At 35.8% G+C, this 72,089-nt stretch overlaps 6 protein-coding genes across 6 annotated transcripts; all 6 read left to right on the top strand.

Moving 5' to 3' along the window:
* The first annotated feature begins 22,460 nt into the window (after positions 1–22,460).
* Positions 22,461–23,036, top strand: LOC141405844 (uncharacterized). Its single transcript, XM_073990619.1, has 2 exons — positions 22,461–22,571; positions 22,656–23,036. Exons 1-2 carry the CDS (start codon positions 22,566–22,568, stop codon positions 22,929–22,931), a joined length of 282 nt encoding a protein of 93 aa, XP_073846720.1. The 5' UTR covers positions 22,461–22,565; the 3' UTR covers positions 22,932–23,036.
* A 4,832-nt stretch (positions 23,037–27,868) lies between these two features.
* LOC141386796 (uncharacterized) lies at positions 27,869–28,282 on the top strand. Its single transcript, XM_073955708.1, has 2 exons — positions 27,869–27,890; positions 27,974–28,282. Exons 1-2 carry the CDS (start codon positions 27,885–27,887, stop codon positions 28,280–28,282), a joined length of 315 nt encoding a protein of 104 aa, XP_073811809.1. The 5' UTR covers positions 27,869–27,884.
* Positions 28,283–31,955: 3,673 nt separating this feature from the next.
* Positions 31,956–32,479, top strand: LOC141387518 (uncharacterized). Its single transcript, XM_073957380.1, has 2 exons — positions 31,956–31,998; positions 32,073–32,479. The coding sequence occupies exons 1-2, from the start codon at positions 31,993–31,995 to the stop codon at positions 32,373–32,375; spliced, it is 309 nt and encodes a 102-aa protein (XP_073813481.1). The 5' UTR covers positions 31,956–31,992; the 3' UTR covers positions 32,376–32,479.
* A 1,926-nt stretch (positions 32,480–34,405) lies between these two features.
* On the top strand, positions 34,406–39,449 carry LOC141386795 (uncharacterized). Its single transcript, XM_073955707.1, has 4 exons — positions 34,406–34,535; positions 34,630–34,961; positions 38,920–39,073; positions 39,112–39,449. The coding sequence occupies exons 1-4, from the start codon at positions 34,530–34,532 to the stop codon at positions 39,412–39,414; spliced, it is 795 nt and encodes a 264-aa protein (XP_073811808.1). The 5' UTR covers positions 34,406–34,529; the 3' UTR covers positions 39,415–39,449.
* A 6,432-nt stretch (positions 39,450–45,881) lies between these two features.
* Positions 45,882–46,292, top strand: LOC141386794 (uncharacterized). Its single transcript, XM_073955706.1, has 2 exons — positions 45,882–45,915; positions 45,990–46,292. The coding sequence occupies exons 1-2, from the start codon at positions 45,910–45,912 to the stop codon at positions 46,290–46,292; spliced, it is 309 nt and encodes a 102-aa protein (XP_073811807.1). The 5' UTR covers positions 45,882–45,909.
* Positions 46,293–51,517: 5,225 nt separating this feature from the next.
* Positions 51,518–63,004, top strand: LOC141386793 (uncharacterized). The gene is made up of 5 exons (XM_073955705.1): positions 51,518–51,606; positions 51,684–51,958; positions 61,255–61,268; positions 62,599–62,645; positions 62,720–63,004. The coding sequence occupies exons 1-5, from the start codon at positions 51,601–51,603 to the stop codon at positions 63,002–63,004; spliced, it is 627 nt and encodes a 208-aa protein (XP_073811806.1). The 5' UTR covers positions 51,518–51,600.
* The last annotated feature ends 9,085 nt before the right edge of the window (positions 63,005–72,089 follow it).

The raw sequence follows: 72,089 nt of genomic DNA, 5'->3' as shown, positions 1-72,089 counted from the left end.
ATCCGTCTGCGAAACCCTGTTTTTATTAAAGCATTTCGCGGTGCCAACTCTAGCTCGAAAACTAATAAACCAATTGTCATATATTTTTGTGGCCGATTTCCAGAAAAACACAGTTCCCATCCAACGCTCATACTAAGGCAATATTGTTCCGATCGAATTAAAAAATTTGACCACATAATCTATGCTATTTATACTTTCTACTTTTTTCTGAAATTTATAATTAGGGATCACCCCTTAAACTAAAATTCAGCGCTCACATTTTGAACTTTGGTGTGGAGTGGATAATTTTATTGAAATATTTGAGATATTTTGTGTATACCACTCAGCACGTAGGCAGATGTCCGTTTTCTGGGACTGAAAAATTAGCAAACGATGAGATTTCGTGCATGAAAATATTCTACAAAAATGTTGCTTGGAAAATTTTATGTAGGGTCGGTCCACTAGGACAAGAAATAGATATTGTCATATTTTCATTGTCCTTTATCACTTTTACCCGATCCTTTCTCATGAAAACTCTATGATTATGTATTTCATTGAATTTTGTATATGCAGTTGAATGTTATTTGAATGTCTACATCTAAATGAATCCTAGAAGAAAGATTCGCCGTTTGTCAGACTTCTGAGTTATAGCGGGATGAATCTGTCGTTAACCAACAACGAACTTATGATGCCTAATTTAGAAGCGTAACCATCCGAATTTGATATGTAGTTAATAGAATATGCGAAATTTACCGAAATACATAAACATACGGTTTTTTTAGAAAGTAACGGGTAAAACTGATAAAGGACAATGAAAACGTGACAATATCGATTTATTGGATATGGGAAACCTACATATAATTTTCGGTGGAACATTTTTGTAGAAAATTTAATTTTGTTTTACTTTTTGAGTTTAGGAACAAAAAGGACATGGAAGGAACTGAGCTAGAAGGACAGCATATTCGACAGAAAAATTCCTCATTCTATTTAACTGAAAACATGTCATCTAAAAATTATGAAACAATATCCCCAAACAGAGATATAAAGCTATAGCTATCTCTCCCAGATTTTAACTTCCATTTTGTATTCATTAAGATTTCCATTAGAGACCACAATGTCTTTAATAGAAGACAAGGATGACTTCTCATAAAAACAAAATGAGAATACCAATAGAACTTCGTGAGAAGACCAGTAAGACCTCTGATGAAAGAGGTTAAAGGTCCAATCTTAATTCGATTATTATAGAACTTTACTTTTGTTTGCAAAAATGTAAAGAATCAATTGGATCAACAAAATGGGGATTCAGAGGATAATAAATATCCTGTGAATTGTCCTTTGACTTAGTATAGTATACTGTTTGCATATATGTTTTCTTATACCTTTATTTTAAAATAAATAATGATTTGTTCTTGTTCCAAATTAAATGTTATATTTGTGTAACGTGGAAAAAATTTTGCCCGGAGTAGGAGTCGAGTTATTTTTTTCGACTCAGACTCCGACTCCAGCAAAATTGCTCGACTCCGACTCGTAGACTCCGACTCCGAAACCCTGGGTCAATCATGAACAAGAAGAGAGCATTTGTATGCGAATCGTACGAAAACGTAAAGGCGAGTGCTCATCTTGTTCATCTATGGTCTAGGTATCGCTCTTGCGAAATGTGCTAGTATTGTCACTCAATTACACAATGTTTTGGGGTAAATTGCAACAATTTGTTGCATAGTTTCATATGATCATTGTCTTTTACCAGAATAAATAGATAAAAAAATGTATAGTTATTGCCATTTTAAAAATTTAGTTCTAATGAGTGCCATTTAAACAATGCATCGGACATAACCAATCTATCGAACTTATACAGTAAGTTTTCTATGAAAATCACGGATACGACAACTATCGTACACGATAACATTATGGCCTAGGCAACACAATCACTAGGAAAAAGTGGTTTAATGAATTTAATCGTGGCCGACACTCGCTAAAAAACGAAGTCTGTGAGGGTCGTCCAAAAACGGCAGTTGTGCCAGAAAACAAATTAATCCGTACGTTAACGGTTAATGCAAGATCGCCATGTAATATACCGTGAGGTAGAGGTATTCTTGGGCATTTTTTCCACAACCTAACATTTGATATTGCATGAACATCTTGTCTCAAAAATGTGTTTTTTCTCGTTGGATCCTGTGCCGATTGGTGCAAGAAATTTCGAAAAATACTATCGCGGTGCTTCGAAAGACGTTTTAAGATGGTCCCAGATGACGAATCATGGAACTATGCGTATTAGCCCGAAAAATGCCAGAAATCGCCAGTACCCCGCAGTACATTTACTTGAAGGCCAAATTCCGTCACACATTCCAAATTTCATTGAAATCGAACATATGTTTATAGCGTCATTGGTGCATCAAATACTTGAAATCGGACGAAAATATATGTGGGAGCTATATCCAAATCTGAACCGATTTCGATGTATTTTAGCACATTTATTTGTAAGCCAATATGTAATTTGTAGGTACCTCCGATTCTGATTCTATATCTCCGGATCAAGGCGGAATTTCAAAACATTTTATAGCCTATGTTACTTTCAGGCCATGTAATGATATACTATGAAAAATTCAGAAAGATCGGTTTTGAGTCTATAATATTCAAACAAACATACCAACATTTTTCTACTTTATATATAGTAAAAACCAAAAATGTTTTACAATCGATGAATCCGAGTTTCACCCATTCAGAATTCGCGAACTGTTAACATATTCTATAAAGTATGACTGTAGTTCTTTAAAACTAAGTGTTTTAGGAGAGATCCCATGATCTCGACCAACAAAATTAATTTTCGTGGAAGCTGTGTTGGCATCACTGTAGAAAAATTGGAAAAATGGGTTGAAGCCAACAAGTTTTTTTTGGCGTTAAGAAATAAGTCCCCAATGAATAAAGTCCCCAAACTGAAAATGAAATAAGTCCCCAAATTTGGGGCTTTATTACATAATGAAATAAGTCCCCAACGAAGTGAAAACACTCCCCAAAATAAAATGAAATAACTCCCCAAAGTTGGGGACTTATTTCATTATGAAACAAGTCCCCAATTTTAAAAATGAAATAATTCCCCAAAACTTTCTTTCTCCGTTACATGTTTTAATATCGTTCGTATGCAACAAAAATTGTAATTTATAAAATATACACTTATACAACTTAAATTTAGATAAAAATAAGCACTGTATCCTCCACATTTTCTTTTTATCTGAAAAAGAAACTTCCCATATTTATACACATGCCGTTTCTATCATATATTTGCAAGATAATAAAGTTTCTACCGTTTTCTAATAACTCTGTTGACTCATTTTTCTTTAATAAAGATACATATTCAATATTTTGATTTATTAAGAATTTGAATGTAACTTGTTTTGTTGTGAAAATAGGTTGATGTTTTGGTATGAAACCAAAATTCGCGCGAATTTGGTAATTTTGAAGATTTTAGCCACATTATCCAACAAAAATAGTTGAAATTTGGCATTTAGTCTTCGTTGGGGTTATAAAATAATCCGGCAGTGAATTGTCGGTATAGGCCGCGTGTTGATATAGCCGAAATAGGGCGGTTTTAGCGGCTTTATCCAACTGAAAAAGCTGAAATTTGGCATTTAGTCTTCATTGGAGCTATAAAATTCTCCGGCAGCGGCTAGCGGTACCGCCCAATTTTGATAATTTTGAAAGTTTTAGCCACATTATCCAACTGAAAGAGCTGACATTTGGCTTTAAGTACTCGTTGGAGGTATAAAATATTCCAACAGAGAATTGTCGGTACAGGTCCACGTTTTGATATAGCCGCCATAGAAATGTACCACCTGATTTTCGTTATTTTTTAGATTTTAGCCACGTCATCCAACCAAAATGGCTGAAATCTGATTTTAATATACATAATTAATGGTGGAGGTTATAATAAGAGTTGAAAATCACACCACTATGTGGAAAGGGTATTATAAGTTTGTTTTGGTAAAAATTCATGTAACACCGGGAAATATTCGTCGGAGACCCCCAATGTGGTATACCAATTTTCATATCTCGGTAAGTTAAAACGATTTTGAGATGTGTGTCCGTCCGTCCATCCGTGTGTCCGTCAGTCCATTATAAATTGTAATCAAACTCCAGGCCGCAATTATGGACCGATCGTCAGAATAGATCGCTATTTTAATTGGTGATGGTCGTGAAATATTTAGCGGGTGAAATGGACCAAAAACATAATTTTTATCCGATTTTGTAACTGCTCTGTAGGTCGCAATAATAGTCCGATCGCCTCGAAATTTTAAATAAGGTAAGGGTATATGACAAAGAAGAATAGTGCAATTTGAGATGGCGATTAGATAATATTTAGAGGATAAAATCAGAGTACGTAAAAATACTTTAAATAAAATTTCCAATCGTTTCGATTCGTATTTTCCATAGGAACAATACAAAACGAAACATAACCCTCGTTGGCCGACCTCGCTGTTTAGTTTCGTTTTGTTTACATTCGTGAGTACGAACAAAACGAAAAGCGAAAAGTACTCAACTCCACAACAACAGATAGAAAACTAAATAGTACTTAACACATGTGAATAAATCAAAAACGTTTGGTGGTTGATAAAATTCACTGTGGTATGCTGATGTTAACTTATAGGGTTGTTAAGCAATCACATGTGTGTGTGTGTGTCTGAGTGTGTCATTGACCATAACGCCACGGCAAACGTTTCCCAAAAATACTTGTCGTTTCGGTGGTGAATGAAACAACTCGACAAAGCATAGCCGAAGTTACATTTCACCAATCGTACGGTTTCCATCTTTTTACGTTGAAAATGGACTACAACTTTTGTGTGAAAATTGTGAAAATTCTTAATATACAGCTTATATCTTTGTTTCTGGAAGAGACATTCCGGACAAGTAAGCTATACTTGGAAGAGGAACGCTTGACCTTTCTATTGATTTCAATTGTGTTCGTGTACATGATAAGTTATTTGTTTGTAGTGTTATCATAAACACGCTAGAGTTCGTAATTATAGCTCAATATTCACGAAATTTTGCACGTGGTAAGATTTTAGGTAGAAGAATATGTCTACAATTTTGGATGATGATCTGATACTATTAAGCGAGTGAAATGGACCATTATTTTTTATGAAAAATAAATATACCGACAAAATAGCCTTCATATGGAAAAATAACTACTGATCTATGCCTCTCATGCAAATTGCAATAACGTGTCTGCTAGATAACGGGCCTACTGCCTAACATATAATCGGTTTTGTGTAGAGAACCACTTTTTCCATACCCAGTTTTTGCATTATTGCAAATTACATGGTGCCCTAGCGTATTATTCAATTGGATTTTTATACATACATTGCAGCATGGGTCGTTTTGCCACCTTTATTCAAAATGATTCCCCAGCCAGGCAACATCAAATTTTTAACGGTGGCAAAATACCCTTCAGTAATTTTGACGAAATTTTCTGAGTATTTCAGCCATGTAAAACTTCTCTACAAGTGGTGTCTTAGGACACGCCGTTCGGACTCGGAGATAAGCTGTTGGTCCCATATCATTGAGCGAATATGAATCGGGTTACACTCACTCATTGATATAAGAGAAGTCTCCATTGTCTCCATTGTCCCTTGAAACAATTATTATATTCCACTGTGCAACATTTTTGAGCCAATCGTGTGCAAACAACTTCTGTCCAGAATTTTATGAAAGTAGAGGACCAATAGGCAAAAACCATATTTGGGTTTTGTTTTCTTAGATCGGGTTCGGTTTTTATGGCCTCATCTAACATGGTAAAAGATCGAATTTTTAAAATAAATCGGAGCTGTATCTCTGAAACCAATATGAATCTTGTTTTGACATTTGCAGCAAACTTGTTGATAAGAGAAAGAAGAAAATATTTGGAGGGATATTGAACTCGAAAAACTGCATTTATTGCCTCAAATTTCATAATATATCTAAAAATTCTATAATTTGTGTATATTTTGCAGCGTATCTCCCAAAATGTTAAATTCTAAACCCGATCTAAGACCACAAAACCAAATTAAGGTTTTTGTAGTCTCAATATGTACCTTCAGAAAATGCCAATTAGAAGTTGTTTGCATTTCCAGTGTTGCACAGTGGTATTACACTATGCAACACTGAAAATGCAAACAACTTCTAGTGGACATTTTCTGAAGGTACATATTGAGACTACAAAACCCCTAGTTGGGTTTCGTGTTTTTAGATCTGGTTTGGATTTTATGGCATCATCTATATCGGGCTAAAACGACCCGTTTTTCCCTTGCTTTATCTCCGAAACTAATAAGAATTTTTCTTTGTGGAACTTAAGTGTCAAATAGACGAACTAGGAAAAACCGCACCTACCGCATCAAAATTGATAAAATATATGAACGTTTACATAATATCTGGAATTATGGTCAGTTACAGCCAAACTGTTGAGAGTTGAACCAAGTAACCTTTCGCAAAAATTTTCCAAATAATATGCTCAGCAATACCTCAGAACATTCTGGAACTGTAAAACACTTATTTCATGTTATTTAGGCGGTATTTCATATCATACTTTCTACAAAACGTATTTCAAACAACGTTCACACAGACTGTTTATTCTCATATTTGAAATTTCAATGTATTGTTGATATATTTATCAAATTGAATAATATGCTAGAAACAACGCGATTTTACAACAATGATATGTTCTGAAGAGTTGTGTAGAATATTCTGAAGATATAGAATCAGAATCGGAAGTAACTCCAAATTAATTTTTTTTTTATTTTATATGCGAATATCTATAGAACAGATATAATCTCCAATTCATCTCTTACAAAATAACTGGGTGGAGTCAGGGGGAGCAGTCCTCCCCTTTGAGCTGCTAATATACAATATCATCTATTTCAATCGCTGTACGCTTGAAATGCTTTATTTAAACTCATAAGAAATTGTGGTCAAATCATTCAAATGTGTCAGCAAAAAATGAAGGTTAGCAATGGAGCCCCAAATGTTCAAAGTACAGGAATTAATATTTCTGCTATATTATCGGAATAAACATTTTTACATGTATGAGTCATAACCATGTTATAATCTATAATGTCACTAAACAAAATGGAAGCGGATGGTTACATTGGAAAGGTATCCCATAATTGATGTAAATATTAGGTACAGTATATCAGATCCACTATAAGTGTGAGAAATATCTACCTTGGCAAGAGTCAATATTATAGCAATAGGTATATGAAGTCGCGATAAAATAAGATGGCTAGGCTCAGTGGAAGGATATCCGCATTTGAGAAGAAATGCGGATATCCTGAAGGGGCCGCCATATTCTACAGAGGTAAATAGTCTCTAAAATGTATGGGAATGGCTTATGTGTAAAATGTACGACTCTAGTAGAAAGTATGCTTCCAAAAATTAACTTGTTGGAGGAATAAGGCAAGCCTGGTCAGGCATTATACTTGATTATAAAAAGTAATTCATTTTCAATATAGAGTGAATATGCATCTATATTCTAATACAATCTGTATACCCAAGTTTTAAAGGGGGTTATATTCAAATGAGCCAATTTTTTACTTAAATTTTTTACTTTATTTTACTTTCGTTGTATAATTCTAATATAAATCTGACTTGAATATAAGTGAACGGCCAGGGTTACTCAAAATACATGAAACAAAATATAAAACAAGTAAAAAAGTATCAGTCGGCTTGCCCTCAGCCTATGTGAATTGAAACTTTCATCTACGGTCAGATCGAATGTATTTATGGTATTTTCATTATTTTGTGGCCTTTCTTGGACATTTGGATTAGGATTAAAGTTCAAAAGTGTTGTAGGGGAGGTACTTAAAGGAATGGACCGACATAGTCCATTATGGAAGTGCATCTTATTTTGGGATATATCGCCCACTAGTCATTTCAGTGGATCATCGTATAACTTATGGACCAGTATGCCAGGAAGCATGGACTTGTACACGGAAAACATAATACCGCTGTAATCAGGACAACAACGAACAGCACCGGTATACATTTCCAAAGGATCTTCGAACAGACCTTAAAGTGCACTTAAACACAAATGTTGAACTTTTGTGGAGGAGGTTCCCTAAGGCACCTCCATTTTAGAAGTTAAAGTAAATTTGGACAAAATATTAGGAGATCCAAAGAAGAGGTTCCTAAGATACCTCCATTTTAGAAGTTAAACTAAATTTGGACAAAATATTAGGAGATATAAAGTTTGGACCAAATTTGTTCAAGATATATCGTATATACCATTTAAGTGACATTTTTTAAATATTCGGGAAACTACCGGAAGTTGTGGGCCGGTATTGCCTATCTTCGAACTGAAAGTATGACAAAATATCTGGAAGGCCAAAAGTTGGACCAAATCGGTTAGTTCGAGAGTTATCGTGCTCTCCAGCCACTACATATGGTGCCATAGGGTTTTTTACACCTTTCGGGCTGTTTTCTCAAGAAGTATGGACTTGCCCCTGAAAAAACTTTTACCGTCGTAATTGAGACGGCCAATGCAAGCTGCTTCAAAAAAATCAAAGTGATTCGAGAGCAGGTCTTAAAGTGAACTTATCCGTAATTTTGTGTGATAGGTACCTGAAGGAGTGGACAAACATAATCCATATTCGAACCTGATCTATATCTGGTAGACATATTAGGATGTGTAAAGTATGGGCTAAATCGGTCACTCCCTTCAAGAGTTATCGTGCGAACAATTTTTCCGAACATTTTTGAACTTTTGTGGGGGAGGTACCTTAAGCAGTGGACCGATATGGCTTATGATGGAACTTAAACTATGTTTGGACAAAATATTACGAAGTCCAAATTTTCTACCAAATCGGTTGATCCGTTCGAGGGTTGTCCTGAGCTCCAACCACTAAACACGGTGTCATAGGGGTTTTTGCATCTTTCAGGCTATTTTCTCAGGAGATATGTACCGTCGTAAGCGGGGCAGTGAATACAAGTTGCTACAACAAAAATCAAAGAGATTCGAGAACAGGTTCTAAACTGAACTTTTCCGTAATTTGTGTGGGAGGTACCCGAAGGAGTGGACCGATTGAGTCCATACTAGAACCTCAAATAAGTCTGGTAGAAATTTCTAGATGTGCAAAGTACGGACCTAATCGGTTACTCCCTTCAAGAGTTATAGTGCGCACAAATTTTCAGAACATTTCCGAACTTTTGTGGGGAAGGTACCGGAAGGAGTGGACCGATGTAACCCATCTTCGAACTTAAACTAAGTTCGGTTCACCCTTTCGAGAGTTATCGTGCGCACCAGCCAGCCAGACAGGCAGACGGACGGGCATCGCTAAATCGACTCCAAATTGCCTGAAACACATTTCGTCCAAACATACTTGGGGTCTAAAACCATTATTTCGATGAGGCACATTTTGCCCTCGTTAGCATAAATGCTGAGGGTATAAAAAACTTCATATATTGTATAAATCGGGAAAAAACGGAGGTTCAAAAATTTGGTAGGGAGATCTATTCAAGTGAGCGTCACTGTATTTACATATTAAAAAACAATTTTTGTCCAAGATAAAACTCAAGAGTGTTGTATGTCTTTCGTTGAGTATATTGTTTGATCTTACCACCTTTTTGTATGCGTCACATGAACTGTGAGCACAGAGCTGAATGTCCTGGTTGATGGTAGCCGAATTCCGACCACTACCTGCACCAATTTCCTAGGGGTTGAGCTGTAGGATGAAGGTTCTCAAGTCCCTAGCTGGGGGCCGACAAAGAAACCTTGTTGACCACATATAATGCCATAGGTCGGTCTGTGGTAAGCTATCCGGCGCACAGTTTTGCCTCTTTCTTGTAAACGTGGACAAGAATAGAAGGACTTGGAATTGGTTGATGAATTTTTGTACAAGTACATTTGCCGGCATAGGAATGGAAAATTCCAACAGATTTGGATATAGCCTCCATATATTTCTCTCACGATTTTTCTATAACTCGGTCAATTTTAATTGAATAGCCTTCAAATATAATACGTAATATTTTCTTAGGCTCTTTTATCGATTTTGCCAAATTTCAAAATTCTTATTAATGTAGTGCGCACTTTTAAAAATAAAACTCCCAAATGTCTGTTGCGAATGAAATTTCTTGACCGTCGATATCTGCCACGATCTGATCCTTTAACTGGTTGAATTCCTCAGACATGATGTTGGTACTCAAAACTTTTCTGGAAATAAGTAAATCTTTGAAGTGTTGTTTTCCGAACTTTGCTCCTATATTTATAAGAGAAATTTGGAATATTTAAAAAAGACCAACCAATACGACTACCGAAAAAACGACACACATTGAAAAAGCTAAAGCTAGCAGTGGGACAAAAACTAATGCCCTACCTAATTATACGAAAACTTCAGTTGAGCTATTTTTTGTTCGGTTTTATACTCTTGTTGACATTGCCTAACACGCTGTTCGTGTTTGGCATGTTCTCTTCAAAAATTTAGAAAATTCAGTCAGATTATATAGATAAAATCTTCAAAAAAACTGAAATAGAGTGGTGCAGTTATATGGGGTCTATACCGAAACATTGATATACATATCGGCCTTTTTGTAGAAAATTTACTTCTGTTGAAACTGAGGTATGGGGTATTGTATCTCGCGAATTGTTGTAATATACCATAACGTTTGAACGCATTTGGGTAAAATAAACTGTTTTAGCACGATTCACCGATGGATTTCTTAAAATAATAATTTGAGCGGAAGCTGTGGTCATATTAATGTAAAAAAATAGAAAAAAATCGTTGAAGGAAACGAGTTTTTTTAAGTCAATTTTCAATTAGTGGCTTTACAATACAATGTAGAGTATAATGTTCAAAGAAGAAGTTAAAGAATACACTTCAGAGATGAAGTTTCTAATGTATGATTTTTTAATATAACCACCGCATCAATCTCAAACGGATGCTGACATTTTGAAGACTGCAAAATTGGGTTTTTTGAATTTTGCTCTAATCGGAACGCGCAACTGTACTCGTTTAAAAACTGATTATGAGATTGTAGTACTCGCGATTACGAATTTTTTGATGTATAACTCGGGCGTGTAGCCTTCAAAGGTTCACAACAATCTCAGCTTAAAGTCGAAATTTTGGTGCGTATTTTTTTTTAAAAACCAGTTTTTTGGATTCAAAACTTACAAATGCCTTTCGATTTCAGTGGAAACCCGCGTGAATTTAGTTTTTTTACGTTCTGAATCTAACAAGCCTTTGCGTGTCTAAATCCATTCACTAGATCGGCGGATATGATACCCCTCAAATTTCGAAAATATGCAAAAAATATTTTTGAATATATCGCGTATTTAGACGCGTTTTAGATGTGTTATTCCTACTTAGATAAATAGAGCGAAACGCATATTTAAATTGTGCGAAAACAGATATTGAAAAACGTTCGCGAATCCGGAGATATAATAGATTATTTCTAAAAACTGAGTGCGATGCTACATCCACGGTTCTTGATGGATCGCATTGAAACGGCATGGAATGATGTATTTTTAATGGTGATTATTGAAACCGGATGCGCATAAAATGCAAATGTACTTCGTGGAAATTATGAGCATTTTACTGTTTTTTGCACCCTAACATGCAACTGATGCTACATCGTGGTCGTCAAATGGAATTTCACAAAGTGTATATCAAATAAGAGGGATTGATTCGCTGTTTTGGAAAATCGGATGCGCATCTTGTGATTTCCACTATTACGCGGTTTCTATGCGTTGCAAATGTTGTAATATTCAATATAACATTATTTTAATGTTATGCCACAATTGGAATTCCTTGTGACTTAATATAATGTTCTAAAAATATTCGCCAATAGGAAAACTATAATTGAAAAAGTTGTTGCAACGGAATATCTTCATTATTGCGTGAAATTTGGACGAAAATGACGAAGAACTCAATCATTTTTTCTTCAACCTTTCCTATAAAACCATAAAAAAATAAAATTAGAATAACATAATTTTTATTTTTTTCGTCACACTTTCATTGTATTTTTGCAAATAACACGAATATTATAGCTCCAAACTTCACGACTTAGGTTTCATTTTATTCCTCACAATGTCTGGATGCTGCTATAATTTTTTTATATATTTTTTTGTAAGTATAAGCGCTATTGTTTCAAAAATATGTTAGTAAATACGTGAAATTATTTAACAAATTTAATTTTTCGCGAATCCATTGAAATTTTTTGATTTTTTTTTTTTGTATATTCTCAAAGGGTGCGAATTCAGTTAACGACAATTGGATATAACAGCTTACTATATTAAGCCGCGATGTTTTTAGATTTTTTTCTAATTAGCATAATTAAAACGGTCATATCTTTTGCGCGCAACAATCAAAGTTGGTAACGAAAACAGATTTGGAATGACGATTTTTTTCTTAATCTATGTACCAAAAATCATAGATGTAGTATCAAATTATTTTTTTGAAATGGAAAAGACGATTTTAGACATTTTTGCTGATATGCCCAACATTTTTAGTGAAGAAGTTTTCTAACCATTAGGATACCCATACCGTAAGATAGACGCATCCTTGGGGATTTCTTCCACCAGCTTACATTCTATAATGCATGAACACCTGGCAGCAAAAAAGGTTTGTTCTCGTTGGATTCCGTGTCGATCGGTGCAAGAAATTTCGAAAAAATATAATAGCGGTGCTTCAAAAGACATTTTTTAAGATCGTCAAATGTGACGAATCATTGATCTATGCTTGTGAACCCGAAACAAAACAGCAATCTCCAGAACATGCTGTTGAAGCGTTTTGGAGGTGTTTCAATGGGGGTGGAAAAAGTGTTTCAACAATTGGTTTTCATTATTAGACCAGAAGCTTATATAATAATCCTCTGGAGGACATATTACGTAAATTTAAGTTTATACCAAAGTTTTAAAAATGTTTAAACCTTGTAGTGTGGTATCCGAAAAAGTGGAGGATGTTGCCTTTCTTTACACTTGTTCTAATTTTGAACTCGATTCGATTCGATGAAAAGGGCTAATGGACTTCAAATTGTCTGTAATGTGTATGTGCATTCATTCCTTTTCTCTGTTTTGGTGTTCATTAGAATTATTTTTATACCCTCCACCATAATATGGAGGGTATAATTAAAGTTGTCATTCCGTTTGTAACACATAGAAATATTCATCGGAGACCCAATAAAGTGTATATATTCTTGATCAGTTTGATTGCTTAAGCTGGAGTATTCCCCCAATGGATTAACTTCATTTATTACCCTCTATTACAGTGAGTAATGTTTCTCAAAATGAACTGACAGTGTTGCAAAATTTTACTGATCGCTACCAATATCATGATTTCATCCCGTCGAAGGGAATTATGAATTGGCTTTTTCAGCTTTTTGAAATGATGCCTTTTTAAGCGAAAACCGAACTCTTTAAGTGTCTAGTATTCTCAAATAAATGAGAATCACACTTACTTTTCGGCTTTTCCAAAAAACATCAGAACAAAAATATTTGCAAACAACTATCAGCACGTATCAACTAAGAACTCAACGAGTTCTGTAAGTTGAAAAAACATCATCACAGTTGCCTGTGAGTGATTGTTGTTGGAATTTATACAAACTCCCTTGCGCGTGCCATTCGCTGTTTTTTGTTTGTTTTGATCAGGGTAAAATTCCAGGTCCATATAACGATGTCCGTCTGTCCGTCCGCCCGTCTGTTGAAATCAAGATAGAGAGCTTTGTAATTTGGTATAGAAGTTTCTATTATTCCTAGGATGTTTGGTATTGCAAACGGACTATGTCGGTCCAGGTTTTCGTTTATCCGATTTTCGTAATACTGAAGGTTGTGACGTCAATATCCCACCGAAAGATTAGAATTTGTTATTTAGGCTTCCATGGGGTTACAAAATATTCTAGAAGATAATTACACTGTGAACACAAATTTTGGGCCAGAGATAATTCCTTTTGGAGATGAAAGCTCTTGGTGAGTATATTAAGAATACCGAAGGACAGATCCGCCGTGAGTCGAACTTCCGCGTTATGGCGTGATGAAGTTTTTGCTAGAGACCCTGTAATCCATCAGGAATTAGCGTTATATCTTTGTTCACTGTTGCTTTAGTTTATTTTTGAGATGTCATCGCGACAAAATCGATTAGTTGTCAATGAGAGCCGTACCTAAAATTTTCTGAGCGACATTTTTGCAGAACATTTCGAGGCTGAACAACGTCATCTTGTGGTAATTTCAAAGCGGCTCTTAAAATAAAGGACAAAAAGGCCATTGCAAGAAGCGAGTTAGAAGGTCGAAGTGCTCTACGAAAATAATCCTCATTCGATTTGACTGAAGACATGACATCTCAAAAATAAGCTAAAGTAACAGAGAACAAAGATATAACGCTAATTCCTGATGGCTTACAGGGTCCCCAGCAAAAACTTCATCACGCCATAACGCGGAAGTTCGACTCACGGCGGATCTGTCCTTTGGGGTTCTTAATATACTCACCAAGGCCTTTCTTCCCCAAGAAGAATTTTTCATGCCCCAGACTTTCACCTCCATTTTGTTGCACAGTGTTATCAGTATAGTAGCGTACTACTTGATTTTCGGTATTTTGAAGGTTTTACCGAAATATCGGAGGTATAGATCGACGTTGTGATATAGCCCCCATGAAACGGTACCCCCCGAATTTCAGAATTTTGAAGGTTAGCCACATTGTTTTACCTCTTCATAAACGAAAGGAAACTAATTGTTCCATTTTACTTCAATACAACTCGTGGTGGAGGGTATAACAAGTTCGGTCTGGCCGAACTTAACGCCGTTCTTATTTGTTTCATTTCTAGTTATTATTTTTTGTAGAACTTTAATTTTAACCGTAATTAAAATTATGTTTCCATACAGTAATTTAAAAAGTGTGTATTTTTATAATACGGTCCTCATATGATAGAGGTTACACAAATACATACATATATATGTATCGTATAAAACATTTATTATTCTTTACATAATTCACACAAAATTCTTATTTTTATCTGCAACGTATGTTTTCACATTTAAAATATGTACATTGTCTGATTCTGTTTATTCTGTTGTAACTTCAACCTGCTGTAGCTCACTCAAAGAGGTTGTGATGTTATAGTAATGAAACACATCAAACCCAGGTTGAGTGAGGCAATGCAAGAGAAACAAATCGTCGATTTTGTCAGTCATTCACTACACAGCACATTTCACTTGAATTCAATTGCATAATTAAACACTTTCGATCACTTTTCACATGCAATGCTTTGTTGTTGTTTTTTGTTGTTTGTTGCTATTTTTAATTTTTCCATTTTTTTTCTGTTTTTAATTTCAAACTTAATCACATTACGGAGAGAGAAGAAGTTTCCAACACGCAAACCTGATAAATTAACCAAAATGTAATTACAATTACTACAAATAACAAACACAAAAACCACAAACAAACAATCAGAACAAAACAAAAGACACACATTCGGAACAGTTGCAGAGGTATAAGGAGAAAAAAAAAACGAGATAATCGATAAGTGATTTGTCATGGCTTAAGATTACACAATCGTACACACGTGTGAGGGTTCCAGTGTAAACTCTATGGATTGTGGAACCAAACCAGAAGACCACACAGCCCAACAAGAACCACAACAACAACAATCATACCTTAATGTTACCAATGAACCACAACAATGGAACACTTCTTGGTCGGATAGACATGAGAGGTAACTAAAAGTCATTGTTGTTAAGTGATAATGGTCAAATTGTATAGCCAGCCGGGAAAAACATCCGAACTTACCTTTTTGTTTGTAATCAGATTCTATGGCATTTGGTGTTGGTTTTGTTGTTGTTGGTTTGTCAGCCAGCCAGCCAGCTGACTATCATTGGTCATGTAATGACCAAACAAAAGACAAAAAAATCAATTTGAAGCAATAGTCTTTTGGGTGAGTTTGGGGTTGGGGTTGATACAAAGGTTATTTTCCTGTTGGTACCCGTTGTTGTTACTTTTGATATTTCTGGTCTTGATACCTTTATAGATTGCAAAACGGGCGGTGATGTTCCTTTATGGGTTGCTAAGGGTGTTTACGTATGTGATGTTGCGGTGATTTAACTTTGGGACAATTACAGAAAGTTAATTTGATTGATACTTACCCTCTTGTAAGGCCGGGGAATGCCTATTTCAATATGTAAAGTTGAACTCCAAAGAGTGGCTTTTTTAAAGATTAAGTAAAGGTTCTTAAGCCAAAGACTGTAAGAATATTTTATATGTTTTAAGCGTGGCTTTTTAAGAAAAAATATTTTATAAAATACCTTTATATTTTATAAGAGTGAATTTAAAAATATTTATAAACAATTTAAGAAAAATATTTGATAAAATGCGCTTGTTTGTAAGGTGGATTTTTTGATTGCTTAAGCTGGAGTATTCCTCCAATGGCTCAACTTCCTTATTACCCTCTGTTAAAGAGAGTAATGTTTTTCAGAACGAACTGACAGTGTTGCAAAATTTTACAGATCGCTACTAATCAGGGTTTAAAAGCCAGCATCTAAAAACATTAGCATTAGCTGTACACTTCAACTGCTATACAATATTGACACACACGGCTAAATAAGCAACCGAACGCATATTTATTTTTGTATATTTTGCTTATTTCGTTTTTTACGTCTACTCTTTCTTTCGTTAGGCATAATAGACAACCACGCTACATATTTAGCAGTCGGCTGACCAATCGTCGAAGCTCATATACAACCGACCGATGTTTTTGTGAGTAGTGTTGCCAACGCAGAAATAAAAAATGTGTCATTTAATGTCAAAATGCCTTCATCATATGGTAGAACCTAAAAAATACCAATTATTATTGTTTAAAAATAACAAAAAATATATATTAAACGGCTTTAACAAAAATTCACATGTCCTTTGAACGAAAAAGTGGAATTAAATATATCGTGATTTTTAATGCATAACACTGGTAACCCTGATCTCAAAAACAATTGTTTGCTGAAAACTTGGCTAAGCCGTTGAAACTTTGTTGCTTATTCTCTTTTCTGATATGTGTTGATCATTTGTGCTGCAAAATATGAGTATGTGTGTCCGTTGCTCTTTTATTATAGCGACAATAGGTGTGTACGATAACTTCGCAAGTAAAAAGTACTTGCAAGTACTCAGCACGTTCTCAGTAACCTCTCTCCACCATTTTTTACTCTCTCGAAGCAAAAAATTTGTAGATTGTTATCGAACATCAATTTGTAAAAACTTGCAAGAAGTCAGCTGATTTGATAAACAAGAAGAAGTTGGCGGAAAAAGATTAAATAAAATAAAGAATAAAATAGTCACCACAAGCTACAAAATAAGTTATTTTACTTACATTATCGTTTTCCAAAATTTATTTAATATTTGTTCCCTTTTTTATATCTATTTATTTTAATAGCCAAACGTTTGTTTATGTTTTTGCCAAGACGTCCGCCACAAAACATTCGAATTTAAATCAGCTGATCAAACTTGCAAGTTCTTACAAGAAAAATTTCCCTTGCAAAAACTTGTAAACAAAAGTCTCCAAAACTCTCCAATATTCTCTCACAATTGTCTCCAAATTCTCTCTCTTTTACTTTGCAAGTTTGTTATCGAACAGCATTTTGTAAAAGTTTGTGCAAATTTGCACAAACTTTTGGGTTATCGTACAGACCTAATATCAAATAGCATCAGCATCGCTAGCAATATTTTTGTGAAATTTGTTGCTACATGTTGCCGTTGTTCATTGTTGCTAAACATATTTCGAAGAAATTTTAGCAGGCAAAGCTGCAAATATTCGGTGCTTTTGCTAATATGGCGTTAGCATTTTTAACTCTGCTACCAATATCATGATTTCATCTCGGTGAAGGAAATTTTTTAGAAAAAATATTTTATAAAATCCAATGTTTTTAATTGTGGATTTTTATGAAATACGCGTATATTTTTTATGAAAAAATATTTTATATTTTTTATGAAAAAAAAAAAATAGAAACTACGCTTATATTTCTTAATCGTGGATTTTTAATAAAAAAAAATCAGTGATTTTTTTAAGAAAAATTATATATGTAAAATACTCGAATATTTGCTTAAACGTGTATATTTAAAGAAAAGTATTTTATAAAATCCAATAAAATTTTTAATCGTGGAGTTTTAAGAAAAAAATAGGCTTATATTTTTGAAGCGTGGATTTTTTTATAAAAATAATCTATAAAGTCCAATAAAATTTTTTAATTGTGGATTTTTTAAGAAAAAACAGTTAGAATTTTTTTATGGTGGCTTTCTTAATAGAAAATAAATTTTTTTAATACAATCAAAAATCAAAAAATATTTTTAATCGTAGATTTTTTAAGAAAAAGATGTTTTATAAAATCCAATAATATCTTTAATCGAGGAGTTTTTAAGAAAAAATATTACAAAAATACGCGTATTTTTAAGCGTGGATTTTTTAATAAAAATATTCTATAAAATCCAATAAAATTTCAAATTGTGGATTTTTTAAGAAAAAAAATTATATTTTTAAGGATGGATTTTTTAATAGAAATGCGTGGATTTTTTAATAAAATCAAAATATATTTATAATCGTGGATTTTTTTAAGAGAACATATATTATAAAATCAGATAATACTTTCATTCGTTAATTTTTTAAGAAGAGATATTTTATAAAATCGAATAATATTTTTAATCGAGGATTTTTTAAGAAAAATATTTAAAAAAATACGCTTATATGTTTTAAGCTTTGATTTTTAGAAAAACTATTTAAAAAAGCTTATATTTTTTAAGCGTGGATTTGTTAAGGAAACTATTTTTAAAATAAGCGCAGTTTTTTTTGAGCTTGGATTTAAACAAAAAAATTAAAAAAGTGCTTATTTTTTAAGCGTGGATTTTTTAAGAAAAATATTTTAGAAAATACGTCTATATATTTTAGGAGTGGATTTTTTAAGAAATATATTTTAGAAAATACGCTTTTATTTTTTAGGCGTGGGTTTTTTAGGAAAAATATTTTAGAAAATACGCTTATATATTTTAAGCGTGTTTTTTTAAGAAAAAATATTTTATAAAATACGCTTATATTTTTTAAGTGTGAATTTTTTTAAGAAAAAATATTTCATAAAATCCGCTTATATTTTATAACGGATTTTTTTAAGTGTGTTTTTTTTAAGAAAAGAATATTTTACAAAATAAGGTTAGATTCTTTTAGCAAAAATTTTGTAAAATACGCTTAAATTTTTTAAGCGTGGTTCTTTTAAGAAAAATATTTTATAAAATACGCTTAGATTTGTTAAGCGTGCATTTTTTAACAACAACTATTTTATAAAATGCGCTTAGATTTTTTAAGTGTGGTTTTTAAAAATATTTTTTATAAAGTACGATCAGATTTTAGGCGTTGATTTTTTAATTAAAAATATTTTATAAAATACGCTTAGAGTTTTTAAGCGTGGATTTTTAAATTAAAAATATTTTATAAAATACGCTTAGAGTTTTAAAGCGTGGATTTTTTAATTAAAAATATTTTATAAAATACGCTTCGAGTTTTTAAGCGTGGATTTTGTAATTAAAAATATTTTATAAAATACGCTTAGAGTTTTTAAGGGTGGATTTTTAAGAAGCAAATTTAATAAATAACTCTTAGATTTTTGAAACTTGAATTTTTTAAGAAAATTTTTTTTTTAATTTTAAGAAAAATATTTTATAAATAATACTTAGATTTTTTAAGCGTGGATTTTTAAGAATAATATTTTTTAATTATTCTTAGATTTTTTAGGAATAATTTTTTGTAAATTATTCTTAGATTTTTTTAAGTGCGAATTAAAAAAAAAAAATTTTTTTAAATTATTATTATTATTATTTATTAATTATTTTTTTTTTGTTTGGAAAAATATTTTATATAATATTTTAAGATTTTTAAAGCGCGGATTTTTAGAAAAATATTTTTTAAATTATTGTTAGATTTTTTAAGCCCGGATTTTCTAGGAAGTATATTTAAAAGAATAATTCTTAGATGTTTTATGCGTGAATATTTTAAGAAACATATTTTTATAAATTATTCTTATTTTTTTTAGGAAAACTATTTTATAAATTATTTTAAATAGAACATTGGTGGCGTTTATTTAATTGGGATAGCTGTTACAATTTTGATTATTTTAAGATTTTTAAAGCGCGGATTTTTTAAGAAAAATATTTTATAAAAATTTTTCTTAGATTTTTTTTAACGCGAATTTTCTAGAAATTATATTTTATAAATTATTCTCAGATTTTTTATGCGAGCATTTTTTAAGAAAAATATTTTATAAATTATTCTCAGATTTTTTATGAGTGGATTATTTGAGAATAATATTTTATAAATTATTCTTAGATGTTTAAGCGTGGATTAAAAAAATATTTATAAATACGTTTTTTGTTTGGTTTTGATTGCTCCAATATTTTGACTTTCCTCAAAAGTCATCATCAAGGATTTTCAGCATAATTTCATTTTGCTAAATAACAAACTATTGGACACTTCTTCTTTCAGACTTGAGTATTTTCCAACTCTTATATTTTTTAAGTGTGGATTTATAAGAAAAAAGATTTTAAAAAATAGGCATGTATATAATTAAAGTGTTTAATATTTTAAGCGTAGATTAATTTAAATATATTTAAATCACATTTTGAGAAGTGGACATCTATATTCATCAATTTTTAATAACATTTGAGAGAGATCAAAGTAATTGTTTCCTCTTGATATTTAAGTGGACAAAATTCGAATATTTGGAACTCGTTATAATCTGCCAAATCCGCCATGGAATGCTCATTTGGATGCACTGATGTGTACTCTACACATTATGTTCATATGACATTTACCTTTAGGGTCAAAGACATAACATACCCACACATGGAAATATAGACAAACACAATTACAATTTCATTTAACATTTCAAAGTACATTTAAAATGGACACAAAGACTGAGAAGAACACACTCGCCAAAAGCTGGATGCAATGCTCTGATACATATCCACCTGTATGTGTGTGAGTATACTGCATGTAATTGATATTTTTTAACACTTTCCATGTATCTATCTGCCTCTCCCTCCTCCAACACTGGCTGCATGTTACACATTCAACAATGTTGCTGCTGCTTTCAAAGCCGATATCGATGATTGTGATCCTTGCCATTGCTCGCAGGAGTGTTTTCTGTTTTTTTGTTCTTCTGGCAAAAGAGGTGTTCCATGAACGATGTTAATTGAAACTGGCATAAAATCAATCGTTAATGCTGTGCAACAACAACATCAACAAGAACTGTGACACAATACAAACGTTTCTGTCACATTATTGTTGGTGGTGACCAAAGAGAAAGGCATGGCATGGAAAGAGTTTGGCATAATGAAAAGCCAGGTGAATACAAATACATGGTGTTGAACATGAGTAGCAGCTTTTAATTGAACTTTGACATGGTGGAGAGATTGTGACATCAGAAAGTGTTGTATTTAACGCCATTGCAAATAACACCCAACACGTTCGCTCACGCTTTACAGGGCAGGCAATAATTGGTAAAACACACAGAAAAATGCACGAAAATATCAATCACATGACAAATGATTGGCATAATTAAGCGTATCAGTAATAAAAACAACAACATGGAAATAAAAAGATAATTATTTTAAAAAAAGACGAGAATAGTAAATATTGAAACTATTTGTAAAAGGGAATAATTAAAAAGTAAAAAATGTTGGTCTATTTGGCAATATCAACATAGTAGGTTATTAAAGGCTTTTTAAGAGAGTAGTTGAGTAAATGGCGTGCCTAACAGACACGGTTGCCACCGTGGTGCCTGCTTCGATTCCCAGAACAGACATCATATTTTCAACGTTGGCGAAAATACCCCTCAGCGTAATATTGACAACATTTTCTAAGTATTTCAGCCATGAAAACTTCTCTACGGTTCGGACTAGGCGATAAAATGTAGTTCCCATATAATTGAGGTAATATGAACCTGGGTGTACATTCATTGATTGATATCCCTTGTCCCTTCGGAGATTTTTGGTAAAATATTATTAAGCACGAATGTAGATTTGAAGAGGAACCACGTACGAAACACTCGTGATTTCCCATCTCAAATAGGAAATTGCTGCCGATGTTTTTCATTTTAGCTATTTTGCAGAGTCTGAATTCCCCCATATTATTAGAGTTACTTCAATTTTCATAAAGTTAAATAGAATTTACCTTCGCAAAAAACTAAATATTGAGACATTGGCATTTTTTCTTTTTTTTTAAGTAAAAACCCATTTCTTGTTCAGTCCTGATATACATATTTTGGAATGGTTGTTGCTTTCTATTGCATAAGAAATAGACAATGATAAGCTTGATTGACTTAAGCTTGCTCAAGAATCTATGGAACTTTTTTAGTTCTCATGGAATATACAAAAGAAGTTGTAGGCATAACGATATCAATAACTAAATCGTATTAACAACATATTCGACATTTATTCTTTACTTGTGTGTACGTAACTCACAACAGCAACAAAAACTCATAATTCCAACTCAAAAGAAATACCTACATACATACATACTCATTTCTTGTATAAAAGCACCCACATTCTTAGCAATTGATATCAGTTCATTACGCTCCATTGCAAAGAACAAGCTTCAACAAAACACTACTCAAAATGAAAGTAAGTACCCTTTTAAGGACAAGGAACAAGGATAATCCACCTAATGACCTAAAGATTAATATTTATGTTTTTATTACCTTTCAGTTCCTTATCTGCTTTGCTCTCTTCGTTGCCGCTGCTAGCGCTCATGTTGTTGCTCCAGTAACCACCTATGCTGCTGCTCCAGCCTACACCACTTATGCCGCTGCTGCCCCAGCTTACACCACCTATGCTGCTGCCCACCCCGCCTACACCACCTATGCCGCTGCTGCTCCAGTCTACACACGTTCAGTGTACTCTGCCCCAGCCTACACCACTTACTCTGCTCCAGCTGTAGTTGCTGCTCCTGCTGTCTACACCACTTTGTTGAAGAAGAAGTAAATTCTTTGAAATTGGAAAGCGTAAAAAATCGAAATGAAAGTGATCAATGAATGTTTTTTGGACTCTTGACTCGGAAAAAACAAAGAATAAAAACGACCTAAACACCCTATTTAATGAGTAGTTTTTTACGAGGATTACAATTGAATGAAATTAATTTGGAAATTTCGATAGATTTCCAAACGTGCTTACCTTTTGCTTATAGAACCACACGGTTTTTCTATTTATGTTTGGGCCTTCCCGTACCTTCAGTAGGTTCCGCAGGGCAAATGATAAGATCATAAGTGTGGCTAATATAATAATGATTTGAAACCCCGCTTATATAAGGCTAAACCCGTAGGATTTGCGGTCGAATATTTCTTTGAAAATCAGATTAAATTCGAAGAATGATTATTTCTCCCTCAAGATTCAGATTAACGGGGCCCTGAGGTACTGGATAATCCATATACTTATAATATGAATAGGTGACAAAATGGGTTACTACCACAAATATTCTCTAAGAACCTTAACCGAAGAAAAAAAGGATTTTAACCAGTCAGCTATGCAGACGACATTATAATACTTCTGATTGATTTGCAGATGGCTCGAAACGGTCCTAAAAATAATTTATAATCTGAATGAGACAGTATACATATATTGTTCTAATAAAGTCAATAAAAATAATTAACAAAGCTCACAGATGCTGGTCAACCTGTTGGAGGACTATAGGCTTAAAATGAAACATCAATTTTAGGATGATACACTCGCCATACAGATCAATCTTAACGTATGCAACCATAGTATGGTGGACACCTCTGGACAAAAAATTTAATATAACAAGTAAAAAAGTGTTAAGTTCGGCCAGGCCGAATAACACTTTTGTGTCCACATTTCGGTCGGAAAATGTGACAAACAACCCACGAAATACAATAAATCTGGCGGTACTGGTAAATATTAAACCGTGGATCTACATATTTCGACAATTCTCTGTCGGAAAATTTTATACCCTAGCGAAGACTAAATACCGAATTCCGGTGTGATAATGTGGCTAAAAACTTGAAAATATCGAAAATCGGGAGGTACCGCTCTATGGGAGCTATATCCAACCGTGAACATAATTCTTACTAACAATGGGGTTTTATAGTACTCTTTGGTAGTTGTAGCTACTTACAAAACCTCCTACTAACCCATTATTTTAACAAGGGCACTGAATAACTACTTATTGTACGACTATTAGAATAACTAGTTAATCTATGGTCACTAGAAGTTGAAAAATAAGCTAAAAAATTATATTTTTAGAACTTTTGAGGTGGAATTTGTTTTCAATTTGAACACACTTCATATATTTATTTTATTTCTTTTATTTCGCTCTCTGTTGGATTGATCATGCGAACTTCTGATTTGTAGACGAACACACTTGAACCAACTTTAAATGAAAGGAGCTTACACCTGGGAAAGATTCTAAAACTATAATGTTCATAAATGAAAAAAATCGAAAAACAAAAAAAAATCGCCTGAGCGCTTTCTAAATAAATCGCGGTCAAATTTCACATTTGTAGGGTTTTTTAGGTCTTCACGATTTGGCTTGGAATCCGCAAGTCCTATCGAATTGGATTATAGCTGTTAAAATTCTCTACAAGATTGGCCTTTATGATATTTTCGTAGGTTTTAAAATTTTTGAGATATAGAAGTTCAAATTGGGACAATGCACTGACTGTATTGCCTCCTTATAAAACAATGTCATGTACGGTGCGCCTTACCTAACTTTAAATAAAAACCGCTACCACCTGGGAAGTTTTTACGGATTCTGAAGCAGCAATGCTGGAGGGATTTTTATTTTAGGTTTTCGCGATTTTGCTAGGAAACCTATCGAAAGTAGGCTAACAAAAATGTTGTTCCTAGGTTCTACTATTTTTTAGATATAGAAGTTCAGGTCACAATTTTAGGTTTGTTTTTGTTAGGTTTTCACGATTTGCTTCGGAACGGATAAGTCTTATCGAAATGGGACTAGAGAAAATCTTGTAGGTGTGAAAATTCTCTGCAAGACTGGCTTTCGTAATTTTGTATCGTTTTTGAAATATATAAGTTTAAGTCGGGAAATTGCAGTCATGAGATTGTTTTATAAGGAGATACAGTCAGTGAATTGACCCAATTTGAACTTCTATATCTCAAAAATGGTAAAACCTAGGAAAATATCATAAAGAACAATCTTGTAGAGAATGTTCACTGCTACATTTTCTTTAGTTCCATTTTAAGAGGGCTTGCGGTCGACAGGTGCCGTTCTATGGGAGCAATATCAAAATTTGGACCTTGCTATAGGGGAAAAGTTTACTGCTTCCAACGAAATACGAAATTTCAATTATTTCGGTGTGATAATGAGAAGAAAACCTTGAAAATATCGAAAATCGGGAGACACCATTCTATGGGAGCTATATCAAAACGTGGACCTATAGCAACAAATTTCTGGGGAAAAGTTTATTGCTTCCAACGTTTATTGATAAGTGCCCAACCACCAAGGTTGGGTGAAATTAGGACTACACCAGAAATTCAGGTAAGGTATGTAGCCGCAATCGTATCCATACGACTCAAGGCGATGAGCGAGAGAGTAAGTAATACCACGCAGAGATGGAACGCTAGCACATATGCCCGCTGGAAACTGCGTTTACACACATGCTAGCGGGAGAACAGGACTGGGACTTTATATTGAAGAACCGGAAAAAAACTCACCAATTCACAATGGTCCCAAATCCAAATTTTCTGGCCAAAACTATTTCAACGTCCCTTTTGTATTGAAATTAATTATTATTTATAATAAATGTGTACAAACAGAAATTCTTACGTTTTTACAATAAAATATTCTACATATATATGTATATGAAAAAAATTTGTCGCAAGGTGCAAATACTCATTACCGTGGCGTGTCCCCAGTCGTTTTGTGTTCAAAAAAGCACTGATATTCATTAATTTTTCAAAATATATTATATAAATGAGTTATTCTAGAAGAATGAACAAAGTATATTTTAATATCTTAAATATAATTTTATTTTTTAAATTATGATTTTGAGACATTTTAGTCGTGTCCCTATTGTTTTGTCATTCCTGTGCGCCAATGTGTTTATTGAAAAAAACAATGCTTTAACCCGTTTTTTTTGTTTATATGTAATCTGTCAATGGAACGACAATTCCCGTTAGTTTCAAAGATAATCGGCAGAAGTGAAAAATATAGTCAGTTGTTTGAGAACTGTTATAGTGTTCAGTGTTTTTTGTGCATGTTCCCGAAAATGTTTCATTCCCGTGCGGAGCATTTTTTCCGATATTTATATTATAATTTCCAAATTGATGGTAATGGTGTATTCATTTCTTAAGCCTTTATTAAACTATATTATATTTGTAACAAATTTTGAAGATTTCCATATTTAAATCCAAGAATAATTACGTTTCCATCATTACCGTGGCCCATCGCTAATAAATTCATAAAATTGTCTTATAAAGCAGTATAAGCCGAAAAATTTTTATTACACCCCTTTTCGCATTTTGCCGTTTTCGACCCCCAAACAAGTCTTTTCGCAATATTCACCCATATATGTAATGATATGATTATACAATTATTGAGAATCAAATGGTTATATAATTTGGGCTATGTCGTGTGGCCCTAAAGCGATATATCTGCTTTTATCGAATCGCCTTATAATTAAGTTCTTATGTATTCTTTGGTAAAAGCTCATCAAAATATGATACTGGGATATGAGGTTGTAAAAAAGTCTCAACCCTAATTTCCATATGGACATGTGATGATTTCATCGCACCGTGGAGCGAAAATCTAATTCATCTGTTATGCATTTAGTCTGACGTATTGGTTGATCACAGACGTCAGTTTATCGCACAATACAGCAGAACATTCCATCTTGGTTACCCTTCTTTAATTTCAAACAAAATATACTAAGGAAATATCTTCGTCTATCCAATTTGTAGAAATCAGCTGATGAATATTTCTTATTTACATGATGCCACAGGTCTCTAATAGTTTAGCTGGTAGTAAATATTTCAGCATATGCTGCATTATTGTTATGTTTCCATAGTTTCCTCAAAAGTGTCGAGAGTTTGTCAGGCAACGCTTAGAAGAACTTTGCAGTACCTCATATCATTAAGTAGTACAAGCGCTACAGACTGCTCTAATAACCGAAATATGTCGGAGTGCGATTAATTTCATTGCAGGAAACCATAGTACACAAAATGAATGAAATTTGCAACTAGTAGGCGAATATAAGCATAACGTAGAGACTAGTAATAATGTACAACGGTTAGTGATAGAACGTCTGTCACTTTCAATGACTTATGCGATAACAGGCGGTCCCAAGAGATACTGAGTGCAAAGGGCTATATCTTATAAGAAGTAGCTTCTCAGATACTTAAGTAAAGCTATATTATGTATGAGCATCAGCAACCTGTGCAAATATTCTTGTCATTTTCAAAGGTTTTGGTACATAACAGTCAAGAGCATATGATCTATCGAATGCTTTACATAGCGCAAATCATGACCAAATAAGCCATACATATTAATAGATTAGAACATTGTCATTGGTTATGAATTAGCAACTATTATTTCTTCTCCTTCTTCTCCTTATTTCTTCCCCTTATTTTCATTGTCACCTGAAAATATTATCAAATTGTTTACCTCTTCACAGAGAAAAAAAAAAAATAAAAAATAAAGGCATATCATTCCACATACCTTGTTGGAACAATCTTATGAATAGCTTTAGCTTACTCATATATGAATGTACAATATAACAGAAGAACTAGTTTAGTTCATATGACGTCGAGGCCTGTGAGCTTACCGACATAACGCACCTCAACAGTAATTTACAATTTCAAAAATAAATTATGTTTGTTGTATAAAAGCACTCACAATCACTACAATCGATATCAGTACATTACGCTCCATTGCAAAGAACAAGCTTCAACAAAACCCTACTCACAATGAAAGTAAGTACCAGCTTAAGAAAAGCGAGCAAGGACAATAAAGACCTAACATAAGGATTAATATTCATGTTTTTAATATCTTTCAGTTCCTTATCTGCTTGGCTCTCTTCGTTGCCGCTGCTAGCGCTCATGTTGTTGCACCAGTAACCACCTATGCTGCTGCTCCTGCCTACACTACTTATGCCGCTGCTGCTCCAGCTTACACCACTTATGCTGCTGCTCACCCCGCCTACACCACCTATGCCGCTGCTGCTCCAGTCTACACTCGATCAGTGTACTCTGCCCCAGCCTACACCACATACTCTGCTCCTGCTGTAGTTGCAGCTCCTGCTACTGCCGCTGTTGTTGCCCCAGCTGCTGCTGAAGTATACACCACTTTGTTGAAGAAGAAGTAAATTCTTTGAAATTGGAATGCGTGCAAATGTCGAAATGAAAGTGATCACGAATGTTTGTTGGATTATTGATTTGGAAAACCAAAAGAATAAAAATCATTAGAAACCTATTTGTGTTATTTTTTATGATAAAAGTGAATCAACGAAGTGTGGACCAATTATTTTAGTCATCAAATATTGGAATTTTTCATTTTTCCCCTTTTATTATACCCTCCACCGTAATAGGAAGGTTACGAGGGCTGCACGATAACTTTCTGGCCTAGGCAACACTGCGAGTTGCCAGACGCCATTTGAATTTTTTTTGGAAAGTTTGTCAGTTTTTAACCTTAACGCAATCAGGGCAGTTTGACATAGGACCATGTGTTGTGTTGTTTACAGTGACTTGCAAAAATCAAATCAAATTTCATAATCGCTAAAAAAAGGCTATTGTGGATTGGTGCATAAAAGTTGTGAATAAATACGATCTGTGCTTCAAACGACGTTTATAATATCGTCACAGACGAATCTTGGATCTATGCTTATGAGCCCGAAACAAAACAGCAATCGACCACTTGGGTCTTCGAAAGCGAGGCAAATCAAACGAAAATTATTAATGGAAGAAGCACTTCGAAGCTAATGGTCGCCTGTTTCTTGGGTAAAACTGACCATGTGAGCTCTCACACATCGATTCAAAGCAGCGCCTGTTTGACCTGTTTGGCCTGTTTGTCATCCGCCGTACAGCCCTAACTGGGGATCCAATGACTTCATTTGATTACCGCACATCAAGAAAAAAAGGCGTGGTCAACGACGCCAGACGATGATGTAAAAGCGTCCAAAAACCATGTTTTGGAGGTGTCTCAATCGGAGTGGAAAAAGTTCTTCAAGAATTGGTTTGAGTGCATGAAAAAGTGTATAAATCATGCTGAAAACTTCTTAGGAAAAGAATAAAACTATATTTCGTCACCATAAATGCCCGAAGACGTAACCCACAAAACCAAAACTTTACAGGAGAACCAAAAAACGCTATAAAATTAAAAACTGTTTTACGGAATATTTATGTTATGAAGGCGAGTATATGGGATATTATCGATCATATACGAAGAGGAATAAGTAGTGAAACCAAAACCACTGAATTGCTTAGTTTTGAGATCATTATTACTTTTTACTTTTGTATGAAAAATATAAAAATTTTATTTTTGGTCGATATTTTAATTCCTTGAGGACATATATATTTCGCAAAGTAACCTACATATGGAAGAAAAACTACTGACTTTCCTCTGATGTAAATTGCAATAAAGTGTTTGCTAGATAACGGGCCTACTGCCTAATATATAATGGGTTCTGTGTAGAGAACCACATTTTTATCCCAGGCTACATATTGTCTCTCCAAAAGATTATGTAACACCACGAAATATTCGTCCTAGACCCCTTATTTGGTATGCCAAAATTCATATCTCGACGAGATAAAGCGATTTAGCGATATGTGTCCGTCCATTAGAAATTGTAAACAAGCTTAAGGCCGCAATTATAGACCGATTGTAACAAATTTTTTAAGGAGATTGGGTTCGGGCCAGATTGGAAATGATTAGTTTTTGGTGATGATCGTGAAATGTTCAGGGGATGAAATGGACCAAAAACAAAATTTTAACCAATTTTGTAGCGGCTCTGTAGGTCAAAATAATAACCCGCAAAATTTTAAACAAAGTTTGAGTTTATGATGAAGAAGAAGCGTACAAACCAACGTGAAGATCTGATAACACTTAGCGGGTTAAATGGACTGAAACTTTTGTGTGAAATTGGTAAAAATTTCAATAACGTAGCGGTTAAACAACGGAAGTAGTAGTACTACATAAGTGGGTTTCATTACATTTTAGTTTGTGTGAACTAAATTTTCCTTTCCTGCTACAAAAATGTCTTTGTCATGCTAGATAACTTTTTGGTTTTGGTCATAAGTATTATACATTACATCTCTGATATTTGATAATTAAATTTTCACAATCATTGAAAAGAAGTTCCGTGGAGAGCGATTGTCCAGGGATAGTGGTATAGGGTATCCCATGGTCGGCTCCGTCCGACTATAGACTTTTCTTACTTGTTTTATAATAAAGTGAAATGAATGTTATTATTTTAGGCATTAATAGGCAAAAGTTCATTCATTCTCACTGCAGGAAATTAAATTTTGCGCTCCCAGAAGATATAAAATTTATTAGCAAACAACTATCCAAATATGTATGTTTTTTGTCAAACTTACGAATCGAGACTGGTGTAATTTTGTATTGCATGTTGCCAGAGGATACAAAAGCTCAATTCGGAACATTGCCTGGGAAGTTTCTGCGCATTCTGAAACAGCAATGTTCATAGATGAGGAAAATCCATCTATGTTTTTAAGTTTTCAGTATTTTGCTTGGAGACTGCAAGTCTTATCGAAATGTGTCGAAAGAAAATGTTGTAGCTATGAAAATTCTCTAGAGGATTGACCTTTATGATTTGATCCTAGTTTTTACCGTTTTTGAGACATAGAAGTTCTGCTGACATTTTTGGTTTTTTTTTTGTTAGGGTTTCACGATTTTCTTTGAAAACGACATGTCTTATCGAAATGGTACTACAGAAAATCTTATAGCTGTTCTCTACAAGATTGGCTTTTGTAATTGTTTCCTAGGTTGTACCATTTTTGAGTTATATAAATTTAAGTTGAGAAATTGTTTTATGAGGAGGCGATACAGTCAGTGCATTGTCCCAATTTGAACTTCTCTATTTCAAAAATGGTAAATTATATAAAAATATCATAAAGGTCAGTCTTGTAGAGAATTTTCACTGCTACAACATTTTTTAGTCCCATTTCGGTAGGACTTGCGGTTTATAAGCAAAATCGTGAAAACCTGAAAAACCCAAAAATGTGAATTTTGACAGCGATTTATTTAAAAAGCCCTCCGGCAATGTTTTTGGTTTTGAGGTTTAAGCACCTTCCATTTAAAATTGGTACATTTTGTATATAAAAAGTGACAATCCCTATGAAAAAAACATATCGTGTAAAGTACTCATAAAAGCCTAAACACATACGCTGTACTTATGGGAGAAAAGGGGGCAGGATGGTCTCTTTACTCAACCTTGTCATGATGCCAAGGGCCTACTTCTCCTCTACAGTTTTTATCGAAGATTTTTGATGCTTTACTACTCCTTATGATAAGAAACAGTTTTCCAACATCGTTATAGATTCCCGGAATGTACACAGCACCACAATAAATTTCTATGCCACCCATGCATAGGTGCATGTAAGTCGAGTACAAAATCTTAACAAGCCCCGCAACAGAGCCAAGTCAAGGCGAACAGGTAGTCCAGATGCCTCTTCAACTATTGGAGACCTTCGACGGCCAATCATGAAAATCGAATAAACTAATTGTTTCATCATTTCTTATTAGCAAATATCAATTTCTCTCATATTTTCCTTGTCACTTGAAAATATTACCCAATCTTTTCACACAGAAATAAAGACATTGAATAGCTTTAGCTTACTCATGCATGTACATGTATAACAGCAGAACTTGTTTAGTTCTTTAGACGTCAAGGTTTGTGTGTGTGCTTTATCAACGAAACGCACAACAAAAACAGTTTAGAATTTAAGAAAAAAAAAACTACTACACTTTTTTGTATAAAAGCACCCACAATCATGGTAATTAACGTCAGTTCATTACGCTCCATTGCAAAGAACAAGCTTCAACAAAACCCTACTCAAAATGAAAGTAAGTAGCTTTAAAGGACTTTTGTTTAAATGACGCCAGGATTATTGTTATAAAATCTCTTAACCTCTTTCTAGTTCCTTATCTGCTTCGCTCTCTTAGCTGCTGCTGCTAGCGCTCATGTTGTTGCTCCAGTAACTACATATGCTGCTCCATCTTATACCACTTATGCTTCTGCTGCTCCAGCATACACCACCTATGCCGCTGCTCCTGCCTATACCACCTATGCTGCTGCTGCTCCAGTCTACACTCGCTCATTGTACTCTGCCCCAGCCTACACCACTTACTCTGCTCCTGCTGTAGTCTCAACCCATGCCGCTGCTGCTGTCGTGGCACCAGCTGCTCCCGCTGTCTACACCACTTTGTTAAAGAAGAAGTAAATTCTTTGAAATTGGAATGCGTAAAAAACAAAATGAAAGTGACCACGAGTGTTTTTTTTTTGGACTCTTGATTTTGGAAAATGAATAAATAACAAACTTTATTACTGAAACACTTAGTTTTTCCTTTAAAGATAGTAAATAAATGGTTACAAACTGTACAAAGAAAAGGAACAAAAATTACTGATCAGTGACTCTTCAGTCCCTTCAAAAACAAAGAAGAAAAATGCGGTAAGTTCCACCGGGTTGGAACTTTTAATACCTCCCATCGTAATAAAAGGTGTTTGTCATGAAAGCACAATTAAATGTCAAATACCCATTGTTGTTGTAAAAAAAAAAATTGCATTTGAAAGAAGAAAAGTTCGATGACAGAGAAACCACTCCACAGCCGATATGTCTTATGAGCCGCTCTATCAACGGCGAAACATGCATGTCACATAGTGGTGGTTGTGTGGGTTCGAATCTTCAGCTTTCCTTTTTTTGCAAAAATAAACGGTCATTAAGCTCGATTCCAACTAGAAATTAATTAAAAAAACAATGTTATTGGAAAATGTGGGCTATAACAAAACAAAATTAAACAAGTAGGAAGTCGTTACGGCCGGGCCGAACTTTTTATACCCTCCACCATAAAGTCTTAATTAAAATGGAATAATTAGTTTCCTATCACAATTTTAGGTGGAAACATTTTTGGACCAAAAATACCCCAAATGCCTAAATTATCTAATCTACTCTAAAGAATACGTTCAGCCAGGTGAAAGGTATCACCTATGGGGCAATATCAAAGTGGTGGAAACCTTAAAAGTCAAATTACGTATAGTTCCGCAAAACATTGTGGCTAAGACCCTCAAAATACCAGAAACTTGGGAGATGCCGTTATATGGGAGCTATACCAAAACATGGACGGACATGGACCGAAGGGAACCAGAAAAGTTTCTAGCCTAACGATGCAAACGCGAATATTTACAATCAAAAATAGTTTTATTGTTTTCTTAAGTAGTTTCATGCATGATATATACACTTTTTCATGCGCTCAAACCATTGTTGAAGCACTTTTTCCACTCCGATTGAGACACCTACAAAACATGGTTTTTGAACGCTTTTACAGCATCTTCTGGCGATGAAAATCGTTGACTACGCCTTTTTTCTTGATGTGCGGGAAACAAATGAAGTCATTGGATCCCCAGTTAGGGCTGTACGGCGGATGACCCATCAATTCCACGTTTTGTTCGGTCAAACAGGCGCTGGTTTGAATCAGTGTGTGAGAGTTCGCATTGTCATGGTGCACAATGATTCGTCTCCTCTTGTTCGTTTTTCGAATTTCTAAGGAGACTTCAGGCAAACAAATTGTAGTGTACCACACAGAATAACCGTCCTACGTTCCTCAAGCCGTATAGTAGGCACATGATTAGTGCTTCTTCCGTGAACAAAATCGTTGGATTTGGTTCGGCTTCTAAGACCCCCACGGTCGATTGGTGTTTTGTTTCGGGCTCATATGCATAGATCCAAATTTGTAGTCTGTGACGATTTTATAAACATTGTTTGATGCACCACGATCGCATTTATTCAAAATTTCTTTGCCCCAATCGACAAGAGAGAGTCAAATAGCGTCTGGCAACACACATGTTGCCTAGGCCAGAAACCTTTCTAGTCCCCCTCGTATAATGGACAGATCAATGTTTTGGTAAAGCCCTCCGTGAAACGGTACCTACTGATTTCCGTATTTCAAGGGTCTTAGACACAATTTCCTATTATTTTTGTGTGACATCTCTTTTATGACATCTCTAGTTCCCTGTAGACAAAATATCCCAATAGTTCAAAACGTAACTTCCTCATTGGTAAAATTAGTAACCTTACATTTCTTCTTTTTTTATTTCTCTTGTCACCTGAAAATGTTATTCAACTTTGAACCTCTTCATTCTATCGCATTTGAAACTAGCCAATGAATAGCTTAAGCCTATTAATGAAGAACTTGTTTAGTTCTGGTGACGTTGGACTGTGTGTGTGTGTGTCTTTACAACAGAAACACACAATGACAGAAATTCATAATTAAAAAAAACTACCACATTTTTTGTATAAAAGCACATACAATCATGACAATTGACATCAGTTCATTACGCTCCATTGCAAAGAACAAGCTTCAACCAAACATTACTCAAAATGAAAGTAAGTACCACTTAGAGGGTCGATGGACAAGGATAATCAACCTAATAATAATGAACATAATAATTAATATTCCTGTTTTGTTATTATATTCCAGTTCCTTATCTGCTTCGCTCTCTTTATTGCTGCTGCTAGCGCTCATGTTGTTGCTCCAGTAACCACCTATGCTGCTGCTCCAGCCTATACCACTTATGCTGCTGCCCCAGCTTACACCACCTATGCTGCTGCTCATCCTGCCTACACCACCTATGCTGCTGCCCATCCCGCCTACACCACCTATGCCGCTGCTGCTCCAGTCTACACTCGTTCAGTGTACTCTGCCCCAGCTTATACCACTTACTCTGCTCCTGCTGTAGTTGCAGCTCCGGCTGCTGCCACCGTTGTTGCCCCAGCTGCTTCTGCTGTCTACACCACTTTGTTGAAAAAGAAGTAAATTCTTTGAAATTGGAATGCGTATTGAAATAGAAATGAAAGTGATCACGAATGTTTTTCTGGACTCTTGATTTTGGAAAACTAAAAAATAAAAATCTTAAACATGAACAAATGACTTTTTCTTGAATGGCGTAAATGAGTTGTTTAAGCAATTCGATTATCTTTAGTTCGAAAGAGAGACAAATGGGAAACAAAATATGATCCATTTCTCGAACATTTCATTCATTTCTCGAACATTGATGATTTCTTACAGTATAATGCCTTAGTTAAAGGTATACGAGTATATGTTTTGCAATCTAATTTGAACCCTCTTACTCCCTTGAAGAGCAACCCTGTTAATGTTCCCCTTTTTCAAAAATATATTGTAGATGATGTACGAGGACTACTGTATAAGTTTCTGGCCTAGGCAGCACTACGTGTTGCCAGGCCCCATTTGACTTTCAGCAATGTGAAACTTGTCTTAAGACACGCCGTTCGGAATAGCCGATAAACAGTAGGTCCCACTCATTGATATGAGAGAAGTCTTTTTGCCCCTTCTCGGATGTTTGTGGAACAACTATTATAGCGATGAAGCACCATCCCACAGCGTAGTAAAAAACTAGTTTAATGAAATCAATTGTGGTCGACGCTCGCTCAAAGATGAAGGTCGTCAAAAAAACGGCCGTTGTGCCAGAGAACATTGATGCCGTTCGTGAACTGATAATTCAAGATCGTCATGTGGTACACCGTAAGATAGAATCATCCTTGGGTATTTCTTCCACCAGCATACATTCAATATTGCATGAACACTTGTACGTATATTGGTTTGTTCTCATTGGATTCAGCACAATTTGAAATTCGCTCGAAAAAGGTTCATGTCGTTTGGTGCAGGGAATACGAGCGCTGTGCTTCAAAAGAGGTTTATAAGATTGTCACAGGTCACGAATCATGGATCTATGCGTCTGAACCTGAAACAATACACTAATCGAAAACTAATTAAATCCAATGGAAGTTGCTCGTGGAAGAAGCAAAATGGGACGGTCAATTTTAAGTGGTACACCATAGTTTGTTCGCCTAGTCTTCTGAGAAATTCGAAAAAACCATGTGTGAGTTCTCACACAGCGGTTCAAACCAGCGTTTTTTGGCTGGCCAAAACGTGAAATTGTTCGTCCGTTCAGCGCTGACTTGGTATCCAATTACTTCATTATATCCTCAGCATTTTTGTTAACAAGGGTATATACACTTTCATACGGGCAAAATGTGCCTCATCGACGAAATGTGTTCCAGGCAATTTGGAGTCGATTTAGCAATGTCCGTCCGTCTGTCTGGCACGATAACTCTCGAACGGATGATCCGATTTGGTCCAAAATTTGGCTTTCGTAATATTTTGTCCAAACTTAGTTTAAGTTCGAAGATGGGTTATATCGATCCACTCGTTCCGGTACCTCCCCCACAAAAGTTCGAAAATGTTCGGAAAATTTGTGCGTACGAAACTCTTGAAGGGAGTAACCGATTTCGTCCATACTTTGCAAATCGTGAAATGTCTACCAGATTTAGATAAGGTTCCAATATGGACTCAATCGGTCCACTCCTTCGGGTAACTCCCACAGAAAATTTCGGATAAGTTCAGATTAGGGCCTGTTGTCGAATCAGTTTGATTTTTGTTGTAGCGACATACATATATTCACTGCCCCCCACCCCATACGACGGTACAACTTTCGTCAGGGGCAAGTCCATACTTCCTGAGAAAATAACCTGAAAGTTGCAAAAAATCTCTTTGACACTGTGTGTAATGGTTGGAGCACAAGATAACTCTCGAACGGATCTGTCTATTAGGTCCAAAATTCGTAATATTTTGTCCAAACTTAGTTTAGGTTCGAAGATTAGCCAAATCGTACCTCCCCCACAAAAGTTCAAAATTGTTCGGAAAATTGTGCGCACGATAACTCTGGAGAAGAGTATCCGAAATGGTCCGTACTTTGAACATCGTCATATTTCTACAAGACATAGATCAGTTTCGAATATTGATTGCATATGTCCACTCCTTCGGGTACATCCCAAACACAATTTCGAAAAAATGCTGTTTACGGCCTTCTCTCGAATCACATTGATCTTTGTTGTAATAACTTGCATTCGCTGCCGCCATTACGACGGTACAAGTTTTTTGGGGCGCAAATCCATTCTTCCTGAGAAAATAGCTCCAAAACTATAAAAACCCCTATGGAACCATGTAAACTGGCTGAATGAAGCGGACGATAACACTTGATCGGATCAACCGATTTGGTCCAAAATTGTTCAAAGCTTTGTTTAATTTCGAAGATGTGCACTATCGGTGCTCAAATTCCGGTATCCGGTATCTGTTGAACGGAGCAGCCGTCCAAACTTTCGATCTACTAACATTTTGTCCAAAGGTAATTTTACTTCAGAAATGGTCCATATCGGTCTTTATCCACAAAAGTTCAACATTTTTGTTAAAGGACAGTTTAAGATCTATTTGAAGATCCTTTGGAAATTTAAAGACCGTATTACATTTGATATTGTCAATTGATGAAAGTTTCAATTCACACAGGCTGAGGGCAAAACTCTCTCGGCAAAGTCCACTGATACTTTTTTACTTGTTTTATTCCCGCACATCTATAAAAAAGGCATGGTCAAACTATTCGTTGTTAGAAGATGCTTTTGAAGCGTTCAAAACCCGTGTTTTATATGTGCCTCATTCGGAGTGGAAAAAGTGCTTCGACAAAAGGTTTGAGCGCATGTAAAAGTGTATACATAACTATGAAAAACAATAAAGCGATTTTTGATGAAAAATGTTGGCATTTTCATTATTAGGCCACAAACTTACAATTTTTTCCTTTCGTGCAGAAAATGCGGAAGCAGTTCCTATCCGGTAAAATTCCTTTGTAAATTCTGTATCCACGGATCGAAATAAATCGTCTTCGTCCATTCTAGAAATTGATATGCACTTTCCTAAACCATTTATTTAATAAAAAATAATTATACCCTACACCATAATGTGGGCATGGTATTATAAATTAGTTTCGGCTCAAAAGTTGGTAACACATCGAAATTATGGAAGGTCCCGACCAGCTGAGTCGATCGGGTTGTAATAGGATCGTCAGGATGATGAATAGAATCGCAGTTGTAATAGGATCGTCACAACATTTTGAAGATCAGGGTCCAAGAATTTGGCGATGATTAGATCTTATCCGAATATATCCGCTGCTTTCAGGGATATTTTTAAAGAGAAGCTTGACTATGAAAGTGGAAAATTTCATCTATGTTTCTAAATTAGTATTAGTATGAAACGTTTTTTATAGGTTAAGCTCCACCAACACTGATCTATTGGCCTGTTTTGGTTAAGTTCTCGACTGATATGCGTACAGTCGTGTAGTGATGTTCAGATATTTCTGATGTTGGAGAGGAGGTCATGCTCAGGATCGGAAAAATTGATTCAATTGCGTACAAATACTTTCTCCATATTAAGTTATTTCCCATGAACATTCCTTTTTATCGCTGGGTCCAAACGGATTGTTTAAGGACGCCGGTATAGAATAGAAGAAGTTTTACAAGCCAACAATATGCAGAGTTTTTCCCACCGTTGAAAAATATTTGATGTTGTCTAGCCTAATAATCGAACACAGGAATTCGACTAACAATTGAAACACAATGTTCCATATCTATATTTTCACATTATATACAGACTCAGAAAAATGTTGTCATAAATACTTCAATAATCAGAAAAGAACATTAAAATATGAATATGAAAATAAGCTTGATTGATATAAAGTCTAATAATACACAGTAAGAACTTGTTTAATGCTCTAGGCATTGTTAAGTGCGTACTTTAATCGTATCACCCACAAAAGAGACTAAATAATACACAACAACAATAAGGGACAATTGAAATACCAAGACAAAGCAATATTTTCTTGGGTTAATTTTGGTATAAAAGCTTTGACAATCTTGTCAACAGATATCAGTTCATTACGCTCCATTGCAAGGAACAAGCTTCAACAAAAAACACTAATCAAAATGAAAGTAAGTATACATACTTGGACATGGATGGAAGAACAGAATTAAAGGACGACGAATCAACACTGAAGAAGGATTATCAATTATTTTTTTCGGTTTGTTATTTAATTACACACTCTCTCTCTCTCTTTAGTTCCTTATCTGCTTGGTTCTTTTCGCTGCTGCTGCTAGCGCCCATGTTGTTGCTCCAGTAACCACCTATGCTGCTGCTCCAGCCTATACCACTTATGCCGCTGCTGCCCCAGCTTACACCACATATGCTGCTGCTCATCCCGCCTACACCACCTATGCCGCTGCTGCTCCAGTCTACACTCGTTCTGTGTACTCTGCCCCAGCCTACACCACATACTCTGCTCCAGCTGTAGTCTCAACTCATGCCGCAGTTGTTGCTCCAGCTGCTCCCGCTGTCTACACCACTTTGTTGAAGAAGAAGTAAATTGTTTGAAATTGGAATGTTGTAATGAAAATGATCCTTTGTGTTGACCAAATTGATTAAAACTATTGAATGCTGTTAAAAAAGAGAAAATAAAAAGTAAAAAAAAACATTATTTATTGGATTTTATTTATTTTATTAATAATAGTAGGTGTGGCGAAATAAAAATTAAATATACGAAAATAATGAACTTGTGGTCCCTATCATATTTCGTAAATGTCCTTTTCAATAACAATTCTGAAGCAACGATATAAATACATAAAGATTGGAAAATTTTCGATTGTTTGAGTGGAGTATTCCCCCATTGGCTCAACTTCATTTATTACCCTCTATTACAGAGAGTAATGTTTTTCAAAACGAACTGATAGTGTTGCAAAATTTTACTGATCGCTACCAATATCATGATTTCATCCCGGCGAAGGGAATTATCAATTGGCTTCTCAGTTTTTGAAATGATGCCTTTTTTAGCGAAAAACCGAACTCTTTAAGTGTCTAGTATTCCCATATGAATGAGAATCACACTCACTTTTCGGCTTTTCCAAAGAAACACCAAAATCAAAACAATCGAAAATGAGATTGAACTTCAACAAAAAACAAAACAAACAAAAAACAGCCGAGGCACGGGCGAATTGGAGCTTTGTTAAAAACAAAAAAACAAAATTCCAATAAACAACCTCACAGGCAACTGTGTTGGTGTTCTTTTCAACTCACAGAATTCGAAGAATTCTTAGTTGATACGTGCTGACATGTTGCAAAATATTTTGATTTTGGTGTTTCTTTGGAAAAGCCGAAAAGTGAGTGTGATTCTCATTCATATGGGAATACTAGACACTTAAAGAGTTCGGTTTTTCGCTAAAAAAGGCATCATTTCAAAAACTGAGAAGCCAATTGATAATTCCCTTCGCCGGGATGAAATCATGATATTGGTAGCGATCAGTAAAATTTTGCAACACTGTCAGTTCGTTTTGAAAAACATTACTCTCTGTAATAGAGGGTAATAAATGAAGTTGAGCCAATGGGGGAATACTCCACTCAAACAATCGAAAATGAGATTGAACTTCAACAAAAAACAAAACAAGATTGGAAAACTTAATTGTTAACATTTGGCGATAGATGGAGTAAAGCTATGTTCCATGTGATTTCAACTACTAAGTTCATACTCAAAGGAACTGGAAGCTGCTATGGAATACAATCCTGAGTCCAAATTTGTGCTTTCCTACAATTTGTATAAGCCGAATTGCGCTTTAATGGGGTTTTTGTCATTAGCATATCCCTGTTGTTGATAAAATGCTTATATACTTCCTTTCATTAACATTTTTGCATTACGCTTCTTTTCTTTTCTTTACAGTTACATGTATTTGTCTGAGGAATGAATAGGGACATGAATGATTAGTAATATCATCATGTTGGGAGATTTACGGAGAATATAGTTGAACAAGCATTTGATGATCCAAATAAAGTATGCTAGCTTAATATGTACAAAATGTGGGTTATATTTATGAGCTATTTTAAAATAGTCCAATACCTCAACTTTAGCGAAGTTGTTATACTTTTGTTATAGTCCATATTCGAAGTTGATCTAAGTTTGGACAATATATTACGACGATCAAATTTTGGACCGAATAGGTTGGTTCGTTCGAGAGTTATCGTGAAAGAAAGTGTGTATACTAGGGTTATGGCTTTTTTACAACCTCGTACCCTTGTATCATATTTTGATGAGTTTTTACTTAAGATTAAATAAAATCTTTATTATAAGGCGATTCGAAAAAAAGGCTCACGCACAAAGTCATTTGAAAATTTGTCTATATGCGTTTTTTGACAAATGTTGAAGTCACAATAAGCAGATATAAATGGGGATTTCTGAGTGAAATCGGAAACTTTTTCAAGATGAGGTTTTTGATTTCCTTTATTTTTTGCTACGGTGATGCTGCTCATTAGCAAAACATTTTAGTATATTTTCAGATTTTTTTGGACTAACCGTTCCAGAGATATCGCGCCTTGAAAAAGTCAAATTCTGTAAATACTACATGCAAAGAAATACTCATAACTTCTTTAATATTGGTCCAATTTGAAAAAATCTGTTTTTGTATGTTTTGTTGTTTTATCAGCTGTTAAATCAAAAATAGCAACAAAATTTGCAAAGTGGGCTTGGATGCTATTTCCGCGATTTAATATTTAAAATCAATTTTTTAAGATGTTCGACTCCTTCGATTTTCTTTAAATTTTTTTGTATTAAACTACGTTCAATTACAAAAATTTTAAGTCCTATGTGGTAATGGGATTCGGACCATTAGTATTTTTTCTGAATTTTTTAAGATTTGTCAGTACAAATTTTCCTTTATACCTTTGTCCAAAATTTGTATTTCCTGTATTTTTGAAGCTAAGAGTACATATTTATCATTATATATTATATATTTATCATAAAAAATAGAAAAAAAATGCACAGTGGGCTTTAATGGAATTTTCGCTGATGCATTTTCAAAATCGAAAAATGATGCTGTTTTTAAGATGTTTGAGATAAATTCATAAATATAAAATCAAAACAAATGTTTAAAAATGAAACTTTTAATTTTTTTAATAAATTAATAAATTTTGCACAAAGTTATAAAGGAAAAATTGAATTGACAAATTTTAAAAAATTCAGAAAAAATAGTAATCATCCGAATCCCATTACCACATATGACTTAAAATTTTTGTAATTGAACGCAGTTTAATACAAAAAAAATTAAAGAAAATCGAAGGGGTCGAACATGTTCAAAAATTGATTTTAAATATTAAATCGCGGAAATAGCTTCCAAGCCCACTGTGCAAATTTTGTTGCTATTTTTTATTTAACAGCTGATAAAACAACAAAACATAAAAAAATGATTTTTTCAAATTGGACCAATATTAAAGACGTTATGAGTATTTCTTTGCATGTAGTTTTTACAGAATTTGACTTTTTCAAGGCGCGATATCTCTGGAGCGGTTAGTCCAAACAAATCTGAAAATATACTAAAATGTTTTGCTAATGAGCAGCATCACCGCAGCAAGAAATAAAGGAAATCAAAAACCTCATCTTGAAAAAGTGTCCGATTTCACTCAGAAATCCCCAAATACATATAACTGAATGTAAGCTTTGAATCCACACGACATGACCAAATGGAATAACCTTTTGCTTCTCACTTGTTATACCCTTCACCACCCTGTGGTAAGGGTATTATGTGTTAGTGCATTTGTATGTAACATGCCTAAGGAAAAGAGATAGACACATAGTTCCTTCTAGGGATATGCATAGAATCACTTTCTGAATCGATTTATGCATGTCCGTCCGTCCGTTCGCAACGTACAGGTCGCATATATTATTCGATTTGGCTGAAAATTGGGGAAGATATTTTTTTAGCCTAATTAAGAACGCTATTGTTTTTGGTGAAAATAGGTTCAGATTTGGATATAGCTCCCATATATATTTTCGGCCGATCTGAAGTCTTTGATGCACCAAACACGCTGTATCTGTCCAATTTTGGTGAAATTTGGAATGTGTTACGGAAGTAGGTCTATAGATAAACGTGCAAAATTATATCAAAGTCGGTTCAAATTTGAATATAGCTCCCATATAAATTTTCGGCCGATTTTTCGTATTTGGTGCACGAAAGACGTTATATATGTCCGATCTCAATGAAATTCGGAATGTGTGACGGGATTCGGTCTAGAAATAAGTGAGCAAAATTATATCAAAATCGGTTCAGATTTGGATATAGCTCCCATATATATTTTTGGCCGATTTTTTGTATTTGGTGCACGAAACACGTTATATGTGTCCGATCTCAATGAAATATGGAATGGAAATAATTTTTTGAGATGTTTTTTCATTTCATAGTATTTTTCCAAAAACAATTTTTTTTTAAAGTGGTGGTCATTAATAGGCGAAATTTCATTCATTCCCGCTATAGGAAATCATGTTTGAGAAAAAATTTTAGCCTAAAAGTTGTGGATATATAAAAAAAAATTTTGAATATTTTATATAAATTTCTTAACTGTTTTGGCAGTTCGGAGGCTTCGTTATCGAGAGATCCCTGTGATATTTCATGGAAAACGCAGGTGAGCGATGATCCCTTAACAAACAGGAACTCTTCTACCCAAAATTCTCGTGAAGTAAGTGCCCACACTGCTACCTCCCCAATATTGTGTATTTTTCAAAGGTACATGGGCCACGTTAGAGATATATGTATTTTACGCTGTATATGTAAACAAGTCTCAAATTTACCCATGCCCAGATTTTGTCTAACGTGATATGCCTTGAAGTCTGAATATGACAATGATAATGACCATATGCATTTAGAACACTCTTTTCTCGCTCCATTATCCTGATATTGGAACTAGTTCCGATTTGAAATTTATCCATGTCCTTCGGCAATATACATACATATGTGACTTTCCCACGGATCATTGGGATCTGATTGTCTATTCGTTTGTCCAAAGTCTTGGTGACGTTATGGGCGCAACAAGTTAGAAAACAAAACTGCGATTTCTTTGTGGATAGACTTGGTGAGTTTTTTTTTTGAATTAGAGTATTCGTACCTTTGATCGTTCTTGTTCGTTATCTCGACAATTTTTTTGGTTCTTGGTGATTCTTTTGTCGGAATGTTCTATGGGAAAGCTTTGCCGCTTATGTGTTATTTGGTAGTGCAAGGGAGATGAGGTCAAACATTGGAGAAGACGTCTTAGGTGTTTGAATTTTTATCAGCATCATCATACTTTGAACACGCAGAGAAAAAAAATATGTTTGATCCAACAATATTCTAAGAGCAAAATATGTATTGTTAACATATTGTTGGATTCCTCATGTAATATTGTAAATCCAAAAATAGTTTGTGTCAACTGAACAATATTTCTCTCTTTTCTTCGAAAATTTGTTTCTCTTCTCTCACTATTCGATGCCGTGTTGAAAAAACAATTTTGGTGAGTTGTGGTGTGTTTGTATGACATGCTGCCTTTACCTTTGTTTTTGTGTGTATGTACTTGTGAGACTCTTGTTTTTATTTGTTTCTGTTTTGTTTCATTCTTCTTTCCTTTTCATGTTTGTTATGGTGTTTAATTATTCCTTATGTTGTGGTGGGTTCTTGTGCTTTTTGTTTGTCTTTGTTGTCAGCCAATGCAGCAAACCATGTATTGTGTTCATCAATGATTGCAATATTATACGCGACATTTATATCCAAGTTATGCGAAAAGTGTATATGAGAAGTATATGCACTCAAATCAAAAATTTCTGGGCTGGTTTTCTGTATTGACAATACTTTTTGTAAACAAAATTAGATTATGATAGTTCCTACAATCGGTATTGTTAACGATTTTAACAATATTGCGGAAATTCGAAAGTTGTTTTTGTTTTCTATGTTTGGAACAAAAGATGGTATTTTTGGATTTGGATTACAATGTTTGAACAAAACAAATACATTTTTGGAACCAAAACATATTTTTGTTCCAACAAAAGCGAAAAATATTTTTTCTCTGCGTGAAAAGAGATGGTTCAACAATATATATATATCAATTTCCGGTCCCACGGATTCGACCATAGTTGACACTAAGTCTTCTCCAACAAAGTCTCACTTTTCAGCATTGGTTGGACATGTAGTTCGACAAGCATTTCAAGCTGAACAGAATGAATCGGTTCTTTGGGAAACAGCCATGGTGAATGTCGTTCATCAAGGCGTTGATTGATCTGGCCTTTGAGTGTTTTTTCCTTACAGACCTACTTCAAAAGATGTTGAAACTTCCAGTAAATTGAATTAAAACCACTGTTTCAGTTGTTAATTGTTCAATTGTGTCTACACCGGCAAATTGGTATCCCTGAAAACATCAGCGATCGTGCTTGATTTGATTTCAATTTACCTTCGGTAGGATGAAAGGATTTTGGGTGGTCTCTGTGCTCAACATTGACATGATGCAAGAGGTACTTAGTCCTGTGGGCCTATTTCTTTTCTATGGTTCTTAGCGACGATTATTGAGGCCCCATGATAAGAATCCGTTTCCCAATTTCCCAAAATGGTTATAGATTCTGGAAATTGCACAACACCACATTCTATTATACGCCACACAAAACCATAAGAAGCCCTGTAGCAGAGTCGACTCAAGGTGAACAGGCAGTCTTTGTGCCGCTTCAACTATTGAAGATCTTCGATGCCTCCAGACATTCCAAACTGGCTTAGAGAAATTAATTGCCTAACATAATTTTCTCTCATATTTTCCTTGTCACCTTAAAATATTATCCAATTCCTTAGTTTAAGCTTACTCACGTATGTTTGAATATATAACAGAGGAACTAGTTCAAGTTATTGTGATGTCAGAATATGTGTGCTATTACCAACGAAACTCACAACAAAAGCAATTAACAATTTAGAAAAAAACTGTGTCTACGTCGTTTTTATTTTTGTATAAAAGCACCCACAATCATGGCAATTGACATCAGTTCATTACGCTCCATTGCAAAGAACAAGCTTCAAAAAACCCCTACTCAAAATGAAAGTAAGTAGCTTTAAACGACTTTTGTTTAAACATCGCCAGGATTATTGTTATTAAATCTCTTAAATTTTTTGTAGTTCATCATCTGCTTCGCTCTCTTCGTTGCTGCTGCTAGCGCTCATGTTGTTGCTCCAGTAACCACCTATGCTGCTGCTCCAGCCTATACCACTTATGCTGCTGCCGCCCCAGCATACACCACATATGCTGCTGCTCATCCCGCCTACACCACCTATGCCGCTGCTGCCCCAGTCTATACTCGTTCAGTGTACTCTGCTCCAGCCTACACCACTTACTCTGCACCAGCTGTAGTCTCAACTCATGCCGCTGTTGTTGCCCCAGCTGCTCCTGCTGTCTACACAACTTTGTTGAAAAAGAAGTAAATTCTTTGAAATTGGAATGCGTAAATAATCGAAATGAAAATGATCCCGAATGTTTTTATGGACTCTTGATTTTGGAGAAGTAATGAATAAAAAATCCTAAACCCTGGAACAATTATTGTTTTTCTTTAAAGGGTGACCCCCACTTGTTAAGCCCAAAAGATACCAAAATTTTTTATGAATTTCTTTTTCATCTGAAAGAGCACAGCTTAATCTAGTGAACGATTTTTTTTGTTGAAAAATATAATTTGATTTTGTGGAAAATGGCCGTCCACGAAATCCCTTTTGCGGTGCCAACTCTAGCTCGAAAACTAACTAACCGATCGTCATATTGTTTTTCCTTAAAGCGTGACCCGCACTTGTTAAGCCAAAAAAAAATACCAACAGTTTTTGATAGATTTATTTTTTATTTTCATAGTGAACGAATTCTTTTTTGTTGAAAAATATTATTTGGTTTTTTGGAAAATAGCCGTGCACGAAATCCCTTTTTTGTAAAAGCATTTTGCGGTGCCAATTCTAGCTCGAAAACTAATTAACCGATCGTCATATATCTTTGTGGGCTTATTAAGAACATAAAGATCTAGCCCTTCATCAATCGATTTTTTAAAAGTATATAAAACAATGCCATAACTGACTTTAAAATAAGCCAATACAATTGTTCGATTTTCTGCAATTTACAAGTGGGGGTCAGCCCTTAATGGGGTAAATCAATTGTTGCAAACTATGCAAAGAAAGGGAGTAACTTCTGAGTACCTTACGAAATAAATAAGTAACAAAGGCTGCTTAAGTCATATTAGGTAACAGAATAAAGATCACGTACCGGCTAGTTCAAACTTGTTCATAGAATTTCTTTATTATACCCTCAGCCTTTAGGCTATGAAGGGTATATACACTTTCATACGGGCAAAATGTGCCTCATCGAAATAATGGTTTTAGACCCCAAGTATGTTTGGACGAAATGTGTTTCAGACAATTTGGAGTCGATTGAGCAATGTCCGTCCGTCTGTCTGTCTGTCTGGCTGGCTGGAGCGCACGATAACTCTCGAAGGGATGAACCGATTCGGTTCAAATTTTGGCTTTCGTAATATTTTGTCCAAACTTAGTTTAAGTTTGAAGATGAGCTATATCGGTCCACTCCTTCCGGTACCTTCCCCACAAAAGTTCGAAAATGTTCGGAAAATTTGTACGCACAATAACTCTTGAAGGGTGTAACCGATTTGGTCCATACTTTGCCCATCGTGGAGCGTGTACCAGACTTAGATCAGATTTTAATATGGACTCAATCGGTCCACTCCGTCGGGTACCTCCCACACAAAATTTTGGGAAAGTTCAGTTTAGCAACATCTCTCGAATCGCTTTGATTTTTGCTTTAGCAACTTGTATTCACTGCCCTCCATACGACGGTATAAGTTTCATCAGGGGCAAGTCCATACTTCCTGAGAAAATAGCCTGAAAGTTGCAAAAAACCCCTATGACACTGTGTGAGGAGGTTGGAGGGCAAAATAACTCTCGAACAGGTCTGCCGATTCGGTCCAAAGTTTGGCCTTAGTAATATTTTGTCCAAACATAGTTTAATTTCGAAGATAAGCCATATCGGTCCACTCCTTCAGGTACCTCCCCCACAAAAGTTCAAAAATGTTCGGAAAAATTGTGCGTACGATAACTCTTGAAGAGAGTGGCCGAATTGGTCCATACTTTACACATCCTAATATATCTACCAGATATAGTTCAGGTTCAAATATGGACTATATTTGTCCACTCCATCCGGTACCTCCCACTCAAAATTTCGGATACATGTTCACTTTAAGACCTGCTTTCGAATCACTTTGATTTTTGTTGAAGCTACTTGCATTGCTGCCTCAATTGCGATGGTAAAAGTTGTTTCAGGGGCAAGTTCATACTTCTTGAGCAAACATCCCTGAAGTTCTAAAAAACCCCTATGGTACCATATGTAGTGGCAGGAGATCCATTCTTTTTAGTATCTCCTCCGCAAAACTTTTGATATTAAATCCTAATCAACATTTTTGTCAGTTCAAACGCCCAAAATTTTTAAAACTCCCTAAATACATGCGTTTTTTGGAAAAAAATTGTTTCAATATACACAGGCTGAGGGTATATCTCTGTCGGCAAAGCCGATTGATACTTTTTTACTTGTTCCTTTACAGAAATAACTCAAGCAAGAATGCCATGTTGCTGGCTGGTGCGCACGATAACTATAGAACAGATTGACCAATTTTGCACAAACTGGGCCGTATCGGTCCACTTTTTCGGGTACCTTACCCACAAAAGGTCAGTTGTATTCGGTAAAGTGTGCACGGTAAAGAGATTATTCGATTTAGTCAAAATCTTGGACTATCCCGGTTTATCTCAGTACCCACGCACAAAATTTCAACATTTTTCTCAAGGGTACTTTTATCATTCTTTACCATTTGATTATAATCGCCGCTCGTCCGTAAGTTAAGTCAGAGTGGGCTTGTTGCGCTCTAGTCTGCATTCTAGGAGGTTAAATCTAAAGTTATTATATTTTTATTTTAGTAATTCTGTGCCATGCATAGAAAAAATCTCTTATGTTTTTAAACTACTTTGCTCTAATTTTGTTAAGTTCCTGAATTGAGTCTTTACCCAGGAGCTGGGTTTTGAGGTTCGCAAAAGCTTAGCATGGACAGAGAAAGTGTTCCTTACTCCTTACTCATGCTCCGTACTCATATTTTCCCTATTTCTATTTGTTCTCTGGAATGTTTTACCAATCAGTTAGCTATCTCATTACCCCAAATCCATACATGTTGTGGTACCCGTATGAGGGGACCGAACTGTGATGGGAGTAGTCGTTAATTGAGTTTATGCAGTTCAGTTAACATTTACATCCTGACCCTTGCCTTTCCTTGCCATGCCACTCTTGAGTTGTACTACGCCTTGCTCTTAGTCTTTTGAGACAGGTAACAGTAACAGATCAAGGAGAGTATCATCCTCTTTTTCCTCCCTGGTGAAGACCTTCCATCTCTTAACGTGCAAGGTCTGATTTTGATTAGCAAAGACTCCGATCATGCACTCTGACTATAGTTTACAGCCATATCGCTTGAAGTACACTAACACTAGGTTATGTGAGGGATTTCATCCTTCCTCACTAGCATCAACTTGCCACCTTTCCAAGAATTATAATACTGCTGACTATCTTGCCGAAAGAGTCAGAGTCCACATGCGGGTCCAAATGGTACATAAGAATGTCCCATTTAAGTTCATTGCTTATGATAGCTATTGTAACGATTTTCCAGAAGATTCAGTTCACTATATTCATGTCCAAGCTTACTGTCTCGAAATCTGTCAAAGTTTTCTTGTAACATCTGCGTGGGTCTTGACGAGGTTTACTCGGGGTACTTTAAGATGGTTTTTCAGTGTTCTATTCTTTTGGAGATCCTAAGCTCTTCTGGGAAAGTGGAGTGTGTCTCTTTGATCTGCATGAGTTTATCCTTCTGTGTTTAGTTCAATTGCTTCCTTTCTGTTGTCAGCTTTGCGAAGCTCTAGGGTTGTTGCTTGTTTTGTTTTGCTGCTGCTGTCTTTTTCGAAGTCAGAGTCGCTACCAGTATCAGAGATTAAACTCGTCCTGAGCTTCCCTGTCTCCTCCTCCTTTTTTGCCGTAGCTTGTGTGCTTGTAGCAGTACCTTCGACCACAGATGCCAAGGCATGGGTTTCTCACGATCGCTGAATGACGCCGAAGTGTGATTCGCAGGTAGATCACTAGTCCCCTACACGGTAACTTCATTATTTTTACATTCTTTCAGTTTTTTGTTTTAGGGGAATACCCCCATAGTATGGGTTTTGTCTCCGGAAATCTCGAAGGTTTCCAGAGGCAGGTGGTCATGGTACAATACTCCAAGCAGGTCGTATCACAAGAGATTTCCCCGGTTCAGAGCAGAGAAGAATGATCATGGAGAAGAAACCCCTTGACTAAAGAGTTGGGTTCGCTTCATTTCTTTTTATCACATGCTGAAGGTAAATCCTCCGTTGCCAAAGCCGACTGATATCTTTTATTCGTTAAATAAACATTATTGGGGATACAAAAAATGTTTGCCAAAAGGCCTAGGTATTATAGGATATGCTATATGGATCTTTGTGTTGCAATCGTTTTATATAGCACAGAATTATCCTGCACCTCCTATATGGCAAATTAGAATGCGGGAATAATTTTACGATAGAGAAAAATTGACACAAAATTTCTCAATATTTGTGCTTTTTTTGATATTTACAAAAACTACCAAAGTTGAGAGATACTGGTTCCATCCTATCCTATGTCAGACAGCATTACATTTTCAACAACCCTCTATGTAGCGAGAGACCATTTCCTGATTATTTTAGTCACACTTTTTTACAACTAATGTATGAAAATAGGTCGTGTGGACTCGGCGATAAACAGTACGTTCCATCCTAATATGAATCCGGTGAGAGAATTCTCGACTGTATCTTCTGGTATGTTTCTGGGAACATATGTATCTATGTATATGTATAACAAAGTGATTGTGTTACTGCGAAATATGGTAATCAACAGACAAGACTTGCCACTGAAAATTGATTTTTCAAGTGTAAGTAAGTGGGGTTTTGCAGCAACTTTCGTTGACTCCCATTGGACCGTTTGATTTCAGACTGTCACCAATGTGTAATTTCTCAAAATTTCCCAACTACTTTTACTGCTGACAAATAGTAGTAGAAATTCTGGAATTCCCAAGTTTGTACTTATTCTCACACTTAAAAGCATTTGGTTTCAGAGAATTGTAATTGTTTACATTTTGCGGAAATATTGATTGATGTAATTCCAAAAATTCCTCATTACTGTTCAATGCCCCCAAATAATTTCTATTCACCACGAAAGTGTCAATTACCAATCAATAAAAATAAAATATCAACAACTCTTTATTTTTTGGATATTAAAAACCTATTTCTATTTGTTGTACTTCCAGCATTAAGAATAGGAAATATGTTCAGAAAATAAGCTTATTAAGTAGATGCTTACAAAGAAAACCAAAAAGAAAAAACTCGTTTATTTATCACAAACAATTGCCCACCAGTCATGGTAATACAGCGTAAAGACGTTAATTATGCTACCAACAATGTGTGGTAGCATGAATGGTAGGTTGCTCGTTTGGCTGGCTGTCTGAAATATCCACGCACAACAATGACACAAAAGTTCTTTGCGCTTGCTGCTGGTTATGGTTCAATTATTATTTTTTGTATAAAAGCCTCTAAAATTACTCGAAATGATATCAGTTCATTACGCTCCATTGCAAAGAACCAATCTTCAAAAAACAAATCAATCAATATGAAAGTAAGTATTGGCACAACTCTATAAAAATTCGTCAAGGATTAAATTTGAATTGTGTTTATTTTTTCTTCCATCCACAGTTCCTTATCTGCTTGGCTTTCTTCGTTGCTGCTGCTAGCGCTCATGTTATTGCCCCAGTAACCACCTATGCTGCTGCTCCAGCCTACACCACTTATGCTGCTGCAGCCCCAGCTTACACCACCTATGCTGCTGCCCATCCCGCCTACACCACCTATGCCGCTCCAGTCTACACTCGTTCAGTGTACTCTGCCCCAGCCTACACCACTTACTCTGCTCCAGCTGTAGTTGCAGCACCAGCTGCTCCTGCTGTCTACACCACTTTGTTGAAGAAGAAGTAAATTCTTTGAGATTGGAATGCGTAAAACACCCCCGAAATGAAAGTGATCATAAATGTACTTGGTCTACCGATTTTGGATAATAAATAAACAAAAAACGAAGCACCAAATTTTACGAGTTTTTTTATTTATTAAAATATAAATTGAAAATGTCTGCAATTTAATAATTAGAACATTAGACAGTGCTGCACGATTTAGTCTTCTGAGCCTGGATGTGCGATTTTATGACTCGATTGTAAAAACGAACTTTTAAAAATGATGTAGTTAATAACGAGAATTCGTCAGCATCAAAAATTCTCACATTGGCATTAAACTGCACCCCGCGGCAATCCCTACATTGTCTTAAGGGTAACTCTCATACGACAGGTGACGACTCAACTTGACGCAAAATTAAAAAAATAAGCTACAGTGTTTTATTTATAGATACACTTAAAAGCTAGAAAGTAATTTTTCGCCTAGCATCAAGTAGTATATTCTTCAAGATGGAAAAGTGTATTTATAAATCAACAAGTAGGAAGGTATCAGTCAGCTGTGCTGACTGACATATACCATCAGCCAATAAAAAAAACAACAACAAAGCCAAACCAAACACAATAACTATGCTATATATAAAATATATTGATTTTGTATCACGAGTTTGCTTTAAAATATGTATGTACCGTAATGTGGGGCTAGGCATATACCAAACATTTTTAGTAACCAAACTTCTTCATAAAGGATTCGAAATATTAACGTGCTCACAATTTTTTCGAACATTTTTGAACTTTTGTGGGGGAGGTACCCGAAGGAGTGGACCGATATGCTTATCCTCGAACTTAAAATAAATTTGTACAAAATATTACGAAGTCCAAATATTAGACCATATCGGTTGATCCATTCGACAGGTATCTTGCACTCCAACCACTACACACTTTCAGACTATTTTCTCGGGAAGTATGGACTTGGCCCTGATGAAACTTGTACCGTCGTATGGTGGGCAGTGAATACAAGTTGTTATAACAAAAATCAAAGCGATTCGAGTGCAGGTCCTAAACTGAATTTTTCCAAAAATTCGTGTGGGAGGTACCCGAAGGAGTGGACTGATTGAGTTCATATTGGAACCTCTTCTAAGTCTGGTGGAAATTTCATTTCGATGTGCAAAGCATGGACCAAATCGGTTACTCATTTCAAGCGTTATCGTGCGCACAAATTTTCCGAACATTTTCGAACTTTTGTGGGGGAGGTACCGGAAGGAGTGGACCGATATAACCCATCTTCGAACTTAAACTAAGTTTGGACAAAATATTACGAAAGCCAAATTTTGGAGCAAATCGGTTCATCCGTTCGAGAGTTCGAGGCGGTTCGAACAACCTAGTAAAAAAGTATCTAAACGATGAGAGGAACTCTCAAAACTTTACTTTCTCTGAATTTTGTGTGGGAGGTACCCAAAGGAGTGGACCGATACAATTCACATTCCGACCTAATACGTGACTGTATGAAATAATACGATGTGCACAGTCTGTGTCAGAACTCCCTGCGAGAATTATCATTTCGGTTGGCGCCGTCAGGCTTTCTTGCAGCTTTTAATCCAATATCTCAGGAAGTATGGACTTGCGCAAGAAAAAATTGTAAAGTCGTAAAGGAAGCCGCAAGGAAAACTTAGTAAAGCAATTTCAAAACGATCCGGGAGGAACTCTTAAACTTCACTTTATCCGGGAGGTTCCCGAAGGAGTGGACCGATATAGTCCATATTCGAACCCGATCTATATCTAGAAGGAGTAATACGATGTGAAAAGTTTGGACCAAATCGATTGCTTCCTTCGAGAGTTATCGTTCACACCATTTTACAGAAAAATTTTGAACTTTTGTGGGGGAGGTACACGAAGGAGTGGACCGACAGGGTCCATCTTTGAACTTAAACTATGTTTGGACAAAATATTACGATACCCAAAATTTGTTTCGAATCCGTTGATCCGTTCGAGAGTTATCGTGCACACCAGCCAGACAGACGGACGGACATGGCTAAATCGACTCTACTGTAGCTGTAGCTTAATTTTTATTAATTATTTTATTATTTTAACTTCTTAGTAAATAAAAATTTTTTGACCAGTGAGAATCCCATAACCAAATCGCAGCCAATGTTGGCCGAAGATGTAGATAACAACTTTAAAATGCCTGAAATCGGGTGGTACCTTTATATGGGGGCTATACCAAAGCCTGGACCTATTTCCAAAATTTTTGGTGCGGAAGTGTCTGTACCCTTGGGAACGACAAATACCAAGTTACAGCAATTTGGGCTAAGAAAGAAGAAAAAACCTCAAAATACCTGCAATCGGGTGATATAGGAAAAAATGGACTCATATTTGTTTTGGTTTCCTATTCATGTATGTATTGCCATCCATATCTGAAAAGTGTGCAAAATTTTGGTCATCAAGTAGTATATTCTTCAACTGCAACTGTGTTAAAAATGAGTTACTAGATTTAAACTAAACAGACAGGAAACAAAGCAAGTTAAATAAAACACTGTAAAAACCTGAGCATGCCAATGTCGAGCTAATGAATCATCCAAACTGTTTAATAAGTAATTTGAGGGTAAATGTACACCCAGTATGGAGCGGTAACTGCAGTGTACGGATAGGAGTAATGTTTGCGGTAACCAAATACATACATATGTGGTATTGGATAAACAGAATAAAAAATCTGCGTATTTGTGGTGCATTAATGTAAACCATTTGAATCCACTATTAACTAACTACATAAATACAAACAAGTATACAAGTGTCAAGTTCGGCGGCCAAACTTTTTGTACATTAAATATTCAGAACTAAAATGAAATAATCAGTTTTGTTTCTGTTACAAAATTATCAATGTCCACAATTTCTAGTGAGGAAGTTTTCTGACCACTGAGAATCGAGAATATAGATATAAACTTTATAATGCTTGAAATTCGTTAAAATATGGGGGTTACGACAAAGTTGAACCTATGTCCAATATTTTCTCGGTAGAAATGTTTGGCCACAGAAAACCTTGAATTACAAATAACAGCCAATTTAGGCTGAAAATGTAACAAAAATTTCAAAAATACCTGAAATCGGGTGGTACAGTTATATGGGTGCTATTTAAAATCGTGGAGCACAATTTTTGCTGCAGTAGTTTTGGTCACTTAGAACTTTGAATCCCAAATATGTAATTAAAAAATGTGTATTTAAAACCGTGAAAATCAGGTGGTACCGTTATATGGATCCTATTCGAAAACGTTGACCTATGTCCACAATTTTTAGTAAAGACGTTTTCTGACTCCTAGGAACCCTAAGTGTTAAATTATATCTAAGTTGTTTTAAAAATTTACATTAATACGGCCAAAATACCTGAAATAGGGTGGTGCCGTTATATGGGGGCTATTCCATAACGTGGGGCAAAATATTTTGTTGGAGACCATTATTTGACCATTTCTAATCTTAGATGCGAAAAATAGCTAAAAACGTCAAGATTCCTGAAATCGGGCGGTTATATGGGGACTGTATCAAAACGTAGACTGCTGAAGTCAATTTAAGTGTCTGCAAACAAACACGCATTTTTCCAAAATTTCAGCGTCCTTCATCAATTTTTGAGGCTGCCAGGGTGATTACCACAGACGGACGAATATTCATATATCGACTCAGAATTTTACTTTTTGGGGTCGAGTATGATTATTCCAATACACTACAAACGGAAAAACAAATTTAATATACCATCCATAGTATGGTGGAGGGTATACAAATGCTGGTGTGTTTTAATTATCATTGCAATAGATTTTGCAACTAGTGTCCTAATTAGCTGGCCAGACCATTTTTGAAAAGTGAGATTTTGTTCCTCCACATAAGGACACATGTCCACGCTATTTTCGGTATGTTGAAAGTTTTAGGTTAATATTCTATAGAAATAGATAAAATTTGGTATTTGGTCTTCGTAGGGGCTACAAAACTTTCCCCATGAATTTTGTCAGTGAAGGTCCACATTTTGATATAGCCCCCATAGAACGGCATCACCAATTTTTATACCCTACACCACTATGTGGGGAGGGTATTATAAGTTGGCTTTGGCCAAAACGTTTGTAACGCATCGAAATAATGGCCGTAGTTCCATACATATATATACCAAAATGAATGCCTCGACAAGCTGAGTCGATCTGACAATGTGTGTCCGTCCGTCTTTCCGTCTGTCCATCTAAATCTTGTATCACGCTTCAGGTCGCAATTTTGATCGGATCGTCACCAAATGTTGGGTGTTGATGGGGGTGCCGGAGGGGAAGAAGCCTATTGGTTTTGGTGATGGTCGGATAATATTTAGGGGTCGAAATAGGCAAAAAGCTTATTTGTAGAAAAAGTCAACGATTTTTCCAAAGCGAATGTCTCAGCTTCTATAAGGGATATACCAAATATAAAACCTGACAATGAAAGTAGAACATATCACCTTTCTAACGATGTCAAGGCTGTTGTAGGTGGTCAAACAACAAAGATATCACAATAGTCGCAAATAAAACCCAACTTTTCATTTTTGCGATTTTAATTATAATGACGAATATCACAGCTTTGGTTGGAGACTTTCCAAAAGCAAAGCCTGACTATAAAAGTAGAAAATCCCATCTTAACACTGATGCAAAGTAGGTTGGCGTAGGTGGCCAAATAACGGAGATATCGCAATAGTCGGTAATACATCCCTATTTTGTTCGGATCGTCACGAAATTTTGAGGGTTAATGGGAGTCCCATAGAGGAAGAAGGTGATGGTGATGTGATAGAGATTTCTGCTTCTGTTGATCATATTCCAAGGAGAGAGAGCTTGATAATGAAACTAAATCATCGGAGATTTACAAAATTTGTCATATATGGTAAAATATCAGAGTTATTTCAAAAGGCACTAAGCTATCACAATTTTAATAATTTGAAGTTTTTACTTTAAGCAAAGCTTTCAATCAGTACCAACTAGACGTCGACAGTAGTCAACTATAACATTAAGTCATTTGTTATAAAAGCCAGATAGACGAAAACTTTCGTATCTCTCCAAAAGAAATGTTTACGAGTGAAAAGCTTATGCACAGCGGTACTGGTGTAGGGTATCACATAGTCGGCCCCATCCCGACTATAGGCTTTGCTCAATTGTTTTGAAAGTAAAGAATATTTATATTCCGGCAGAGATTTCTGGTACAGGTCCATAGAACGGTAAAGTCCGATTTTCGGTATTTTTAAAGTTTTAGGCACATTATCCAACCGAAATGGCTGAAATCTGGTTTCATGATAAACATGACCCTATGTATCTTTAAACGAAATCCGTTAAAGACAATTTGGAGTCGATTCTGACCTGTCCGCCCGTCTGCGATATAATGTTCCTCACATAATGGCCCAAAAACCTTAAAAAATCCTACGGTAACCAACAAAAATAGCTGGAGGGTATAATAAAGAATGGCAGGTATTGGTCCAACCATAGTACATTCTCATATTTCTTTAAACTTAAATTAAGTACAAAGATAGACTATATCGGACAACTAATTCGGGTATCTCCCTCTTTAAAGCAGGGCTGTTCGAGAATTGTTTTGAAAATTTCATAGAAAGTAGCTCTTCTGATTACAATTATGTAATGTTTTCGTGGGCTAGTCAAGCTTCCTGGGGTGACGTAGGGGATGAATGATACCAAGCAATGGTCTTGACTGGCTTTAACATGGCAAAGCCCAGGATCTATCTTGGTCCCTCTTTCATCTCAAGTGGACACTGACCTCCCCGTGGTGTCACCTGGGGAACTGCCTTTAACACCCGTTAAAGGTAGTGAGCTAACATGTGCCGCGGGTTCACCCATAAGAACGTTAAAAACTTGGGTTTGGGCGTCGGGTTAGTAACCCTCCCCTAGAAAAAACATCCTACTATGAAAAAACGAAAGAAAAGAAAAACAAACCCCTCTAAAGTTGACGAACCCCGCAAACGTTTTAAGGACCATGATCTGCGAATCTGCACCTGGAATGTTCGCACTCTTTATAGAGAAGGTGCAGTCTTCGCATTGGCAGACGTACTTGAAAAGTACAAGGCCGATATTACTGCCATACAGGAAATACGATGGATTGGGAAAGGCGTCACAACAACACCTAAAGGTGACGCACTGTATTATAGCTGCCATGACGTAAAGCATGAATTTGGTTGCGGATTCGTAGTTAGTCGGAGACTAAAACATCTGGTATCCAGCTTCACCCCAGTGAATGAAAGACTTGCTGCAATTCGAATAAAAGCTAAATTCTTCAACATCAGCTTTATTTGTGCTCATGCTCCCACTGAAGAAAAGGACGAACAGACCAAAGATATATTTTACGAGCGCTTAGAAGAAACATATGACCGTTGCCCTGCCCATGACATTAAAATCATTCTAGGCGATTTTAATGCCAAAATTGGAAAGGAGAATATCTTTGGCCCAACAGTCGGGAAATTCAGTCTCCATAGTGAAACATCTGACAATGGTATGAGGCTGATAGACTTTGCAGCTGCAAAAAACATGGTAGTTAGCAGTACCAGATTTAATCATCTCGATATTCATAAGGGCACCTGGCTGTCTCCAGATCAAAGAACAAGTAATCAAATTGATCATGTTGTAATAGATGGAAGACATTCATCCAGCGTGTTGGATGTACGATCGTTCCGAGGCGCAAACATTGATTCGGACCACTACCTTGTTGCAGCAAAGGTACGTACCCGTCTAAACGTTGCAAATAAAGCACGAACAGACTCAACGCGGAAGTTGGACATCGATAAGCTGCAAACACAACAGATAGCCACAGCATATTCCACTCAACTAGACCAATTGCTTAACGCGAGCACTCCTTGTCCCGATAACATAACAACACAATGGCAGCATATTACCCACTCCATGCAAACAGCCGCAAAATCCACACTTGGATTCCAGAGACCTCCACAAAGGAATTCATGGTATGACCAGGAGTGTCGTGCTGCTACCGAAGAGAAAAATGCGGCATATAGAGCTACCTTACAATCAGTAGCAACGCGTAGCGCACGAGAGAGATATCGGGAGAAAAGGAGAGAAGAGAAACGGCTTTTCCGCAAGAAAAAGAGAGAAATGGATAAGCGGGAGTGTGAAAAAATCGAGATGTACAGGAGACAGAATGAAGTCCGAAAATTCTACCAAAGAGTGAAACATCAAACAGATGGCTTTGGTACAGGCACATCCTCCTGTAGAGACCAGCAAGGTAATCTGGTAACAGATACAGATAGCGTGCTCAGGATATGGAAGGAACATTTCTCCAATCTGCTGGTATCCAATAGTAGCGAAGACGATGATACCACAGATCCAATCCCAGAAGATGGTATAGAATGTATACCGCCCGGCCAAGATGAGGTAAAAACAGCAATCAACCGGCTGAAGAATAATAAAGCAGCAGGAGCCGATGGCTTACCAGCCGAGCTGTTTAAAACCGGAGGCGACGCGCTGATAAGGTGTATGCATCAGCTAGTTAGCACCATCTGGCAGGAAGAACGCGTACCCGATGATTGGAACCTGAGCATCCTATGTCCCGTCCACAAGAAAGGAGATAAGACTGTATGCTCAAACTATAGGGGCATAAGTCTTCTCCCTATTGCCTATAAGATAGTGTCAGGGATATTGTGCGAACGACTAAAGCCAATGGTCAACGAAATAATTGGACCATACCAATGTGGCTTTAGACCTGGCAAGTCCACCATTGACCAGATATTTACCCTGCGGCAAATCCTAGAGAAGACCCAAGAGATGCAGATCGACATATTTCACCTTTTTGTCGATTATAAAGCAGCATTCGACAGTCCCCTCCGATCAAAGGTATTTCACGCAATGTCTGAATTTGGTATCCCCGCAAAGCTCATCCGGCTTTGTAAGATGACTTTAACTGATACTAGGTCCTCAGTTAAAATTGGAAAGAACCTCTCCGAAGAATTTTGTACCAAAAGAGGTTTCAGACAAGGAGACAGCCTTTCGTGTGACCTGTTCAACATTTTGCTGGAAAAGGTAATACGAGATGCAAATGTCAAAAGAAATGGCACAATTTACACCAATAGCCACATGTTACTTGCCTATGCTGATGACATAGACATCATGGGACGATCAGTAAAGGAAGTAACTGATACCTTTAGGAAGGTCGAAGCAGAATCTGCGAAAGTGGGTCTGGCGGTAAACGGCGAAAAGACCAAATTGATGGTGTCGACGCGCAAAGCGTCCATAGAGCTCGGACCAACCGTAGAAGTTGGTACCTACAATTTTGAGGTAGTTAAAGACTTCGTCTACCTCGGCACTGCCATAAACACAACAAACAACATCAGTTGTGAAATAAGAAGAAGAATTGTATTGGCCAACAGATGCTACTATGGATTAAGTAAGCAATTTAAAAACAAAGCCACATCTCGTCAAACAAAAATAACACTATACAAAACGCTGATACTACCCGTGCTAATGTATGGCTCCGAAGCATGGGTACTTGCGCAAGCAGATAAGGCAGTGCTTGGTGTGTTTGAGAGGAAAATTCTTCGAAAGATCTACGGGCCGATTTGCGTTGACGGTGAATATCGACGTCGTATGAACCACGAGCTATATAAGCTATACAAAGACATGCATATAGTTAAACGTATCGAGATGCAACGATTGCGTTGGCTAGGCCATATCATGAGAATGAGCGATGATGAACCCGCTAAAAAGGCGTATGAATACATGCCACATGGCGGTGTACGCAGAATCGGCAGGCCTAAGCTTCGATGGAGCAAACAAGTGGATGAAGAAATGGAAAGGCGCGGTATTCCAAAAAGTCAAGCGAAAAACAGAGAGGAATGGAGATCTTTTCTTAGTTCGGTCTATAGAACAAATGTTCTGTAATGGGCCAACTAAGTAAGTAAGTAAGTCAAGCTTCCTGACACAATGGGTCAAGAACTCTAAAAAATCGTACGATGACTAACTGAAATGGCTACTTGACACGATAACTGTCTAAAGAAAGTACTCCAAAAGTATATCCTGTTTAAAATTGGACGCATTTATTCGCAACGTCCACAAGCAGAGAAGAGATATTGTAGGAGCAATCATATTCTAAGAGTAAAATAGTGTATTTTAAAAATATATATTGTTGTTGCAACAATATATTTCGTGACATTATGTTTCCTAACACAAAATATATGGTTGAAACAACAATATATATTTTCACATTTTTAAAATACACTATTTTGCTCTTAGAATATGATTGCCCCTACAATATCTCTTTGTTTGCGTTCATTGGCGCTCACCGTTGACACGCGAGTTTTGTGTTAACAAAATAAAAAACAGTTGGTGGTACACTCGTAAGCGTTTAAACTAATTTTAATGTTCGTATGCGTGGCACAGTGTGTAGCGTGTCCGTCTAAAACATAGAAAATCGTATGATCCAATCCAGCCCAGATCAAAGTAAAATAAAATAAAAATATGAAGTGTATTGCTTGGACAATGAACGTGAAAATTCACCTTTGACCCCTTACAAATTACTGTGGATATCGGTCAGGGAGTACGGATTAACGTTAACCAATCGCCATAAAATTTCATATTTAAGGTTTTTGGATCAAATGGAATAAACTATGGATCAATCAAACATTGTTTGGGACAGTCTAATGCAAATTCCGTCTGATTTTAGGTATTTTGAATGCCTTAAGAATAGTTTTTAAACGTTTTGTCTGTGATTTGTTATTTCTGGTTTCAACATTCATACAAAAAACGTATGCTATCTATACGGTTTGGCATAGCTCGATCGAACTTTTCTTTGTTCAGATTCTTCGAGATGTCCACTATTAACAATAAGCAGATATTTTCATTGATTTTTTTATTTGTACTTCTCTATAACGAAATGACTTTCACTATTTTCAAAACAGTAGCTAAATTCAAATTGATTATTAAAAATCCCAAGGCGATTTTTTACAACAAACATAAAAATTAGTCTAAAATGAATACGATTACAACGATTTTGGGAATTTCGACATTTTTTCTGGCCACATCATTTGAATAACAGCTTTAACATGAGAGTGAATAGCAAATCTAATATCAATTACTGGAATTGTAAAGTTTACTACGTTTTACATTCAACTCTGACGAAAAGAAAAAATGCGAAACAAAGCAAAACATACAAACACCACTGAAGAAAATTCTTGAAAAGAGAATTGTTGAAATCCCAACAAAGGTGGCAAAAAAACGTAAACAAGTCTAAGCCATTGGCCACGCTAAATGGCATTACAATTATCAATTAAATCAGATCAGGGAATGACTGTCTAGATATGTGGGTGATGCTGCAGAAATAATGTGTCAATAACACACAACCAGACAGAGAACAATGTTTGTGGTGAGATGTTTTGGTGGTAAACATCCGCCTTCTTTCATTTCACAACGTATTACATTTGAACAACGTTTTTGTTTTGATATTTTCGTTACTGGTTGGTCATAGATGAAATTCCATTTGGGACAGGTTATTAATCTTCTTGTTCGGATTTATTTTGCTAAAATTTAGATTGATTTTTCTAGAAGAAGAAATGATTGTTGTCTTGAGATTTAGAATTCATAATATCATTGTTATGATTCTAAAAATGCATGATGTCGCTTAACAAGAAAAAGTATAAAAACCTATTTCGAACACTGGACCAATATCAGTTATCATTTGTAACTTAACAAACCAAAACAACCAAATCAAAATGAAAGTAAGTTTAAAGTATTTCCAGAAATATCAAACAAATTTTTCTTACCTCCTACTTTGATCCTTGTTCTGCTTTAGTTCCTTGTTTGCTTGGCTCTCTTCATTGCCGCTGCTCAAGCTGGTGTTGTAGCTCCAGTTGCCACTTATAGCGCTGGTTATACCACTTATGCTGCTGCTGCTCCCGCCTACACTACATACTCTGCTGCTGCACCTGCCTACACCACCTATGCCGCTGCAGCTCCTGCTTATACCACATATTCTGCCGCTGTTGCTCCAGCTTACACCTCCTCTGTTTACAGTGCTCCAGCTTATACTTCATCGGTAGCTTATACCGCTCCTGTTGCTACTTTATTGAAAAAGTAAGAAGTCGTTTACGAAAATTCGTAATTTAATATTTCTTGATGGAATTTGGCAATCGAAATTGGGTTTATGTGCATTGAATAAAACGATCATCTAAAAATAAAAACAGAAAACGCATATTTTTTATTTGTCAGTGAATAAGCTTTTGTAAGAAATTTAGTTGGGAAGTTCTTAAATTATGTAATTTGGTGTTCTAAACTCTTTTGCAAGTTAATTTAAACGCTAATGCAAACACATTGGGAAAACTCCGAGAGTGACATATGTTATTTATAATTGGACTCGAAGGTAGGTTGCGACAACCATATAAGATGGAATGTGTTCCGAGCCATGTCTCAGTTTCGAACTAAAGTTTTGACAAAGCAGCCAAAACGTGTTCTGCATACATGTTGAGGAAGGAAAGCATATTTTGCACTTATCTTTAAAAGTCGATATTATACGATTCGTTCGCCTGTAATAGAATCACAGCTTTAGTCTGGGCATAGAGGCCTACGAGCCCACCCAGCAAACATTTGGTATGCAGATGTCATTACTTCATGCATTACCAAGTAATGATGGCTCATTGCTCTCCGCATTAACAGGCTTTACATATATTATGGTTTATACATAAGTAATTACTTTACTCATTACTAAATAGTTACTAAGTAATGAGTACGGTGGCACAGAGATTGTGTGTCCGACTACAAACCCTAGGGTTGTGTGTTCAAAGGGGAGTGGGAGTGTGGGAGTTTTTTGTTCAAAAAATTATGTACATGCATGTGTTTAAACAACCATAACTATTCGTACGAGTGGCCTAGTGTGTAGTGTGTTTGCTACAAATCAGAAGCTCGAGTGTTCAAAACCAGCAGAGACAAAAAAAGAAAAACAAAAAATGTGGAATGTTGAATTTAAACACAAATTCTGCTTAATTGTTCTAAAAATAGAACGTATGTTTTTACTTACTTTACTTATTTTGCTTATTACTAAGCAGTTACAAATCCTAGAGAAGACCCAAGAGATGCAGATCGACACATATTACATTTTTGTCGTCTATAAAGCAGCATTCGACAGTCGCCTTCGATCAAAGGTATTCCATGCAATGTCTGAATTTGGTATCCCCGCAAAGCTCATCCGGCTTTGTAAGATTACTTTAACTGATGCTAGGTCCTCAGTTAAAATTGGAAAGAACCTCTCCGAAGAATTTTGTATCAAAAGAGGTTTCAGCTAAGGAGACATCCTTTCGTTTGACCTATTCAACAGATGCAAATGTCAAAAGAAATGGCACAATTTACACCAATAGCCACATGTTACTTGCTTATGCTGATGACATAGACATCATGAGACGATCAGTAAAGGAAGTAACTGATACCTTTAGGAAGGTCGAAGCGAAAGTGGGTCTGGCGGTAAACGGCGAAAAGACCAAATTGATGGTATCGACGCGCAAAGCGTCCATAGAGCTCGGACCAACTGTGGAAGTTGGTACCTACAATTTTGAGGTATTAAAGACTTCGTCTACCTCGGCACTGCCATAAACACAACAAACAACATCAGTTGTGAAATAAGAAGAAGAATTGTACTGGCCAACAGATGCTACTATGGTTTGAGTAAGCAATTTAAAGACAAAGCCACATCTCGTCAAAGAAAAATAACACTATACAAAACGCTGAAACTATCCGTGCTAATGTATGGCTCCGAAGCATGGGTACTTGCGCAAGCAGATAAGGTAGTGCTTGGTGTGTTTAAGAGGAAAATTCTTCGAAAGATCTACGGGCCGACTTGAGTTGACGGTGAATATCGACGTCGTATGAACAACGAGCTATATCAGCTATACAAAGACATGAATATAGTTAAACGTATCGAGATGCAACGATTGCGTTGGGTAGGCCATATTATAAGAATGATCGACTAAAAAGGCGTATGAATACATGCCGCATGGCGGTGCACGCAGAATCGGCAGGCCTAAGCTTCGATGGAGCATACAAGTGGATGAAAAAATGAAAAGGCGCGGTATTCCAAAAAGTCAAGCGAAAAACAGAGAGGAATGGAGATCTTTTCTTAGTTCGGTCTATGAAACAAATGTTCTGTAATGGGCCAACTAAGTAAGTAAGTACTAAGCAATGAATGAAGCAAAAGTGAGAGTTGTGAGTACAGTACAGTATATTCATGTGCCCATCAAATTTAACTTAAATGTCCTCAAAAACAATTTTCTAGATTAAACAATTAAAAATGTAAAAAATAAAATAAAATTTTAGGCCATTTACGTTTCAGCAATATGCTATCAAGGTCGAAGATGGCACATATCGGTCCACTACTTCGGGTACCTTCCACCCAAAATTGCAAAATGCTTCCCACCGTTTTAAAATTTTTGCAGCAGCTGGTACTCGCATCCCCTAATAGAGCGGTGACATTTTTTCGATCCATACTCACTGAGATAATTACCCTAAAACTATAGCAACCCTACCGGCAGCAAAAGAAAATGCTAGTGCGCACGCTAACCTACATAGGGAGTTCCCCATAGTTCTTGCAAAATGTATATTACAATTCTAGGATGATGTACATCGGTTCTCTCATTCCGGAGATTAGGACCTATTCTCGGATAAAGTTGAAACTTTATTTCGGATAGTTTTCGCTGTTCTTATTAACAGTATATATTTTTTCTTTGGCTACCTTACCAACAATTGTTGACATAGGTCAATATTTTGGTATAGCCTTCATATAACGCCACCTGCCTTTTCACTTATTTTGAAGATTTACCCACGTCTTGTTACCGCTGAAACAATTTCGAATTCTTTGTAGACACCAGCTATTGATAACATGAAAACTATTTTATTGAGGATTTTACATATTTTGAGAAATTTGTAATTCAGTTTTTAGAGTCCTCTGCGGACAGGAAAGGTCCTCTCACAACATTGTTCTTATTGGTCCATGTTTCAGTATAACCGCGGAAACTCCGCCGTAGACGGTCCCACGACGAACCAAGGAGGTGGACTAACTATTATAAAGAAGACATGGGACGAGCGAGACTTTTTGGATCAAGATTGTGAAAAAGTTATGCCGCTGATTTGAATGTCCTTATTAGTACCACTTGCCTTGTGACACAATTGAGGGAACAACATATGGAGGAAAATGCTAATGAAACAATTATACTCCAAATCAAAGCCCCTCGGTTGCCGGCTGGTAACTTTTCCGAGGCTGACCTCTCCGCATCTAGCCAGGTGCTGGTAGCTAGCCAATTAAGTGTATTAGGCACTGGAAATAATTCTGACACACATCATTAGCAAAACGCTAAAAAAGCAACAATTCTGTCCGTCCCGAAAGATGGACAACCTACGAATTCCAACAAAAAAGGAAAGTCCTTCAGGCGTTCAGAAAGCCTGTTCATTCTCGGCAAAATCGCCAAGAATCGTGGTTATAGGGTCATCAAATACATGGACAAGTTCTCAAAGAAATTCCTGGAAAAAAGAATAGCTAAGCATAGCGATACATGGAACAACTTCGCCCATAAAAATCTTGATTCAGGTCGTGCAGATCAATCTATAGCACTCTAGAGCATACCTGTTCTTTGGTATTGTTGAGGTTACGAATTTTTTAGGCAAATCACACACACACGACCCGAACGCCAAGAAAAAGCGAACAAGAGATAGCAAATGTTTTGATTTGTTGTTGTTTTGTAGCTTGCGTGCATGCAAACTTACTAACACACTGTCATAAATTGCCAATGTTTTTAATACATTCACATTTTTGTCTGCACTCTTCTTGGTCGGCAATGATCTAGAGTCACTTCAGATTATCTACTGATTCTTCTAGATTACGGTAAGATCATGTCTACCCAGTAAAATGTTCGCCAGGGATGCTATTTAATCATGGCTTCAAGCGATCTGGCATTTCGTCTTTTAATCATTTTCACACATGAATTTTATATGAGCGTGACCCCCAAAAGAAGACGTTTATTTTTGGATCCTATGTATGTCATTTTAACCAATGCATTGATATGTCATTTTCACCAATGCTTTGACATGTCATTTTCACCGATGCTTTGGCATGAAATTTTCATGTCTTGTTTGGAAAATGAAAAATGCTGTATTGAAATATGATTTTCATGACAAACAAAACTCTTTATTAATTCACGCGAATATATGAACTAACTATAGTTAATTTCTCAGCAAAAAAATTATATAAAAAATTACAGTTTATTCATTGTCGCTGCACCCCAACAGAGTTTACATCCTTCGCTCTCCGCAACTAATTTTATTTCATCTTACAAAATGTGTTTTTTTTCTATTATCTTCCCAACGCCAGTTCAGATTTCGACATGGACTCCAACTGCACTCCTTACGAATTTCTTGTTCGTGAATTACTTTTAATTTTATAACAAAATTTTGGAAATTTATACTCTTTTGTTTCGGGAAGAAATGAATTCTCTACGTAGGGTTCTGCAAATTGACTTGCTTAATAGGTATCTCTAGAGAATAAAATATAACGAAAGGAGAGGAGAGACCTTTTTCAGGAAAATATCATTTACGCGTTATTGATTTATTTTAAATTAGGAGTGTTGGCGTTTTTTGTTTGAGATGACGACTTCTATTTTGTTTTTCAAAATAGTCAGGCTTAATCCCATAGTCGTTGTTTTAATATTTTATTAAAACAACTTTAATTTATTAGTGGGAAAAAAGAAATTCTCGATCAGAGTGTTTCTTTGCGCACGTATCTATTTGAGCTAGCAATTGACACTTGGGTATAAAAAGTTTCTTGTTGAAAAACAAGAAATAAGGGAACTGATGAAGATCTGTGGCGAGATCTGAAACTATAGTATTCCCTGCCTTACCCCTTGGTAAACACCGCCAATTTTTTTCCACTAATAAATTAAAGTTGTTTCAATAAAATATTAAAACAACGACTATGGGATTAAGCCTGACTATTTTGAAAAACAAAATTGATTTATTTTAAATTTATAAATTTTTTCCAAAAGTCGTCACTTCTTTCTTTTCAGATTTTTGTTCCTCTTCTTTCCGGACTTTTTGTTCAAGATTGATTTCTTTCTACGAGTATGTCAGATCTAGAACAGACAAGGGAACTTTTATACCAAAAAGTGCCGTCCGATTCTATTTTTAGCTCGACCAATTGTTTAGAGATTATAGTTGTCTGATATGCAGGAAATGTAAGACAACATTACGACGAGAGTTTTAACAACTTTGGTCGTGATTTTGAGTCTCCGACAACATCAAGCCTAATGTAAATAATAAACCTTATATAGCTTTAAACATATTTAGATAAATAAAAGAGTGTAAATAAAAACACAAACTTCTTCTCTATTGGATCGATGGAATGGGTTCAAATGCTGATGAAAAGATCGGATCTTTTACGACTTTCTTTGAACCAATGCAAAAGATGACATGAAATGACGTCATCGCATAGAACCTATTCCTTCAAATTTTGCTGGGTAATTGTTAACAAGTAAAAGCGTTCAGCTCGGCCGGGCCGGGAAATTTTTATACCCTCCACCATGAAATGTTCTAAACTGAAATTTAATAATTGGTTTTCTTTCTGTTACAAAATTACCAATGTCCATAATTTGCGGTGGGGATGTTTCCTAGGAACCCTAAATGCCAAATTTTAGGACAAAAACCTTCGAAATGCCCTCAATCCGGTCCTACTGTTGCTGCACCAAAATTTCGGCCAATGTTGGAGACTTTGGGTGGAAATCCTAGAAATCCATAGGAAATACTAGATTTTAACAAGTAAAAATTGCGTAAAGTTCGGATGGACCTTACTTTTTATACCCTCCACCAGGAGTTGTATTGAAGTAAAATGGAACAATATGTTTCATTTACTTAGTACTAAGCTCTTCCGCCACGTCAAGGCTTATTCACAGGAGAAATGGAATATGCTAACTGAAGAATATCACCGATGTTTTCTAGCCATTAGGAATCCGAAAATTTCATTTGGACGATACGTGTACAACTTTCTAAATAAGTAAAAGTAGGATGGACCTTCATATGGGGTAAATAGAAAACTTTCTGGCTTTACCATCAAAAATAGTTTTATTGTTTTCTTAAGTAGTCTCCAGCACCTCAAAAACATGGTTTACACGCTTTACAGCATCTTCTGGAGACAAAAACTTTGAACACGCCCTTTTTCTCGATGTGCGAAAATCATTGGGTGCGAAGTCAGGACAGTACGATAAATGACCCATCAATTCCACGTTTTATCCACGTCAAAAAGGCGGTGATTTGAATCGCCTTCTTTTGTTCGTTTGTCGAATTTATCAGTAGACTTCAGGCAAACAAATTGTAGTGTACCACTCAGAATTAACCATCCACATGGTTAGTTTTGTGGAAGAAACAGGTGATCTTTGCTTCGAAGTGCTTCTTTCATAAACAACTTTCCAAAATACGTCATCTGTGACGATCTTAAAAACGTCTTTTGAAGCACCGCGATTGTATTTATTCACAATTTCTTTGCACCAATCGACAAGAGCCTTTTTGGAGCAATTTGCAAATTGTGCTGGGTCTTATGAGAAAAACCCAGTTGAGGCCAAATGTTCATGCAATATCAATCGTTAGTTGGTGGAAGAAATGCCCAAAGATGCCTATATTTCGCGGTATATAAAATGGTGATCTTGCATTATCCGTTCACGCACGGCTTTATCTTTTTCTGGTACAACGGCCATTTTTGAACTACCCTCACGACCTTCTTTTTTCAGCGAGTGTCTGTCACGATTGAATTCATTAAATCAGGACATTTCGAAGGTTTTCATGGTGCTATGGGATGATCCTTTATCGACATACAACGATTTAATTTAATCGATGCATATTGCCGTGATTATTGACTTCGAAAATTGTAAATTCCATTTTTTTGCAAAGTAATTTTTTCAAGTCACTTTGAAGAATACAACACATGGCAGTATGTCAAGCAGACCTGAGTACGTTCAAGTCAAAAACAGTCAATTTTTAAAAAAATCAAATGGCGCTTGGCAAGGAGACGTGGCCAGATAGAATCGTCAAATAGTCAATAACATTTGGAAAATCATCAACAAGCCCAAATGTAAGTTTGGTTACCGCTTAATACGAATTTTTCGCTTAGAGTCATGACAATGAGACTGACTACATAATATATACACCCCACAGCAGTAAAGCTAACTTAATCTCACTTAAATGCCGCAATAAAAAAGTTTTCACCATATGAGAGTTTTCCCTATGGCTATCGAGTTTCCAACAATGCAGCAAGGCAAATACACTGACAGTTTTGAATGACAGTTTTGCTTAAATATCGCCTGATTGACTGCGTGACCGTCCATGTCTTTCGGTCGTGACTGACTAACTGCTAACGTGAAAAATCGTCATTTCTGGGCATAAAATCGCCATTTTTCAATTTTGGGCAAAACAATCGTTAAATTCGGCAACACTGCTCGCAATACCAAATAACAGAATTTTCGGTCGGGACCCCCTTTATATGGGGGTTATACCAAAATGTGGATCTTCTTATATCTACCATTATTGTGGATACGTTTATTTAACCGCTAGCAGCTTTGAATGGCAAATTGGAGCTATTTTGGTGGGCCTCTTATGGTTATATAGTTAAATACAATTAATAAACCAATAGATGGACTTTGACCTTAAATTTCTCAGAATCAACTTGACCGATTTTTCACGGAATTTGTGCTCAAAATGACAGATTAGTAAAACCAAAGACGATTAAACCATATTGAAGGAATTAATACGCGGGCGTCCAATGTACACAATTTTGAAAGATGTGAACTACAACTTGGAGGTAGTAAATGAATTAATCTCCCATGGTTCCATATCAAAACTATCAATTAATTTAAAACTGACATCAGTTTTGAGAAAAGGAGGAAAGTATAATCGCTCTATTAAACCAACCAAGAAGAGTTACTGCAGATTACCACACCAAAGCCTTTAAGTTTAAACTGAACTACATACATATCAACGTTTCTGCTGTACCATTTCACTGACCTAATACCGTACAGGATTATATATCAAACTTCCGGTTCAGCTTAAATCATTCAAAAATGTATGATTGTGAAGGAAATAGTGGTTCGTGTGCGTGTCTGCATATGTAAGATACATATGTATACGTAGGTATGAAACTATTCATGCGTATTTTTGTGCGTGCAAAGGAACTATGACGACGAGCTTTATGAATGAAGAACGTTAATGCCTTGAGCCAATTTTGTTGTTATGTTTTCCGTTGTTGCCACGGAAATCAAGCTACGGACACACACAACAAACCATAAATGCCAAGTACCTGATATGCTGCTGCTGGTAAAACCATTTCATCAGGGAAAAAAAGAAGCTCATAAAACGTTTTATTCTTCATCGGATTTTAACGACATGACATGTATGAGGTAGACCGACCACGTACGTACATACAAGTGTGTGTATGTGCGAATTAAGTTATTCACGTGGAAAGAAAAGGAATGAAACAAAAAACCAACTCTGAGTGAACCGGAAATATTAAGGCATGTTTTTGCTGCAAAATATACATTTTTTCTTACATATAAACCATTTCCTATAGGTTATTGCAGTGTGGTTTGCATTTATAATTAGTAATCCATGCTCCGTGTAGATATTCTATTATTTTTTAAGTTTAAAGTTTTTCCACGAAGTGTTAAAGTAGTGTGGAATGTGAAATATACTAGGTCAAAGAACATTGTTGTGCTATGGTCTTCTATAGATGATTTTGAGTGGGTTTGGGTTCTAAATAATATGTTTTTCGAGGAGCAATTTCGGATCTCAGCGAGAATTTTTGGAATCATATTTGGAGGAAATATTTTAAGGTAGGGGATGACAGATATCAAGAAACTGTCCCTATTATGGGCAACTCTGGGATTAAGCTAGCTCACTTTTTCACCTCCAGTGCACACTGACCTAGTACTGAGACCCACTGAGGAGCTACCTTTAACACACACTAGTAAGCTAACATGTGTTCGCTACCTTGGGGCGAGAAGGAAATTACCGAATGTCTTGGATTCATAAAGCGACTAAGTGAATATTTAAATATCTAAAATATAAAAGATTTCGCTCAGCAATAAGAATGGAAAAAACTCCACACATAAAGTAAGAAGCCCAAACTTAGATTAAACACATAACAT

This window comes from Musca autumnalis, unplaced genomic scaffold (assembly GCF_047663935.1).
Source record: "Musca autumnalis isolate F117 unplaced genomic scaffold, ASM4766393v1 scaffold_5, whole genome shotgun sequence".
Taxonomy (NCBI): Eukaryota; Metazoa; Arthropoda; class Insecta; order Diptera; family Muscidae; genus Musca; species Musca autumnalis.
Note: the sequence above shows the minus strand (reverse complement) of the source record. Positions and strands in the feature narration are given on the sequence as shown.

Bases quoted from the DNA above. Each gene is read 5' to 3' on its own strand.
- LOC141386793 (XM_073955705.1), top strand. The intron at 62,646-62,719 runs GTAAGTTTAAAG...GTTCTGCTTTAG, and splicing joins ACAACCAAATCAAAATGAAA to TTCCTTGTTTGCTTGGCTCT.
- LOC141386795 (XM_073955707.1), top strand. The intron at 34,962-38,919 runs GTAAATTCTTTG...TCTTGTCAACAG, and splicing joins ACCACTTTGTTGAAAAAGAA to ATATCAGTTCATTACGCTCC. The intron at 39,074-39,111 runs GTTTGTTATTTA...CTCTCTCTTTAG, and splicing joins ATTATCAATTATTTTTTTCG to TTCCTTATCTGCTTGGTTCT.